A 70,722-nucleotide genomic window follows, 5' to 3' on the forward strand; every position below is an offset into this window, starting at 1 on the left:
CTTAGGAGTACAAAGACAGAGACCCAAACTGAAGACCAAGAATGAATACCACTGCCTGCAGACCCTGCATCTGACATGCTCTCCCTGTTATTGAAAGCCTTGACATGCCACGTGGGACCCCGTTCTGGGCTGAAGGTGGAAGCGATGGCAAGGCCACTGACTAGGGAAGGGTGAGGAGCAGGAGGGGAAGGGGGAAGAGCCGCTATCTCCTGCCCGCTGCCCGCAAACCTAAATTCCAGGACATGTGAAGAAACCCAATGCTAAGAAAGTTAACAAATCAACAGTCAAAACATTTTCTTCTCCTTAGATAATTGAAAGTAAGAAACAAAAGACAGAAATGAAATAAGAATAGATGCATAGGGAAAAGGACCAATTAAAATCTTCAAAGTAAAAAATAAAAGTCATTGAAATAAATACCTCAAACTATCACAAACAAAACGACCTCAAGACAAAATTAATAAAGGCTGTTTACCCATCAACTTGCAGCAAGGGAGCCCTTCTGATGTTACTTTCAAGGGTTTTAGAAAGGAAATTAAGTTTTATCACGTAGAAGGGGAAAAGTCTTGGACTGGGAAGCATCCTATTAAGGTGGGATTTTGGAGTAGAAGAGACTTCAGTTTGTCTGCAGGTACTTCTGACCGTCCTTGGTTGTCTGAAGGGGGCCAGGAAGCAGTTTGGGCAACTTCCAAGAAGACGGACTGTGGGATGCTAGGAGAGACAGGTGTTCTGCAGGGGGCTGCACCTTGGAACAAGTGGGGCCGCTGGGACTCTTTAGAGTGAGTATCCTCTTGAGAAGTGACCCCATGATAAAGGTGCCTCCAAACCGACTCTCAAGGAGCATTAAGGAAATGACCACCTACTGGGGTGGATTAGAAGGAGGTCTCCAAGAACACCACTACTCCGTTAGCATTTCCATCTTGGAACAGAAAATCTATTTGCCAAGACACATGACCCTTGAATAACTTTTTTTTTTTTTGAGAGAGGGAGAGAGAGAATGAGAGAGAGCATGAGAGGGGGGAGGGTCAAAGAGAGAGGTCGACCCCCTGCTGAGCAGGGAGCCTGATGCAGGGCTCGATGCGGGGCTCGATGCGGGGCTCGATGCGGGGCTCGATGCGGGGCTCGATCCCGGGGCTCGATCCCGGGGCTCGATCCCGGGGCTCGATCCCGGGGCTCGATCCCGGGGCTCGATCCCGGGACTCCGGGATCATGACCTGAGCCTAAGGCAGTGGCTTAACCAACTGAGCCACCCAGGCGCCCCTGAATAATATGGGTTTCTACGGGGGTTTTTCCCAATAAATATAGATAACAGTGCTGTAAATGCATTTTCTCTAACTCATGAGCTCCTCTATAACATTTTCTTTTCTTTAGCTTTTTATCGTAAGAACACAGTATGTTATACATACAACATACAAAACGCGTTCATCACCGTTTACTTTACCGGTAAGGCTTCCGGCCAACAGCAGGCATTGGAAGTCAAGTTTTTTCGGTCAAAAATTACGACTGAGGGGAGCAGGCACAGCTAACTCTGTGGGTCCTGGGTCAATTACATCGCGGACAGCTGGCTTTATTTTTGATCAGAAGAAAACCTCAATGTTAAAGCATGGAAAGAGTTCAGACCACACTTCCAAGCTATGAATCAGTAACAAACTTTAACAACACGAGCGCGAAGTTGAGCACTCTCTTGGCTCGACTGTTGGCCCACTCTTTGGAGGCCACTTACGGGAATTGTATTCCGTAGGTGCGGGACAACGCCGCACACACCTGCGCGCAGGGGAAGCCCGACAAGGCGGCGAGTTAAGGGACCGGGAAGTCCCCGGCGACCGGGAAAGGCAGGACTCCGGGGGCCGCGGCCGCCGCCGTCCCCGGACACGCGCACCTGGGGCACAGCCCCGGGCCGGCCTCCGGCGCGCGCCCTCGCGCACGCGCACGCGCCCAGCCCCCAGCGCCCAGAGCCCGGGGCGGGGCCGCCGGGACACACCCCCTCTGCGCGCCGCGGTGACGCCATCCGGCCCCGGCGCGCGGGAGGCGGAGCCTCAGCGCGTCACCGCCTCCGCTTGCGCCCGCGCCGCGGCGTTGACGTCATCGGGCCCGGACGCGGGACGGAGCCTCTTAACGCCGCCGCCTTTTGTGCCCTCCCTTCGCCGCAAGCTGTCGTCATCAGGCTCCGACGCTCTGTGAAGCTCTCGGGCTCCGGCGCTCGCGGGGCGGGCACGGACGCGCGGGCGGCGCCTCAGCCGGGTTGGAGCTGAGCGGAGAGGGCGGGGAAAGGCAGCAAATCGAGAAGGGGCGGGAAGGTGGCGGCCGGAACATGGCGGAGCGGATCCCTCTGTACCCGGTGCGCAGCGCGGCCGCCGTGGCCAACCGCAAACGCGCGACCTACTACAGCGCGGCCGGGCCTGGGCCGGGGGCCGAACGGCCCAGCAGGTAACGACGGCGCCGACCTCCCTCCCCCCCGCGGCGGCCCTCCCCCCGCGCCCCGTCCGGGCCCCCCGCCCCCCGGCCCCCGGCGGCGGGTCTGTCCCAGCTCGCAGGCCGCGCACAGTGCTCCGACTCCCGCGCGCCTGCACACTGAGGGGGCGTCCACCCTTGGGAGAGGCCCCGGGACCCAGCGTCGGGGCCGGGCGGGGTCACCCCCAGCTCCGCCCCAGTCCTGGGCTGCCTTGGCCATCGACGCCCTCGGAGGTGGGGGCCGGCGTGCGGCTGCGGCGCTCTCACGGGAGCCGGGCGGGCGGGGCCCTCATCCCGCAGACACTGCTGCTGTCCGAGCCTCGGCGTGGTTCCCGTAGGGACCGTGAACGTGCAGACACGAAGCCCAAACCTGAGTGGAGAAGCACGACCTGTCACAAACGCAAAGGGCTCAGGTTCTGTGCCAAACCCAGGTGCACTTAATCATGTTCGTTGGCCAGAAGTTTTGCTTTTAGCAATGAGAAACGGAACTTCACAAGGTTAGATTGTTTAATGGGACCCCACTTCAGTCGTCCATTTAAAACATAGAGACCTTTCGTTGAAAATGGAAGCCTCCTCCCCTAGTTGGTTTCAGCTCGCACTTAACTTGTTTCTCGCCCGAAGAGAGGAATACTATATTTTATAAAAAAGGAACTTATAAAAAGAGGAAGTACTGTCTTCTGCAGTTAATCGAAATTTTATTCCTAAGGAACTGTAGAAGCAATTAACTTTTTAAAAAATTTATTTGAGAGAGTGCCCGTGCGTGGGGGGGGAGGGTCAGAGAGAGAGAGAGAACCTCAAGCGGACTCCCCCTGAGCGTGGAGCCCTAGGCGGGCCTTGATCCCAGCACCTGAGATCAGGACCTGAGCTGAAGTCGAGAGTTGGACAGGTGCCGCAGAAGCTGCTAACTTTTAGTACAGAAGAGGAAAAAAAAATTTCAATATCCAGTTGCTTCAGGATTCGAGTTTTAGAGTAACTTTGGTTCTGGGCTCTTTGAGAAACTGTAACATAGAGTCAGAAAGTATGTGTTGTAATGTTGTAGAGCTGAATTGAATCGCGGCTCATTTACTGACTAGCTGTTTGATCTCATTAACCTGAACGCCCATTTCCTGGGACGTAAAATGGGGGGGAATACTGTTGTTTTCCTACAGGATGGTGAAGGGTTACAGGAGAACCTACTGAGGTGCCTGTGTTTAGCGTTTGGCCAGAAGTACCATTTCTCTTTTCCTCCTTGACAGTACCTGTAACAGTGATTGTGTCAGAAATTCTCTGAGTGCTTGATTTGGGGAGATCATTATTTGGAAATATGCTATTTATTTCACAATAGGTTTCCGTCGCGGCTTGCATCTCAGTTTTTGCTGCAGGTATTTTGAGGCTCTGTCATTTGGTGTGTACATATTTAGGATTCTTACGTCTTCTGGTAGAGTGTTTCTTTTTTTGCGTAATGTTCTTCTTTGTCTCTGGCAATTTTCTTTGCTCTGAAATCTCCTCCTGCTTTATTGTGGATTAATGTTTGCATGGTGTTTGCTTTCAGCCTAAGTTGAATTTGGAGTCTCTTTGTTGGATCCTTGTTTTCCGTTATGCACTCTGTCATTCTCTGGATGGGTGTATTTAGACCCTTTACATTTAAGTTAATTATTGCTACATTAGAGTGTAGGTGCTATTTTCTTATTTGTTTATTTTGTTCTGATTCTCATTCCTCTTCTGTTTCTCTTTTTGACTTCCTTTAGGTCATTTGAACTTTTTTTGGAGATCTCTGCGGGGTTTTTGAGTGTAGGTCTTCTTGTAGTTTTTGTAGTGTGTGCTCTGTTGGGTATTGCAGTATACGTATGTGACTTATCACCATGGGGCGTTGGGATTCGTATTTTAGTCTGTGGAGTAGAGTGTGTAAACCTTACTTGCATTTTGGTCCCTTTACCCATCTTCTCCCCCTACACTTCAAATATCCTATCTTGAGTATCAGATGGTGTTACACTTTTTGTTTAAATCATCAAATATTTATAAAACTCATGATTATAAGGATAGTCTAATGTACGTACCCATGTTTCTACTCTTTCTGTTACTCCTTCCTTGTATTCCAGGATTCTTTTTTCCCCATTCCCTTCTATTTGAAGTGCTTCCTATAGCCAATTTTTGAAATTTCTTCCACCTTAGAATGTTCTTATTTCCCCTTCATTCCGGAAGGATGGATGTATTGGGTATAGAATTCCTGGTTGAGAGTTCTTTCGTTAGCCTTGAAAACTGGCTACTGCCCACCTTGCCTTCATGATTCCTGATGAGAAGTTCACTGCTGCGCGAGTTGGCGTTTCCCTGCGGGTAACGTGTCATTTCTCTCTGACTGCTTTCAAGGTCTTATTTGTTTTTCATTTTTACAAGTTTAACTGTGATGTATCTTGGTGTGGATTTCTTTTGGTTTATCTTGGTTGGTATTTAGTAAGAGATTTTAATCTGTTGGGTTTTGTTTCACCAAAGTTGGGGAGTTTCTTCAAGGACTCTGGTTTCCACTGTCTTCTCTCTCCTGCTGGTACTGGGGTGATACAAATGTTGGATCTTTTGTTAGTGTTACATAATTCCCTTAGGTTCCCCGCCCCCCCCAGTTTCTTTTTTCTGTGTTAAGATTGTGTGCATTGTATTGATTTTTGTTCCCAAATTCCCTAATTCTGTCCTTTGTCATCTTCACTCTTCTGTTGATTCCATGCAGCAGTGTTTCATTTGAACTAGTGTGTTTGTCAGTTTTATAATTTCTGTTTGTTTCAAGAGAATTGTTATTGCTTGTTGAAGCATGTTTATGTTTGCTGCTTAAAATGATTGTCACATAATTCCAGTATCTGAGTTAATTTGAGTTTTGGTGTCTGTTGATTATCCTTTCTAACTCACACTGTGAATCTTCTGGTTCTTGATGTGATGGATGATTTTTTATTTTATCCTGGACATTCTGTTTCTTACGTCTGGAGAATGTGGGTTCTGTTTATATCTTTTACTTTAGCAGGTGATCGCCCTGTTTAGGTTTACCTTGTAGGTCCTGGCTTACATTTGTGGGTTGTGATCCCAGTGACAGTTTAATTTTGTGTTACAGTTTTTGGTGTGCTTGGTTTATGTGGTGTACTGGGACTCCTTCTTGTCCCTGCTTATCGTGCTGAAAGGAAGAGGCGATCTCCCCAGGCCCAGTGTCTCTTGGTAAGAGAAGGAATGGTCAGTCCATGTGATGAAAAGGCCTTGTTGGATGGGCAGTGGTTGTGATTGTACCCGCTCTGCACGAGCCTGCTGGCTGTTCTGGTGTGTCTGGTTAGGGGAGGAGCCTCAGCACCGCTGTGGCCCTTGGAATCCCTCTTGCTGGTGCTTCCTGCTGCTCTGGTCTCTGGTGGCAGAGGAGGGGAGTTCAGGCCCTGAATAGAAGCGGTTTCCTGGACTGGCTGCTTCTGAAGTGGGGCTGTGCTTGGTGATGCTGCCTGGTTTCCCTCCTGGTTAGAAGAGAGGGGCGTCTCGGCCCACGGGGACACAGGGGCTTTCTGAGGCTTCTAACCTGTTTTTGTGGCAGGGTTCCTCTAACTGCTGCCGCCCAGATGCACCCCTGTCCCTCGATGGGACAGGGGAGTCTTAGTTCCATGGGGAAGGATGCCGTTTCCCACGGCACTTTTTGATCTCTCTTGCTGGTGGTGGTGTACTCTTGCTCCCTCCAGGGGAGGAATGATCTTTCTGGGCTGCCTTTCCTTGCTGGGTTGGGAGTTAGGGAATGCCAGGCCTGTCTCCTTCCTGCTGTTGGGTGAGGGCCTGTAGGACGTCCTGCCGCTGTGTCGTTTCTCAGTCCTTGGTCCCAAGCCCCCCTAACCCTCTTCCTCTTCACTGCTGCCTTTTCGCCCCCTTCCAGAGCTCTCCTTTGTTTGGCTCTTGCTTTATTTCCAAGCTTATAGTTGGGCTTAGGGAAGAGGAGCAGGGAGAGATGGATCTTAAACTGGAAGTTGTGCTTTTACGTTATTTTGTGAAGGTTGGTTGTATTTTATCATAATAACATATGGTAAAAGGCTAATGAGAATATACTGTGGCTCTGTACTCCGCTTATTGCTTCCTCCTTACCCCAGCCTCTCACCCCCAAGGCACTTATTTTGGATTCTTCTAGCTGTTTCTTCTGGCATTTAAAATCTCCATATTTCAGTGGCTATATTTCTGACTCTGTCAGCATCGAAAATTACTTTTCTTTTGAAGCCTTCCATTATCTCAACCCCAGCCAGGATAGAGTTAGATGCCCCTGCTGGCTCCTACAGGCCCCTGTTCCCCCTCAGAGCACAGATTGCACTTGACGGTAGATGTCTCTTTTCCATGAATGGAACGGCAGTGACTGTCAGATTTTAGCCCTGATGCCTGGCCTCATGAGATGACTTGGAAAGTGTTCCCTTCTCTCCTGCTTTCTGGAAGACTTCGAATAGAGTTGCTCTCTTCTTTAAATGTTTGGTAGAATTCCCAGTGAAACCGTCTGGACCTAAGAGATTTCTTTTTTGGGTGTTTCACTTTACAAACTCAGTTTCTTTAATAGTTAACTAGGCTATTCAAATGAGCTATTTTGTTTGGGGTGAGTTGTGATTGTGCCCTTTGAGGAATCGGTCCTTTTCAGGAAAGTTGCCATATTTATGTGTGTAGTGTTGTTCATCATCTATTCTCTTACTATCTTTTTGATGTTGTTTCATTCAGATATTGGTGGTTTGTGCCTTCACTCCTTTGTTGGTTAGTCTTACTAGAGGTTTGAGTTTTTTCAAAGAGCTATCCTTTATTTTTCTTATTTTTTTTGTAGTTGTCTGTTTTCACTTTTATTAATTTCTGTGCTTTACTTTTCCTTCTTTTTGATTGCTTCTTTAGGTTTTATTTTTTATCTTCTCATTCTTGTTTCTTATGGTGGGAGTTTAGATTATTGATTGGAGACTTTTCCTCTTTTTTTAACATAAGGATTTTGTGCTGTCAATTTCCCTCTCAGCACTGATTTATCGGTGTCCCACAAATTTTGGCATTTTGTTTTACTTTGAGACTTCCCCTCTGTCTCATGGATTACTTAGGAATGTGTATGGAAAATTTGCTGTTATTTTTCTGTTACTAATTTCTAGCATGATTTCTTTGTGGTTAAAGAACATGCTTCGTGTTACTTCATTTAATTTTGGTGGTTTGTCTTGTGACCAAGAATATGGTCTGTATTGGCAAGAATTTCAGGGCCCAAAAGAAGGTGTATTGTGCTGTCGTTGGGTGAAATGTTCTGAAATGTTGATAAGATCCTGTTATCTTTGCTAGTTTATGTTCTAGTTGTTTTCTTGGTTGAGAGTGGGTCGTTGAAGTCTCTAACTGTAATTGTGCATTTGTCTATTTTTCCTTTTGGTTTTATCAATTTTTACTTTACTGTTTTGCCAGTCTGTCATTTGGTGCAGACATGTTTGGGATTGCTCTGTTTTGATGGACTGATGCTTTTATTATTTTATAATTTCCATCTGTCTCTAGTAATATTTTTGCTCTGGGCTTTCCTTTTTCTGACATTTATATAGCCACTCATGCTTTATTTTGACTAATGTTTACCTGGCATATAATTTTCCATCCTTTTACTTTCCACCTGCTTATATTTAAGGTAAGTTTGTTGTAGTCAGCATATGGTTGGCTTATGTTTTGTTTTTGTTTTTTTTTAAAGAATTATTTATTTGAGAGAGAGAATGAGATAGAGAGACAGCATGAGAGGGGAGAGGGTCAGAGGGAGAAGCAGACTCCCCGCCAAACAGGGAGCCCGATGCGGGACCCGATCCCGGGACTCCAGGATCAAGACCTGAGCCTGTGCCAATCTCTGTCTTATGATTGATATATTTAGAACATTTATGTTCAGTGTAATGATTGACAAGTTAGGGCTTATATCTGCCATTTTCCTTTTTGATTGCTGCGTTGTTTCTTTGTTTTCTTTTTCCTGTTTTTCTGTGCGTTACTTGAACAATTTTTGGAATTCCATTTTGATTTACCTATGGTGTTTCTCCACTGTATGTCTTTGTATAGATGTTATTTAGTGGTAGTTCTAGATATGACATTATACATATGTGATTCATCACAGTATTCTGGTGTTGATATTTTATCAGTGTTAGTAAAGTGAAGAATCAGTACCTCTTTACATCCCTTTACTCATCCTTACTGGTAAAGTAATTATCTTGTACAATTACATAAATACTTTAATTTTGCAAAAGTACATAAATATTTCCCTTACATATGACTAGAGTTACACATCAGTGTTAATTTTTCTCTCTCTCAAACATAATCTAGAAAACTCAAAAGGAGAAGAAATGCCTATTCTATTCACCCATGTTTTCACTATTTCTGTTGTTCTCTTATTTCTTGAAGGTCCTGAATTCCTTATTATTTCTGTTCTAAGAATTCCTTGCTATTCTTTTAGTGTAGGTCTGCTGAAAACAAATTCTCTTAGTTTTCTTTCGTCTTAGAAGGTCTTATTTCTGCTTCATTCCTGAAGGGTAATTTCACCAGATACACAATTTGGGGTTGACAGTCCTTTTTCTATTTTAAGCCCTTGGAAAATGTTATGCTACTTCTTTCTGGCCTCCATGATTTCTGATGAGAAATCTGATGTCATTGGAATGTTTTCTTTTCCTGTAGGTAAGATGTCATTTCTCACTACTTACAAGCTTTTTTTCTTGTCTTTAGTTCAGTAGTTTGATTATTATGGGTCTTGACATAGATTTCTTTGGGTTTATACTGTTTGGGGTTCACGTAGCATATTGAATCTGCAAGTTTTATCTTTTGTCAGGTTAGGAGTTTTCAGCCATTATTTGTCTAGAACTTTTTGAGCCCCACCCTCTTTCATCTCTTCTAACACTCTCTCTGGAGACACCTTGTGAGATCTTTCTTGTGTCTCAAACGTCCTGAGTTTCTCCTCATTTGTTTTAAGTCCATTTTCTGTCCAGATTGGTTTCTGTTGTTCACTCTTCAAGTTCATTGACTTTTCCTTTGTCTCTTCTTTTCTGCCCCGAACCCTATGCATTGTTTTCAAATCTCCATTATTGTATTTTTTAGTTTTAGAATTTCCATTTGGTTCTTCTTCATATTAGCTTTCTTTGCTGAAATAGCTGTTTGTTTGTTTTCATTTGCTTCAAGTATGTTTGTAATTGCCCATAGACACATTTTTATGATGGATATGAGAATCCTTGTCAGATAATTTCACCATATGCATCCCTTTGGTGTTGGCATTTGTTGGTTATTTTTCCTTCAGGATTAGAGATTTTCCTGGCTTTTGGTATAATGAGTCCTTTTTTTTTTTTTAAATTGTATCCTGGACATTTTGGGTATTATGCTGGGAGGTTCTGGACTTTATTCAAATAATCTTCTGTTTTATCAGGCCTCCTCTGACACCCCATGGGACTGGGGTTAGGGAGGTGGGATGAGGTGGTGCTGCCTTGTTGCTGGCAGATGGGGTGAAAGCTGGGTTCCCTTTGACACCTGGGAGAAGAGGGTGCCCCCTTCACCGCTGGGCAGACATGGGGTCTGCGGTGCCGCGTGGGGCTCTGCTGATGTCCCCTTGTCTGGGGAGGGGAGGAATGCCTGTTTATTGCAGCCTCTGGCCTCCTGCAGTATGGCCTGGGGGGCCTTTACGTCTGGGTTCCTGTGAACCCAGTGGTAGGGATGGGCAGGAGGGCCTGGGCTGTTCTTGGGGCTCTCTTTGGTTTATGTCCATGGTTTTTCTGGCTGCTGACTCTCTGGTACACAATTTGGGATAAATGAGGCTGAAGGAGCGCATTGGGAACTCCCTGTTGTGTGACCTCTGGGGTCTGGGTCCCTCCTGGTCTGCCTCCTTCTCTTCACCTTTCCCTCTGTCGTCTCCAGGGTTATACTTATGGGGGAGAGGGGGAGGGCGCCCTGTCTGCTCAAGTCTTGTTCTGGAACTGGCAGGAAGGAGTCATTTACCTTTGTTCTGTTTTTGTCTTTACTCTTTGTATTTGAAAGTCAGTCTTATTATTTATTTTTCCATTCACTAACAAGTTTTGGCTACAGGCCTCCCGTTTGGAGTGTAAAATTCAGTGTATTCAAAAAATACACTATTTATGTATTCACAAGGTAAATGCAGCCATCACCACGGGCAGGGTTGGAAGATTTTCTTCACCTCTGAGAGAGACCTAGCGCCCCGCCTCTCAGCACCTCCCGCACCTCATCTCTGGAGGTTTTCTTACTGCAGTGAGATATACTTAACAAAGCTAACTGTGTTTAGGGTACTTTTGACTTAGTATATAACAAATCTCTAATTTCATATTTCAGAACTGTAAAGTGAGTAAAGTTTCATATCCAAATTATGGCTTTTCTAGTATTTCTGTTTTGGGAAATGTGTGCTGTAAATTAGAAGACAGCTAAAAAAATAGATAAAAAAATAAAAAGTGCAAATTCAGTCTTCTATTTCCAATAACAAAAGTTTATATTATGGGGTCTTTTTCTTCCACATTGGCAATTGAAAGCTAATTAGTTGTTAGAAAAACAGCTTTGACACGGGCTTTTCTTGCTTTGTGAGCTTTAAAAGGCTTTTTTTTGACCATATAAAAATGTCATTTTGTGTTCATAAGGTATAAGGAACTGTAGTAATGTATTTTAAAGGTTTTCAGGTTTTCCTTGGAGTGAAACTACTTTTATTTCATTATAATCATGCTAGTTTAGGACACAATATATTTAACATGTAGTGATCATAAATTATTACAACTGGTATAAAATTTTTCATCATTGGGTTTGTACTTTATGAAAATTTCAAGGGGACAAATTAGATATGATTTGAGTATGGTTAATACAGGAGGATGTTCTTGGTTTTTTTTGGGGGGGTGGGTTTTTTTTTTTTTTTTGGAAGTTACTAGGTGAATGAAATGCTGTGTCCCACGCATAGTATTTAATAGTTCAGTAAGAGTGCAATTACTTGTTAAGATCATTTTCTGTGAACTAATGTGAGGCATTGATTTTCTTCTTGTAGTATGTATAGGTGGGTAAAAGTAAGGTATTTGTTAATTTGATATTTTTCATTTCTGTCTTTTAAATGGTACCCGTGTCATTCAAATTATCTTCACATTTGAAAAGAGAATGACTGACACTGGACATCATTGTGTTTATCCATGTCTATTAGTACCTATTCTTTGCTTCATGTTGCAGTGTGGCTTTTGGCCCTGCCTAGAGTCATTTGCAATATTATAATGGTTAAACTTTAGTGTTTGAGAAGAGAGTCATGCTGAGAACAGATGGCTCTTGTCTGATTATCTCTAAAATATTCGTGTGTTTCTTAATAGAGGCAACACAGTTTTTTTTATAGACACTCAGAATGAGTGTCTATACACGATTTCCTCTGAATCTTTAAAAATTTTACAGTTATGATCTAAAAAAATGCCTTTACTCTAGTTATAAAGATGAAACTTCTTTTTTGTGTTTTCACAGCTGAAAAGGTTTTTTCAAGTACCAAATGATTCTTCCTTTGTTTTTTTTTTTAAGATTTATTTATTTATTTGACAGAGAGTGAGAGAAAGAGAGAGCACAAGCAGGGGGAGGGGCAGAGGGAGAAGCGGACCCCCTGGGAATCCAGTGTGGGACTCGATCCCAGGACCCTGGGATCACGACCTGAGCCGAAGGCAGACGCTAGTGACTGAGCCGCCCAGGTGCCGCTACCAAATGATTCTTAAGATAGTGTTTATCAAAGTGCTCAGGCCCAGGACTCCTTGGAATCAGAGACATATTTTTAAGGATCTGTAGTTCACTCGAGTTCATGAAATTCTTTAAACCTGCCAGAACAGGTCTGTTTCACTGTAGTTTCTACAGCTGACAGTATTAGCATGAAGATAGATTTGGTGATTGTGAACATGACAGTTTTGGGTATAACTGGGTCATGTGTCCTGAGCTAATCGGCCCACGTATGTTTTTAATTTCTGGATTGGCGTTTACATAATATTAGATATTGTCCCATTACTCTAATTTAGAGGCTTGTTTCGATTCATGTATAGCATTGGTGTAATTTCTTATGTTAAGAAATTGGTATTGAGGTTTTTTTACAGAACGCCGTGGAAGAGGAGTCGGTGGCTCCGAGGTTACTGTGTCCATAGTCCACATGGGGGGCATCTCCGGGCGTGGGCACTGACTGGCCCTTGCGCGTCTTGCTTCTTTTTATTGCTGAGGTCAAGGCGTGCCTTTCAGGCAATGTTCCTTTCCTTTTTTTTTTTTTTTTTCTACACAACTATTCTGCTGTTTAACTCCTCTGCTACTGTAGGAAGGGAAGAGTCCCAGTTTCCCAGTATACAGTTTTGCTGCTTATTAGTGACTCATCAGTGACACGCTTGAACTTGGAAGCTGTGTTTGATGAAGGAAACATACCCATTTCTTTATAGTACTTTGTTGCTTTGTTTTTCTACTCTATTAACATGTAGGCAAAGAGGGCAGTGTTTATTTTTCTTAAAGAAGGTTTAAGCATTAGGCATATTTTAAATGGTTTCTCCCTTTACTATCAGTTGGCTTCTCAGCAATGCTTCTCCTCAAAATGGAAACAATAAGGCTATTACATACTTAATGTGAGTTTAAGCTAGTTACTGTATTGACCTACTTTTACTTAGATACATGTAAATTACGCACCTTCTAGTACTTGAGTGTTTTTTGTTGAAGGTCCCCAATTTTTCTAAACCTTTGGCAGCAGCTAAGAGAGTTGTCTCCGTTTCTTAGTGTGGCAGTACTCTTGGGTTTGGTATCATCTGTTCTGTCGTCTTTGTTCACATTGTTTTTACTCTTTTTAAAAATATGTTTCCAGAATTATACTTAATTGCTGGAAACGTTGATTTTTCTTGAGTGACAAACCAATTAAGTGTGTATGACACTAGGCAACACAGACACTTAGGATTTTCTGCTTATCCTGTCTCTGAAAAAATCCATTATTCATCATCTTATTGTTTTTAAATACTGAGGTAAAATTTTCAATACGATAGGAAAATTGCTTTGGAAATGGAATAAATTGCTTGCCAGTTCAAAGGCTCCATCTCTGAAGTGGAGGTTACTAAACGTGATGTTGCTTATGTTCATTATCTTTCAGACTCTTTGTACTACTTTTCTAGCATGAAACTTGATAAGATTGTGACTTTTGCTAAAATGCAGCACAATCGCTGAAAGAACTTAATGAAAAAGACTAAAAATCTCATTTTGTATACTATATTATAATATATTTAAGTGGCATTTTGAATTTTAATTGCATTTTGTATAAATATTCATTTTCTAGTTGACTGTTTTAAAAGAAGTGATCTTATGCAGAGAATGAGAAAAAAGGAATTTTTCTGAGGAAACCTATTGACTCTGTTTTAGGCCCGCTCCCTCACAGCTGAGAGGAGCTTTTGTGTGAGCCCCTCAAATGACGAGTCTCCTGTTGTGGGGATGTTGTGTGGTGTGTGGATGGTGACTGGAGCGAGGGGACCCTGGGTGCTGGTCGGGGCGGGGACAGGTGCTGCCGCTCCTCCCTGTGACTCTCGGAAGGCCCTCCCTCCGCCTTACTACTGTCAGCGACAGTGTGTGGGTGTCCGACACCCGGGACCGGGTCTCATCACTGGAACTAAAGTCTTCCGTGCTTTTTGGGTAGACTTTTAAGCAGCACAGCACAGTCATGGTCATCTTGGTAGATCAATCTTTTGTACATTTTTCATGTTTTCAAATATTTGCTTTCATGGATCATTAGAAGCTATGGTTAAAGTTACTCCCATTACAAAAAAGGGCTGTCAGGGCATTTTCACAAACTGTCCTCCATAAAAGTTGTTCACACTCTTGCTAGCCATTAAGAGTGCTTCATTAACCAAGACTGTTAAGAATGCTAAGGGTGAAGAATTTTTTTCAGTTGTTTTAATTTGCGTGTTTTAGAAGTTCTCTTGGAAACAAAAATGACTCCTAGTCTTAAAACCTTCCACTGACTTCCCTTCCCCTGAGAGTTAAAGTGAGACTCCTTATCCTGGCAGGCCGTGCCCACGGGACTCAGCCCTGCCCACCCCTTCAGCCGCATCCGGTGTCCCTCCCGTGCCTTGCCCACTCCAGCTGCCCCGGCTTTCTCTCCAGTCCTGAGCCCTCAAGGCTCTGCAGCCCCTTCCAGGTCTCCCAAGACCTTCTGTGGTTGGTTCCTTTCATGCAGGTGTCTCCTCTTGAGACTCGGCTTCCTTCTGGCCCTCGCGCCTTCTGTATTAGAGTCTTCCCAGCACGTCTCCCTTTGCAAGTAGGCAGCCCGCTTCTTGTGCTTGTCCTCGTTGGGACAGCGCTCGCCCAGGGCGGTCCCTCAGGTGTGTGTGGGAAGGGTTAGAGTTCCTAATGTGGCTGCACATAGTTCTCTAAGTACAGCTGTATTTCTTTTTTTATGAATTGTCTTTGCTCATCTGTCATTCAAAGTGTTTGCTTTTTTTTTTAAAGATTTTATTTATTTATTTGACGGAGATAGAGAGAGAGCACAAGTAGGCAGAGAGGCAGGCAGAGGGAGAGGGAGAAGCAGGCTCTCCACCGAGCAGGGAGCCCGATGCGGGACTCAATCCTGGGACTCCAGGATCGTGACCTGAGCTGAAGGCAGTCGCTTAACCAACTGAGCCACCCAGGCACCCAAGGGTTTGCTTTTTTTAAATTTTATTTGTGAGAACTGTTTCTGAGGAATGGTTTTACTGTCATGTGCTGTAAAAGTTTCTCATTTGCGCTAAACTTTTCTTCTTGGACCATGCAGAATACAGGTACCCTGGGTGCCCGGTTGTGGGAAGGGCTCCGTAGACCCCAGCCCCCTTCTCCAGGGCCTCACAGTCCAGGAGGCCTTCAGGAGTGTTCTCTCTCCTTCTGGTGTTTGGTCTCATTGACAGGCCAGCTCCCCAAGTGATCAAACTCTTGCCTGAATGTGCCTGGTGTGTGAGGATTTGGCTTTTCCAGGATAGCCATACCGATTCTAGTTCCTTAACTGCGGCAGCCGGCAGGAGGGTGAGGGGAAGGGGCCTGGTGGTGCGTTCAGGCCGACCCCAGGGTAGAAACCAGCTTCGTATGTTGGAGATGTGGGTAGTGATGAGGAAATACCCATCTTCCGGGGGTTACGCGGCTGCTAGGAAGCTGGATTTCAGCGATATTTATAGAATGTGTTCCTTTTTAAAAAATTTATCAGACCTAACATAAAACTTACCATCTTAAGCACGTCTACCCAAGCGTGCAGTGCAGTGGCCGTGAGCACATTCACGCTGTTGTACCACTGTCCTCACCTCCCGCCCCCAGGCCTCCTTCCTCCTCCCAAACCCAAGCTCTGCACCCGGGAGACGCCTCGCTGTCCCCCCTCCCCGGCCCCCGTAGCCTTTCTGTACCTCCGTGTCTGTGGAGTTGACTGCTGTCACCTCGTGGAGGTGGAGCCCTTCGGGGTCTGTCGTATTGCGTCTAGCTTATTGCACTGAGCGAAATGTTTTCAAGCTTCGTGCCATAGCACACGTCACATTGCCTACTTCTTTTAAACCGGGTGATGTCACGTGGTATGGATAGACCACCTTTGGTCTTGGACATTTCAGTTATTTTTCTTTTTTATAGTAAGAATTTCCTATGTTAATTGTCTAAAACTAGGAATTAAATGAACGTAGGCGAGGTGCTTAAATTCATGCCTGACAGTTTCAGCAAACACTGGCCGCCGGCTTCTCCTGTCCCTCCTCCTCCTCTCAACGCTGAATTTCTACCTGGGCAGCAGGGAAGGGAGGCCACGCTGGCTTGCACCCACGTTCACTGTCCTTCCTTCAGCCTCGCCCTCTGCTTTCCCTCCCCCAGGGGGTAGCTGTCCCTTGCTCTGTAGCTGGGAGGGGTCACCTGAGGATCCAGATGGTCTTCAGTAGCTTTCAGTCAGTTCCTACTCTTTCCTCCCTCCCCGCCCGCTTCAGAGGTCCCCCTGACGCCAGGCCCGCCCCTCCGGGGTCCCAGGGTTCTCCTGCCTCCTCGCGGCTGTGCTGAGACCCCTGTTTTTCTTGGATCTGCTTATTTACCATCCATCTATCTGCTCTCTAGCTTTCTGCATTTTGTTATCATCTCTTGTTTTCTGTTCTGTAGGTTTCAGCTTTAAGAAAAAGCAGTGTTTTTGGTATTGAAGGCAGTCGTGTATTTAATCTTCCATTTTTATGGGAAACACTTTCTAATCCTTTCTACCTGTGTGTCTGTCTGTCTGTGTTTTCTCTTTCAGAAGACAGCTGTTCTGGGCGTCCTAATCTGCAGAGCGGTGTAGACCTCTCGTCGCTCTCCTTACAGGAGTTGACAGTTGTAGTTATCTCGAAGCAGGCTGCCTTCTGTGTCCCAGCTCCAGTTCCAGAATTCTCACGGATAGCTGTGGCTGAGCTTGGGGGACTGGCAGTCCTTCCTGAGCTGTGCGCTGCCCCACCTACCTTCCCTACCTTCCCGTCCGCAGTGGTCATTCCACACGCACCCTGCCCCTCTACCTGGATGCAGCCCCTGCAGCCTGAGCTCAGTCGGCACCTTCCAAGGGCTAGGGGACTGTCTCGCCAGTAGCCACTGCTATCATTTAAGATTTCCTGGTGAGTGAGTCTGAGCTTGTGAGTTACAAGCTGTGTCCGTTACTGACTGCCGTGTCTTCAGTGTGGGCACGCATGTAGTGGTGCTCAGCAGGTGACTGAGGGTATGTACCCAGCACAGCCAAACGGCTTGCAGAGCGTTTTCTCACCTTCCTGTAAGGATTTTGAGAGGTGATTTTTCTTGGGGTCCTCAGCCTAACGTACTCTTTGTACTCCAGTATTTTCAGAGGTCTCGTGGTTTTTATTTTTTATATGACATTATATTGGGAGGAGGAGAAGTGTTTGCGTGGTTAGTGTTTGCTAAAGATCTGCCCACCGTCTCCTCAGGCTTATTCTCTGCTTTACGGTCTCAGGGCAGGTGGTGCCTGTGTTTGTCGTGTGCTGTGTGTCGGGTCCCCTCGATGCCTAATCGGCACTGCACTGAAGCACCAGAGTGCCCGGGGGAGCCTCAGCACAGGCCGTCGGCACACTTACATCCTCCACGAGGAGAGCACCTCTGTCTTCACCTCACCACCCTCTCTTATCCGAGGGCCGTTTCACATGAGGGAGGAAAGATGAGAGCGAGGTCGCGGGAAGCAGGATTGTCAAATTGACTCAGAATACAAAGAAAAAAATCGTCATTAATTGCTATGCAGTTGTATCAGTGTCCTATTGCTGTTCTAAAATTATCCTAAATGTAGTGGCTTAAAACAAATGTATTATTTTCCAGTTCTGAAGGTCAGAACCGTATGGACTCACAGGGCTACAGTCAGGGTGTCAATATGCAGCATCTCCTCCTGTAGGTCCTTGCAGAGAGTCCAGTTCCATGTGGTTGTAGGTTAAAGTCCTGTTTTCTTGCGCCCAAATTACTCTAATACGATACATTTAAGAGATACTACCAATCAGTGTGGAAGAGATGGACTCTTGCATAAATAACATCGCCATTTCTGTTGTTGTATAGTATATATATCCCTGCAAAACTTCGTATTTCGTAGAAATGCTCGCTGGAAGTAACAGGGTTTATGGGCAAAGGTAAGTTAGGGCAGACCACTGGGGACCACATCACTAACAAAAACCGTCATAGTTCTGGTGACATTTGCTGAAGGGGCACATTGAGTTCCTGGCCAGTGAAGATTTACCTGTGAGGAGGCTGGTGCCACGGGAGAGGGTCCTAGTTCCGGGGGTGCCCCCAGTGCACACGCCCCAAATACGCCCAGCTCCACTGAACAGCATGGGGAGCAGCCTTAGCCACAGTTTGTAAGTAGTAGTGCAGGACCCCGTGTGCTAGCAAACGTGAATCAGTGCCGGTGATGACAAGATGCCATTTTCCTCCCTTTATTTAAGCGAAGGGTACATGTATTTAGCTCTCATCTGATGAGGGTGAGGTAAAATTGCTTTTGGCATTATTCATAGCACTCAGTGGTGGGAGTTTAAATTTGCAGTTGGCAATAATATTTCAAGTGTTTTAGAGCTTATGACTTTGTACAAACTATTGCAGTTCTGGGATTCTTTGAAAGAATTCATGTAAAAATATGGAGAAAGTTCTGTGTACAGATATTTGCACGGAAACGTTATTTAGTGGGAATTTATAAATGTTTTCTCTGTCCAACAGTGGGGGATACCTCAGTAACCTTTAACTCAGTAATCCACTTGCTGGCTTATTTTTTTAGTTACCACATGTTAAAAAGATGGTAAAAGGAGCTTAGGTAGCAGGTCAGCATTGGCCTTATTGTCCAAGGACATCTTTATAGTCATTGAATTCCACTTGTGTTTGGATTCTTTTTTTTCTTTTTTAAAGATTGTATTTATTTACTTGAGAGAGAATGAGAGATGGAGAGGACGAGACGGAAGCGGGTCAGAGGGAGAAGCAGACTCCCTGCTGAGCAGGGAGCCCGATGCGGGACTCGATCCCGGGACTCCAGGACCATGACCCGAGCCGAAGGCAGTCGCTTAACCAACTGAGCCACCCAGGCGCCCCACTTGTGTTTGGATTCTTGACAGCTAGGCACCTGTTTCAAAAAAATAAAGTTTCAAGAAGGTGGAGTCTTCTGGAATCTTGCCTTCTGACCTTTTCACAGAATCCTAGTAAGCAAAGGACTGCCTGGCACCGTCACTGCATATACCCGCACATGCACACGCCCCCACACACATGCAGGTGTGTGAACACCCACATCCACAGATTCCCTGAGGGACTGCTAAGTTGGCACATATAAAGCTCGTTTATGTACTCTGCACTGTGTGTATACTTCATATACATTTAAAGCTTGTTATGTACTGTAGAAGATGTATTTCAATAACGTCTTAGAGCAGAATGGAAATAATTCTGTTCTTGGATATTCCTGACCATCTGGAGTAGCACTCACCATTTTCATTCTTTTTTTAAAGATTTTATTTATTTGATAGGGAGAGACACCGTGAGAGAGGGAACACAAACAGGGGGAGTGGGTGAGGGAGAAGCAGGCTTCCCACAGAGCAGGGAGTCCCCCGATCCCAGAATCCCGGGGTCATGACCTGAGCCCAAGGCAGACGCTTAACAACTGAGCCACCCAGGCGCCCCTCATTTGGTTATATCTTTTTAATTTCTTTTAATTTGGAGAAATCTTTGTGGTGGTTTTCTTTCTTCTCATGTGGCATTTTTGAAGAGTCCAGGCTGGTGGTTGGTAGTGTCTGGATTAGTACCTCCTGGAGTTGGGTGTAGTGCTCTTATTTTGTGCACTCCCCGTCACGTGAAAATTAGCCCCAGAGCAGTGCTTCTCAAGCAGCAGAGTGCGAGGGCTCTTGATACCAACTGTAGGCTACTTCCAGAAGTTTCTTGTTTCTGGGGGTGGCTCCAAGAATTTCTGGGGACTGCACTTTGAGAACCACTGCTCTGGGATTGAGTAAATACGGTAAATGTGTACATGTGTTGGCAGGAATGCTGGATCTGCTGCTTCTTGTATCACACCAGCAGGCAGACATCAGGTTGTCCTGTGGTGACTCGTTCTGAGTGTGAGTTCTAGCTTAAGGTGCTGATCTCTGTAGAATTTCTGCTGTTCGTAAGTTTCCATTTGCAGTTGTGAAGAATTGGATGATTCTCCAGCATCGTGACAGTTTTGTTCCCAAATGCTGCTTCCCAAATTTGTTCCCAAATCCCCCCCCCCGCCAGTTATTAGTGGATTTTCCAAATATCTTTCTGTTACTGATTTATTTCTAAAGTTATTTTTAAAGATTTTATTTGAGAGAGAGTGAGAGAAAGAGAGCATGAGCAGGGAGAGAGTGGCAGAGGGAGAAGCAGACTCCCCGCTGAGCAGAGAGCTTGATCCCAGGACCCTGGGATCACGACCTGAGCTGTAGGCAGACGCTTAACTGGCTGAGTCACCTAGGTGCCCCTGATTTTTTTTTTTAAGATTTATTTATTTGTTTCAGAGAGAGAGAGAGTGCAAGCATGAGTGGGGGGAAGGGAAGAGGGAGAAGCAGACTCCCCACTGAGCATGGAGCCAGAAGCAGGACTCGATCCCAGGACCCTAAGATCATGACCTGAGCTGAGGCAGACCCTTAAGCACCTGAGCCATCCAGGCGTCCCTTTCTGTTACTGATTTTTAAAAGAAATTCCTTTATGGGGCGCCTGGGTGGCTCAGTCGTTAAGCATCTGCCTTCAGCTCAGGTCATGATCTCAGGGTCCTGGCATCGAGCCCCACATCCGGCTCCCTGCTCAGCGGGGAGTCTGCTCCTCCCTCTCCCACTTCCCCTGCTTGTGTTCCCTCTCTCGCTGTGTCTCTCTCTGTGAAATAAATAAATAAAATCTTTATAAAAAAAGAAATTCCTTTATGGTAAGAGAACATACTTTGTCTAATTTCAGTTCTTTTGAATTTGTTAGTTTGTGTTATGGCCCAGGTTGTGGTCCGTGGGGATGAGTGTTCATGGTGCACTTGATGAGAACATTCTGCCGGACAGGGTGGAGTGCCAGGGTAGGTTGGCTGACAGTGCTGACCATGTCTTTCTGTCCTTTCTGATACTGTTTCTTCCATTAATTACTGAGAGAGGAGTTACGAAGTCTTCCGGCAGTATTATGGATTTGTTTCTTTCTCCTTTTACTTACATATTTCATACTTTGTGTACTTTGAAACTGGTGGTAGGTGCATGCACATTTATGATTGTTAGAGCTTATGGGTGATTTGATCTTTTATCATTATGTAATGTTCTTCTTTATCCTGGGCGGTTCTTTCATTTTATTTTTTTGATGTCTTCTTTGTCTTATAGTAGCTACTTTTTTTCCTTTGAACGAGTGTTTGTATCATATCTTTTTCCATCTTTTTACTTTTAATCTTTTAACATTATATGCCATTATATTTCAAGTATTTTTATTTTTTTGTAGGTAGTGATTTTTGTCCTCCAGGTGACATTTGGTGACATCTGGACACATTTTTATTGTCACGACTGGGGGAATACTGCTACTGGCATCAAATGTGTAGTGGCCTGGTTTGCTGTTGAACGCTCCACAATGCACAGGACAGCTCCGTCAACAGAATTCTGAGACCCAAAATGTTAATGGTACCGCTGTTGAGAAGCTCCACGCTAAGGATTGCAATATACATAGCTAACTTTTCACTGTTCATATTTTACACTTAATGTAAGCTATGGAATTGCCTGCTTCTTACAGGATAGCCGCCATATCAATTCACATCTTTCTACACTGAAAACTTCACCAGATGATGTGACAGCTTTTGCTTTCAATAGTCATACACGTTTTAAAGAATTTTGTGTTCTTTATTTCCAAAAATCCAAGTTTCTTGATGGTATCATTTTTCTTCGTCTTGAAACTTTCTTTAGCTTTCTTTTGTATGAGGTCAGATGGTAACATACCCTCCAAGTTTTATCTTTCATCTGAGAATGTTTTTGTTCTGCCTTCATTCCTGGAGGATCTTTTTGCTGGATATAGAATTCTGGGTTGAGCCTTTTTCCCTTTCAGCACTTAGACATGGAGTTCCTGTCCTCTGGCCTCATCTCTCTCCATGAGAAGTCCATGGGCATTTGAATTGATGGGCTTCTCCATGTAATGAGTTGTTTTCTTCTGGCTCCTTCCAAGAATTTTTCCTTCATCTTTGCTTCGAGTAGTTTGATGAGTGTGCTTTTTGTGATTTCCTTTGACTTTATCCTGTTTCAGCTTGCTGTTGTCTTTAAGTAGATTGTAGTATTGTCTGGCACTCATTTATGCTGTAGTTGTGGGCTTGGTTGGTTTTATTTGTCTTGTATAAAGTCTGTGGACTTCAGAGGGTGCGATGGGAAATTTCAGTTTCAGTGACTACCATCATGTCCCGGGGACACACAGGTCTGTGCTCTGATTTTTACAATTGAGGTGAATACCTACCACAGGTTTGATGTAAAATCAAATAAGATAGCATTCGTGGGCTCTGCAATCTACTTTCTGATGAATTTTTGGTTCTCAAAGTAAGCTTTTAGTTTTAAAATGTACATATGTCTGTGATTGAGGAGAGATAAAATGGGAACTTGATACAGTAGGCTGCCTGTTTTTGGAATCAGAAGAGGATTATTGAACTCTGAAAGGGATGCTGGTTGTGGAGGAAATTATTTCCTTGAATAGAAAATTCAGAAAAGGGAATAACAGAGACAGAGAGTAAGTGTAAGTGGGACATAGCATCCTTGCTGCGTATATCAAATCTGACAACAAACCAAGGGACCGTGTTCCCACCTTTCAAAAGAAGATACTTCCATAGTTCAAAAGTCACTTCCACGACTTTGATGAATGTAAAGTTGGGCACATTTTACATCCAATCGATCTGTAGCAGAGTATTTAGATATGACCTGGAAGTATACATTTTTTGCTAATATTTTGGGTGATTGTTTTTATATTCCTGAATTGAACACCATGAGTGGGTGGTACTGTTGAGCTGACTGTTCACACCAGTGGCTTTGTGGAGGGCTCCCCTTCTAGCGTGGTCATGTTCGCTTCCTTGGGCAGCCTGTTCCTTTCCTTCTGACCCTGGCTAAATACATTTTTTGTAAAGGAAAGTAGCATCCCTTATTTATAATGGTTTGCCTCTGCTGTAGACAGCTTAGTTTGAAGAAAAAAGAAAAATGTGGTTAGTAGAATGGGACCAGCTCTTGTCTTAAATAATACCCTTACTGGTGACAGAAGGCTGCTTGGCCTGCCTCAGCATTCTCTCCTTACCTCTGACCAGGTACCAGCTGGAAGATGAGTCTGCCCATTTGGATGAAATGCCATTAATGATGTCTGAAGAAGGCTTCGAGAATGATGAAAGTGATTACCACACGTTACCACGAGCTAGGATCAGACAGAGAAGAAGAGGACTAGAGTGGTTTGTCTGTGGAGGATGGAAGTTCCTCTGCACCAGGTTTGTGATCTCTTGCTGCCTAATTTCCTATGCCCTCAGGTATACAGTTAAGGTATTTAGAAGCTCGGCTTCTAACATACTTATTTTTATATCAAATAAAGAAGACACTCTCAATGAAATGACATAACGGAAAGTGTTAAACATTAGTCAAAACCAAACATTGCTAATCAGAAAAGGACAGAATGCCAAGGTCACTTTCTTTTTTTAAAGATTGTATTTATTTATTGGTCAGAGGGAAACAGAGAGCACAAGCAGGGGGAGCGGCAGAGGGACAAGCAGACTCCCCGCTGAGCAAGGAGCCTGATGTGGGGCTCGATCCCAGGACCCTGGGATCATGACCTTGAGCTGAAGGCAGACGCTTAATCGACGGAACCACCCAGGCGTCCTCAAGTTCACTTTTTTCATGCGACGTTTAAATGTTTAGAAAGTGGAGAAAGATTAGTGGTTTTGTATTGATTGCATGGTAGAGTCAATTCTGGTCACTGTGTCAGCATTTGTAAACCGTGCTCTCTTCCATCTTCGGTCCTGCTCTCATCCAGAAAGGCAGGTAGGGGCCTGTAAAATGCAGTTTAATAATACTGTAACTCTGTGTATTATGGGCCTGTAAAATGCAGTTTAATAATACTGGAACTCTGTGTATTATTTGACTCAAATGCTTTGACTTGGAAGAAGATTCTTCAGTAAATTTAACCAGAAAGAAACAAAGGTAAGACCTGCTCATATTTAAACAAGTTCACTGGTGGTTGAGATAAACTTCATCAGCTGTGCTCACCCTTGACTTTAGAGGCTGGTCTGTGAAACCACACTCTGTGTCTAGGACACTTGGCCATTGACTGTCCTCCAGCCCTAGGGACGGGTAGAGCAAGATTTCAGCTGACTGATGCCAACATAACTTGAGTGGGGTATGTCGAATAAATTACTGCTTTGATAGTCTTTCTGCTCTTTAAAGTTTGTGGTCAGTGCCTTTCTTAACCATCATGAACTTAGATCCCTTTGACCATAAAAGAGATACAAGTCATTGTAGAAAGATACCTTATATATCATCCTCATTATCTCTTTAGAAGTTTGTAAAAAGATGTTTTTACAACCAATTTGATTTTGGGGTCGGCTCACATAGTGGTATTCAAACAGTGGTGTGTGGACTCCCAGGGACTCTGAGGAATCCCTCAAAGAGATCGACCACGCAGAATCGGGAAGTGAGCCTGAGCAGGATTTAGGCTTATCACCCCCTCTCAGCTTCCAATTAGTGTCTGTCTTTATCTTTCCTGTATATTGTAAGCTGTTCATATGAAGAAGCAATTTCATGGCTAAACAAGGCTTTAGAAATCACTGACTTGTGTTACTAATTTTTAATGAGTGAGACAGTTTTTTCACAAAACATTTTCTAGGTTAAATAGCCAATATTCCTGGAGTATTCTTTGGGGGTACTTAACCTTGTCTAGACTTAATTCCTTTTAACAGTTGCAGGGCTATGCAGAATTGTTTTTTCTTGTGTCCCTTGTGATGCTTTGTGCTTTTCAAGGGGTTTATCTACTTTCAAATATATAAATTCCTGTAATAGAAAATGTATGAGGTTCTGGAGGGATGTCACATTTTATTATTCCTGATATTGTTAATTTATCTCTCCCTTTTCCCTGTTAATCTTGATAGGAGGTTATCAGTTCTTTTCAAAGAGCCAAACTTCTGGTGTTGTCTTTGCTTTTGAAATTTTAAGCTTTTATCATGAAATAAATCCAGACTTGAAATAAATTCACTTTTATCTTGAAATAAATCCAAACTTATAGAAAAGTTGCAAGAATTCCTCTTATGCCCTTTGCCTAAGATCACTAATGTTTAATCTTTTGCCACATTTATTGACCATTCTCTTTATATCTCACTGTTATTTTCAGAGTGATTTCAGACGAGGTTGCTTGTTACTTCACTCCTCTTTGATCTTAGTGTTCCGTGCATGTTTCTTAGGAAGAGGCTATTTTCGTACATGGCCACCAGGCAGTTGCCACGTTCAGGAGATTTTGCTCTGACACAGCTCTGTCTCCTGCCCACAGAGCACCCTTCCTCTCTAGGCTGGCCTGGCATTTAGGTGGCCATCTCCATGAGCCATCTCCATGAATCTGGAGCCACTCTTGCCCTAACTTTGTCTTGCATTCCATTGATGTTTATGGGAACTACACAACAGGTATTTTATAGAACATTTCAGGTTTTGGTCTGTCTGAGGTCTCCTCGCCATTAGATTCAGGTTAAACATTCTCTGGGACACTGTATGAGTGACACTGTGTCCCTCTTAGGATGTCTGCTTCCTGTGTCATTGAAGTCTGGTCTGCCCTTAATTTTTTTCATACTGAGTTTAACTTGCCTTTCTTTTTCTGGCTTCGTTAGATGGATTCTCAGGTCACCAGCATTGTACTTTTTTCTTTTTTAAAAATAGATGCATTTCAGTTTTGACACATGGTATTATTATTACTATTTAGTTCAAAATATTTTGATTTACATTGCCATTTCTGCTTTAGTTGATGTTCAGTTTAGAACCATGCTGATTAATTTCCAGTCAGGAATTTTCCTGATTATCTTTTTGTAATTGACTGTTATCTTTTTTTTTTTAAAGATTTTATTTTTTATTTGAGGGAGAGAAAGTGAGAGCAAGAGAGAGAGAGCATAAGCGGTGGGAGAGGGGCAGATGGAGAGGGAGAAGCAGACTCCCTGCTGAGCTGGGAGACTGGAGACACTGGGGCTGGATCCCAGGGTCCTGAGATCATGATCTGAGTTGAAGTCAGACGCTTCATGGACTGAGCCACCCCGGTGCCATGTGATCGACTTTATCTTAATTCCACTGTGGCCCGAGAACATACTTGGGATTTTTTTCTTTCAGTCTCTGTAATGTGTTGAGACTTACTTTATGATTCATCGTATATGGGCAGTGTTAGTCAATTTTCTGTGTGTATTTGAAAAGAATTTGTCCTTTTTTGTTGACTGTGTTGCTCTGTGTTGCTTTTTTTTTAAAAAGATTTTATCCACTTATTTGATTAATTTGTTAATAGTCTTGTTTGAATCTTCTGTATTCATATTCGAAGTTTACTTATCAGTTACTGAGAAGCTTGTGTGAGTCTCAACATCTTTGAGGATGTGTCTACTGCTTTAAATTATGTCATTTTGCTTTATATATTTTAGAGTATGTTATTAGATGATGCGAGTGTAGGGTTACTAACTCACTGTTGGATTGATCTTTATCTGATAATATTTCTTCTATGTGGGCTCATAATGTCTATCTTCAATGAAATGATACCAGCTTTCTTTATTTTTATTTCTTTATTTTAATTCCAGTTAGTTGACATGCGGCGTTATATCAGCTTCAGGTTTCCATACGTCACCCTGTGCTTAACACAAGTGCCCTCCTTCATCCCCTTCACCTGTGTCCCTCCCCCACCCACCTCCCTCTGGTGAGCGACAGTCTGTCCTCTGTTATTAAGACTTGTTTCTTGGTTTGTCTCTCTCTTTTGCTCTCTCTCTCTCCCAGCTTTCTTTGATTAGTATTTGCATGGTATATGATTTTCATCCTTTTACTTTGTTTTATTTAAAAAAAAAAACTTTTCTGGCGGCGCCTGGGTGGCTCAGTTCGTTAAGCATCTGCTTTCAGCTCATGTCATGATCCCAGGGTTCTGGGATCCAGTCCCACATCAGGAGCCTGCTTCTCCCTCTACCCGTGCCCCTCTCTCCTGCTCATGCTCTCTCACTCCCCCCCTCTCTCAATAAATAAAATCTTAAAAAACAAAACCTTTTCTTTTGAAATAATTACAGCTTTACAGGAAATTGCAAACTTAGTATAGAGGGGTCCTGCTTATCCTTCACCCAGTTTCCCCCAGTGGTTGCATCTTTCTTTTTTTTTTTTTTTAAAGATTTTATCCATTTGTTTGAGAGCGAAAGAGTGAGCCTGAGGTGGGGAGGGGCCGAGGGAGAGGGAGAAGCAGGCTCCCTGCTGAGCAGGGAGCCCCAGGTGCAACTGGATCACTGGACCCTGAGCCAAAGGCAGCCGCTTAACTGACTGAGCCACCCAGGCGCCCCCCAGTGGTTGCATCGAACCAGAAAGTTGATGCTGGTGTAAACTGTGTATAGTTCACTACGTTTTACTACATGTGCAGGTCTGTGTAACCACCACTGCAGTAAAGATACAGAACTGTCCCATTACCGCAGGTGTCTCCTGTCTGCTGCCTTCTATAGTCATGTTCTCTCTCCTACCCCAGGCCCTAGCCTCTGGCAACCACTAATCCGTCTCTATTTCTATAATTTTAATTTTGAGAATGTCAAATAAGTGAAACCATTCAACTTGTGATTTTTGGAGATTGGCCTACTCCAGTCAACACAGGGCCCTTGATAACCACTCACGTAGTTGTATCGATAGTTTTTCCTTTTAACTGCTGACTGGCATTCCAGGGGATGGATGAATGTTTGTTTAAGCATTCACCTACTATAGGACACTTAGATTGTTTCAAGTTTTTGGATGTTCCAAATAAAGCTGCTATGAATCATCATGTACAGGTTTTTTTTTTTTTTGTATGGACATAAGTTTTCCTCTCTCTGGGCTAAATGCTCAGGAGTGCGGTTGCTGGGTTGCATAATAAGCATATGTTTAGTTTTTTATGAAAGTGCTGAACTGTTTCCCGGAGTGGTTGTACCATTTCACATTCCCACCAGCAGTGAAGGAGAGATTCAGTATCTCCTTGTCAACCTTGTTGTCGCTGTTTTTTATTTTAGCTGTTAGAATATGTGTGTACTGACAGCTCTTTGTGGCCTCAGGTTGTTTGCATTTTCTAAAGGCCTAGTGAGGTTCACTGTCTTATTTGCCATAGGCATGTCCTCTTCAGTAAATGTGTCTGTAGGTCCATTGTATTTTCTTCTTGGTTTGGTTTTTTTTCTGGTGAAGTTTTAAGAGTTCTTTATATATTTCACTTGTGAGTCTTCTGTTAGGTGGGTAGTTTGCAAATATTTTCTTCCATTCTGTAGCTTGTCTTTTCATCCTCTAAGAGTTTTTCCACAGATCCAAAGTCTTTCATTTTGATGAAGTCCAACTGTTTGTTTTTTTTCTTTTGAGCACTGCACTTTGATTGTCACGTCTAAGAACTTTTCACCCAGCCCTGTGTCTCAAAGATTTTCTTCTGTAAGTTTTATAGTTTAACATTATTTAGATCCTTTTTGAGTTACTTTTGTACAAGGTGGGAAGTTTTGGTTTAGATTTATTTTTTGCCTATGTATATCCAAATGCTCCAGCACCATTGTTGAACTGCTTTTATGCCTGTGTCTCTGGTCATTTGGCTGCACACGAGTGGGGCTTGCCTGTATTGTCCCTTCGTCTGCCCTGCTAGTGCTACCCAGTCTGGAGAACTGTCTCTTTATCTAAGTCTTCAAATGGGGTAGGTTGATTCCTTGTATTTTATTCTTTTTCAAGATTTTCTTAGCCATCTAGCTATTAGGCCTTTCCATAGACATTTTAAAATAATCTAGCCCAGTCTGTAAAATCTTTTCAGGGATTTTGATAGGAATTATGTTTTACCTGTATATTAACTTGGGGGAAATGACATTTTATTGTGTTGAATCGTCTAGATCACGGTTTACCTCTCTCCATTTATTGAGAACTTTGACCTTTTTATCAGCATTTTGTAGTTTTCAGTACACAGGTCTTATACATGTTCGATTTATTCCTAAGTATTTCTTCTTCTTTTTTTTTTTTTTTCTTTTTCCTTCTTCATGTTTGTAACTGGTATTTTAAATTTTGGTTTCCACATGTTCATTGCTGGTGTATAGAACTAGAGTTGGATTTTGTGTTTGTCTTGTATCCTATAGCCTTGCTAAACTTACTGTTAGTGCCAAGAGTGTTTGTGTAGATTCCGTGTAATTTTCTACTTGGACAATCCTGTCATCTGCAAACAGTTTTATGTCTTTGTTTTATAGCCTGTATGCCTTTTCTTTTCTTTTTTTGCCTTATGGGTCTGTCTGGAACATACACTATTATATGGAATAGCAGTGGTGAGTGTACCTTCTTGCTCCTTGTTCATAGTCCTAGAAAGCTTTCAGTATTTCACCATTAAGTATGATGTGAGCGATGGATTTTGTTTTTGTTTTTTTTTCCTAGATTGCTCATCTAAAACTATTGACAGTTTTCTTAATTAAAATCTATCTTGTATTGGGTTAGTGTCCATACAGACAATCCTGTCAGATTCAGAAGCAGGATCTGGAGATGGAGGTTTCAGTGTCCTGTCATCATTGGGATTAAGGGAAGCCACACAGAAGGATGACGTTTCTGAAAACGTCAAGGGACATGTGGTGTAGGTCTTTGAAAAATAAAGGAAAGGGACACCTTGGGGGAGAAAGACAGTTTTGGGAAAGCAGACTACTGTCCATCCTTTTAGGCAGGGGGAAGGGTAGGAGTGGAAGAGTGAAGTGGTGGTGGAGAGGATGACTTTTACCCTTAGTTGGGAACGTGGGGTCATTTGAGTGGGGAGGCGACGGGGATTCAGATGAGGACTGAGAACGTGGGAGAATCGGTCGTGCTTTGGTGGAGAGATCAGTCACCGACGACGGAAGGTCAGTAGTCGTGCATTTGTTTGGAATCCAGTGTCATGTTAGGACTGTCTGTCCGTGAGAGAGCCTGACCTGTCGCAGACTTGGCAGTGGAAGTGTGGCTGTGGGAGCTGGGGGTGGGGGGTGCCCAGGGCTGTGAACCGAGGAAAGAGCTTGCAGCAGAGGAATCTGGGTGGAGCCGCCATTAGAAGTCATCTTTTCATGGCTGTGGTGTGCAGCTCACAGCTGTGTGTCCTCCACGCGCGCAGGGCGAAGGCATGAGTGGGAGCCGTCCTGCCGGTGCTCTTCTCCGTGGTACGCACCTTCTTCGGGAGCTGGGCGTCCATGCTCAGCACTGTCTACAGCCAAGAACTGGAAAAGTCCCTCTTGTGATGGTCTGGGGCCAAGCCAGAAACTGAACCAAGGTCTCCTTTGACAAACCAAAGCCCTTGCTCTTTGCTCTGTGGTCTGGGAAAAGTGCTAGGGTGAGGAGTTGTGCTCCCAAGAAGACTAATCCTGACTGGTGTCTGTAAGTGGATAAAGGCCGGTCTCGCCATCCTAAGGGGAACCCGGCATGAGGATCGCTGGAGTCGAGGAGGCTGAGAAGCTGTATCTGTGTGCATGGAGAATCACTGAATGAATGCTACAGGAGCCGTCAGAGATGGCTGAAAACACAGAGGAGGTGGGCGTGGGTACTTACAGGCACAAACTCTGAGGACACGGACCGTTTAATGTTAATGGTGTGGACTCTAAAATTAGGGGGCTTGTGTGCTATGGAAGTGGTACTTAATCCGTGCTCCCAAAGAGTTGCCAACAGTTACGGACTTTTAATGTTAGGAGTCTTTTCATAGTGTTGAAAACATTGTTGAATTTATTTTTTGAAGGTTTTATTGATTTAAGTAATCCCTACACTCAACATGGATCTTGAACTCACGATCCCGAGATCAAGAATCACACGCTTTTCTGACTGAGCCAGCCAGATGCCCCCATTGTGGAATTAATTATGTTTGGTCTTTTATAGCACTTTGTTTTTACCAAATGGAACATAGACAAATTTTGGATTTTATTTGTAATATATTACTTTTTTTTAAAGGAAAATGTTAATATTCCAGATGTAGATGTTAGCAAAACACCCATGTTTGGGGGACATTAAAACAATAACACATAATAGATGTGTATATAAACTCTTTATCTCTGTAAGTGGTGATCGTGTAGATAAAACTAACTGAACCGTGTTGGTGGGTTCTAATCAGTCTGTATGGCACTGACGTGTGTCTTTTTTGCTGTACGGAATAAGCAGTGATCCGGGATATTGTCGGCGCGCTTCTTGTTCAGTGCTATCTGCCATACTGAGAAATTACTGTTTAAATTAAAAACTGCACCTTGGGTGCCTGGGTGGCTCAGTCGGTTAAGCGTCTGCCTTCGGCTCAGGTCATGCTCCCAGGGTCCTGGGATCGAGTCCTGCATCGGGCTCCCTGCTCGGCGGGGAGTCTGCTTCTCCCTCTGACCCTCCCCCCCTCATGCTCTCTCTCATTCTTTCTCTCTCAAATAAATAAATAAAATCTTTAAAAATAAATAAAAACTGCACCTTACACAACAAAATTGTACATCTAACAACTTAGATTAGCTTTATTTTCTTAATTTCTTACAGATTTTTATTTTTGAGTATTTGTTACTTTTTTCCCCCTAAATGTTAGGCATTATAAAATACAATGTTTATTAACATTATTAGGTGTTGGATCAATGAGTAGGAGATACATAAAATTACTTAGTTTAATTGCAGGAGGAAATGTTGGTGAATATTGCAATAAAGGTAGGTAGCAAATAACAATAATGAGTTGTAAGTATTTCAGTGTATTTCTGTTTGTAGACTCCGACTAGTGAGGCTTATTTTAAAATTATTCTTCCGAGTTTTAGCAACTGAGTGGGCTTTAATTTCTTCATGGCTTAAAAACTGCTTTCTCATTTTTATTATTTGGTAAAAATTGCAGCTCTGACACATTGAAATTTTACTGTAATCTGCCCTCTAAAACTTGGACTGTCCTTCCTGTGAGTTCCTGTGATGCACGTCGATACGCTAGTTCTCTGGGGCTGGTGGTGGTGTCTCTCAGGAGACTTAGATTTCACTTCTTACCAAAAGTCACTCTGTCCCTTAGGAAAGTGGAGCCACTGAGTGCATTTTCATAGGAACAGTGGGGTGGATAGGTGGGTCGGGGGCGGGGGCGGGATGTCAGATACCGGAACTGTTCCTGTTCTTAGTGGGTCTCTACACTTTCAGGGAACCTGCAGCACATGTGCAGTGCAGAAGCATGGGGAGATGCTAATCTTTGAAGAAGATAGTAGGCTGTGCCGCTCTTGGTAACCATGGGTACCTGTTGGATAGCATAAGTGTCTAAATTTGGTTGTGTTGGGAAGAAGGCTCTCTAAAGTTTGGGAGTTATATAACTATGGCTAGTTAAAGCTTTAGGAGACAGGATCTTGGTATATTAAAGGTACTTTATTTAATATGAGAGTATTACTTTGATTATAGAGGCCTTTGTGAAAAGCTGCTACTCCTACAATGTTGTAAGGAAGAGTACACTTTGTGCAATATTGGATTTAGTGTCACTTTGCCTTGATGATGGCAGGTGACTTATATATAAATGGGGAGTGTCCCCTGAGTGATCACACATTTAGAAAATGCTCCGTCTGCATGGAAGTATTATCAGCTGCGGCTCCTGGTTATTTTCTCCCACCGTCTCTGAGGTTCTCCCTTTCCGTATCAGTATTTACCAGTATATTTTACTAAAAAATTGTCCATAATTTTATTTTCCTGCTTAGCTCTACAACTTAGTAAGGCTTACATTTACTTTTTGGGTTACAGATTTTGTTTCGTTTTGTTTTAAATGTTTGGTGTTTATGCCCTTTACTCTTTGCATTCAAGTCACCTGTCTTCCTTTCTGGTCCTGTTTTCTGTCTGCATCATCCAGTGGCAATTCTGGTGGTGCTCCAGGCTTGTAAAACCTCAAGCGTTGTATTCATTTAATTTTGTGAAATAGCGTGTGATTTGATTATGGCTAACGACAACTTGCTTCTGTGCTTGCATAAGCAAATAATTAGTAATAACACTTTTGTTTCTTGATAGTTCTTAGTAGCAAAGTGTTACAAATAGTTGAGTTACATCTCGGAAGTCTGGGGATCTTGGGTTTTTTTTTTCCCTCTACCAGGTTGTAGAGAAAAAAATTAGTAAACTGTTGAGTTATATGTGTTTTTAGCCCCTGGTATTTAATTTAGAGTTTATAGCGTGGAAGCCTTTGGAACTTCGTGGGTCCTCGGTTGCAGGTACAGCACACAGTGTGTTGTGTTGAGGTTTTTCTTCTGGCTGTGGTCTGCAGCGTTCATGTGACACACACAGTGGTTTTGCATTTCTAGAGCCTTTTGCCGTAAACTCGGTAAAATCCACGTTTCCTAAATTTTGTATTTATTTTTCACACACTTAATTTTGCCTGTCTTCTATTTCATCTTAGATTTGTCTGACTTGTGTACGTTAAACTGTCATATTAGGCAGTTAGGTGTTTCAGAACAAGAATTCGTATTTGAATACCTCGCTGGACGATTTTCGCCGTCATCGCAGTGCTGCAGGCTTGTGTCTCATCTGCTGGACCTGCTGCGCTGTGCTTCCCACGGGCAGCCCTGCCCCTGACACTCCCGTGACGTGGGAATGGTCTAGGTCTGTGGTGTCCACTGTGGGAGCCAGTGGCCAGGACGGCTCTCGAGCCCTTGAAATGTGGCTAATGTGACCGAGGAACTGGGCTTTTTATTGCACTTCATGTGAATTCGTATGAAAATAGTCACGTGCGGCCGGTGGACGCTTCGCTGGGCAGCGCAGGCACGGACCCTTGTTGTGCCAGAAGGAGCGTTGGAGCCCTCCGAGTGTGACTCAGGGCGGCTGCGCGGTGCCGGCCGCCCCCCGCGGTGCGCCCCGCCCCCCAGCGCGCTCTGTCCCGTCACCCGCGCTCTCGCGCACGCGCACGCAGCCCCTCGAGCTGCTGGGCGCTCCTGTGGCGTCTGTTCCGGGCGTTTGCCGCGTTCTGACGGGCCCGGCCTGCCGTGGGGCGGCGTGAGCACTGCGCTGACGGGCTGCGCACAGTCGGGCTCTGCTCTCCGCTCTGCCCCCGCCTGGTTGTCTCGTCTCAGAGAAATCATGTACCTTTCCGGCCTCCCGTTCCCGCCTGTGTAAAATGTGTGAGTCTCCCGTCGCTGTGGTGCCGCCGCAGGTGTCGGACTGATTACATCCCGAGGAGGGCAGAGCCCCTCCGAGCTCGCACGGCGCGTCTGTCTGGTGCAGCGGGACCGGAGGTGTTCGCGCCTCAGGAGAACGTGTTGTGTGCAACTAGTAAGAGGTTGGCGATTCAGAGCTGCCGCCGGGAAGGACTGGGGAAGGCGCCCCTGGAGCGCTGGGCTGTGCGGGCTGGTGCTGCGGGGAGGGGTGCGTGTGGGGCCGCGAGGTCTGCCGGTGGCCAGGGGAGTCGTGCTGGAGGGAAGAAGCCTCGTGAGAAGCCTGACCTTGGTGCAGGCCGCGTGGTAGAAGCAACAGGAGGTGAGAAAGAGTGATTTGAAGCAGATTATATTGAATTTGAAGCCTTACTTAGGTTTTTGTTTCATTCAAGCATGAGCAAGATCACATATCCCTGATATTTTACTGAAATCTACTTAACCCCCCCCCCCCCCGCCGCCAACAAAAGGCAGTAAAGGCGGGAATACGTACTGTGGCAATCTTATTCGCTTTAACAATATCCTGGTTTGTAACTGCTGGGATTTAAAAGTATCCTTTATGTGTGGAGGATGCTATCTGTTCTTAAAAGTTGAAGTGGGATGGGTCCTAGGGGGTGGTTTAGAACCGACCTGCTTGGCTGTGCCCCTGGCACTCAGGGTTGCCATCCCAAGGGAGCTCCTCAAGGTAGCAGTGCTCCCCGTCCTGCAGGCGGGCGAGAGGTGGATGCCCACACCTGGAGGGCAGACTCCTGTCCTTCCGGACTGAAGATTTTCTGTGCACAGCTACGAAATAGGCAGAGATTCAGTAGAGATACACCGATTTCAGTTTATAGGATGCCACCGTGGGTGCTATCCAAAGTAAGGCGACTTCTGAAGATTGTGTCAGTGTGATTGGAGTAAAGGGCTAGTGCGCCCTCCCCACCTGCCGTGGAAGACATGCAGTGATTTCAAGATGGAAGTCCTGATATGCCAACTTCATTTTATAATCACACCTCCTGAGACTGACATTGTCACACAAAATTTCATGTTAATTTTTCAGCTGAGTCTCTCACAGAGTGAAGTTCAGAGCTTCTGCCTTTTGCTGCTGGCTTGCTGGTGTAGCCCAGACTACACCTAGAAGATACAGTTCAACAACCTGCCTTCATAAGCCATTCTAGGTCTCCTTCTGCAGTTTGGAGATTTGAGCAAAGCCAAACTGTTAATGCTGAAGTTTAAATTCACGATTATTATTTTATGCTTAGTTTAGGCGATTTTGATACCTTTTCACCATTTTCTTAAGTATTTTGGGAAAAGTTTATTCTCTCTATCCAAACATAATGGTTTGGATGTCCAGGAAGTGGAAGTGTTTGTGCTGCTGGAGTCCTGACACTATGGCACATGGACGGACTGGAAGATAGCTTTAGCCCTATCCCCTTAAACATCAGTGTTCTTTCCCAATATTGAATGGAGCCGTAAGTCTTCATTTTATATGAATGCTACTAAAATAGTCCTCTTTAAGAGAGGAAAAGAGTGATTACCTGAGAGAGTAGATGTCCGAGGACCTTTGTCATCGGATCACTGAGCGGTGTATTGAGAATTGCAAACGACACGGCTCTCCTTTTCTCCTCATAGAAGAGCATTGATTGCTTCAGAAACTTAATGGTTTTGTCAGTGAGAGGGTCTAAACAGGGAAGATCATTTGAGGTTCTAGAAGTCATTATGCACTCATACAAGTCTCTTTCAGTGTTTTATGTCAAAGTTATTTCAGTATAACCTATTTGAAGATAACCTTTACAGATTAACATTAGATATGCTTTCGGTGTCTGGTAAATACAGAAACAATCAGTATTGGCTCTAAATATGTAGCATTAATTTAAACATTTTTTAAAAAGCATATATAACGAGTGTCTTTTGTTTCATGCACTTGCTGTGATTGGCTGATAAATATTTGTCAAAGAAAGAGAGAACTGAAAGCTCGCACGGTGTGGCTTGGATATCCTGAAAAGTGTGAAGAAAAGCATCCCAGAAATTCTATAAAAAATCAAAAATACAATGTATTTACCTTTATACCTGGGGTAAGACTATTACATTCTTAAGAATGGGTTTCATATCAGAGATTGCTGGCTCCTTTTGTTTTCACTGTTTTTTTTTTTTATTTTTGAATTTTTTTTCCCGTTAATTGTGTCCTGTCCAAATCAGTGACCTTTTGCTTTTGAACCATTCATGCTTCAAGTAGTTGTTAAATAATTCATGCGCACTTTTAATGGGTACATCATGAAGTTCAATGTGAGAAAATTTATAGTTTGACTTCAGTCCTAGATAAACATATTTATATTATTGTAGAAATAATCAAGCCTAAATTAAATTAACAGAAAATAAGTCATAAGTTTTGTTTGCGGGTGAAGTGGAATGTTAAGTTTAAAGCCTGCCAAGGAACTTCATGATGAAAGTAAAATAATTTTTTATACAAACGTGACTCAGTAACAAAATATCTATAAGCATTGATAGATAATAGTTTCTACTTCACATTATAAATTTCAAGCCATGTTATGTTGTTATATCATTAGTTATCTTTAATTAGGTATTATGCTAGGTGTAAATAATGAAGTTTAAATATTTCATTACTTTTTTTGTTGCTAGTGGTATTTTTGGCTTAAGTTACAAAACTGAGTATGTATTTAGGGTGATTGACTAATTTTTGGTTTTTGTACATTTCCTATTTTTATAGACCAATTTATTCGTCTTTCTAAAGGCAAAAGGAAGCTGGTACTGGTTATATTTCTATATCAAAGTTTCTGACACATTCTAGTTATTTGCTCTTATGCTCTTTACAAGAAAATGTCTTGGTAAAGTGAAATAAGGGCTGTTTTATTTTTCATGTTTTAATTTAAATAATCATGCTGATTTTATACTGGGCATTGATTGCCCCTCAGCACCCTCCCCCATCCATGTAATAGTTGGTGAGTGCTTCATATCTAATTAACTCTTTAGTAAAACACACAAAACTACTGTCTCCGTCATTAAAAGACAGCTCTTTTGTCAGGACAATAAAATGTAAGCTGTCTTTCAGGCAGATAAATATTCTCATCTTTCTTGAATGAAGTTACTGTTTTCTTTAAATTTTAAATACTCGCAGATTGGCGAAGCATTGTACATTTTCCTAAAGGTCACAAAGTTCATTCGGTAGACAACAGAGTATTGATTACAGTGGCTTAAAGCCCACAGTGCAGCCTCACTGTGACCAGAGCAAATCCCTGCAGCCCACCAGGATGGGCTGTGTCCTGAGAGCACCTGTTGGTGTGGCTGCACCACTGTTACCGTGTGAATTCTCGTTCTTAGATTGTCTCTTAAATTAGGCTTTTCATCTAAAACGTAGTATTTTAGAAACATTTGGTAATTGCACAGTAGGAATTCTATGCCATTTTTAGCACAAATGGCAATTTTTGAATTGCTAATAGATATAATTTATGCTACCTGAGATTTTAAAGAAATCACTGAGGAGAAAGAGCTTTCTCTCCTGCTGAGGTTAATTTATGAAATGACTCAAAACATCTTTAGACAGCAATTGAATATGATTATGAATATAAACGTGTTATCATTGTAGCTGATTTTTGAGTTGCACAAACAGCTGTATGGTAACGTAGAAAACGTCATTATATAAAAACTGTGGTTCCAGACTCTTTAAGTCAACAATAAGTACTTAACCCATTGCTCTGCTCTTGTTAAAATTTCCATACCCTCCAAGTTGCATATAAAATGGCATCCAAAGAGATTTTGATCTGGAAGTTGCAAGGTTGTAAGTTTAATTGCAATGATAGTGTGCCGTTTGAATTATTCTCATCTATAAACATGAAATTTGTTCCATTTTGATTTTCAATTTAAATTTAATAATTTGAGAATTTGTAAATAGAAGTCTTTTAATATACTGGCTCTTGGGTTTTCTTCCTTAAAAATAACTCTATTTGAATTAAAAAACAAAAACAAAGTTGCAGGATTTGCATTCCTAAAATTTTGTTGAAGGATACTTCTTTTGTATTTGAAAATATTATTGCAGATCAACTGCCAAGAGATTTTAAAGAATATATAGGTCGCTGTCTTCCTGAATTGGTGTGCAATTCACATACTTTTTTATGTCATGATTTCTTATACTTCGAGAGAAGTAAATAGAGGAGATTAAGACAGTCTTTGTGAAGTCAAATTGTGTATGTTTTGCTTGTTCGCTCAGTTATTTTAAAGCTACCCAGATGTTCATGTTCAGAAACGTGGGTATTATATTTTATTTTTTACCGTTTCATAAATATAAGGTTAATAGAACTTTCCCATTGTAAGAGTTTCTGAGTTATCAAGATACACATTTGTGTGTATATAAATAATATATTTATTGACTTACATTGGGAAGATTTCGCTATCTCATTTGCTTTGATATACATACAGAGATTTACAGAGGAGTGTGCAAAACTGGAAATTGTATACAAGAAACTAAAAACTTTTAGAGGATGCTTTTAACATAATTGGAAGTTCTAATTGTTTTTTCAGTTTATTTTAAATATAATTTTAAATAAATATAGATGTAATTTAGTTATTGGAAAGCCAGTGTCAGAATTACTTAATTTACTGTAACTGAGGGCATATTGTCACTGTTTGATGGAAATATAGTTAGCTATTGTGCTGATTTAATTATTTAGTTGAACTTTTAAAGGTTGTCCTTGGAGAGATTGTGTTAATTTTTTCTTTTCCTTTTTAGGTTTTATATGAACAATTCAAGTTTTTCTTGAATCTCTATCCTGCTCACAGTTTGTGCCAGCATTGAAAATAGGCTATCTCTACACCTACTGGGCTCCTCTGGTAAAAGAAAAGATTTTTGAAATTAAGTTAAATTATTAATATTTAGTATTTAGTTTTCAGAGTGGAGATGGTTGAGAGATAAATCGATCAGGTTTTCAGAAGCATGATACTGCTGCTGTGTACCATTGGACTTCGCTTACAGGGTTTTCCAGAGCTCTGCCACTGACCGACTTCGCAGCCTCGCCGGGGGTGTCGGGCCCTTGCGCTGCCTGTGCGTCTTGGCTCAGAGGCCACTGGGAGCCTTTGCTGGCGGGCATGGGGGGTGGTCTCCTTGGGGCATCCTGTACGTGCCCTGTGATACCAGGTCTGTCTCTCCAGCCCGGCTCCCCCATGCCTGTTGGCTTTGTTCCTCGCACCTTTCTTCCCCCGAAGGCAACTTCTGTTCTGCGTCTGAAATTCAGTTGTTACATCTCCTAATAATTTCACTACTTATGTTTGTGTCACTAAAATAATAGTATTGTTTGCATGCTTTAAAAAATCTATATAAAGATTATCTTACTGTCCGTTTCCTGTTGTATCACGCTTTTTTGGCTTAACGTTGATTTCTAAAATGGATCCATGGTGACACATTCACTTTTCACTTCTCTGAAGTACTCCATTGAATGAACATGTCCATCTTTCCAGAAAAAGAGACTTTGAGGTTTCTTCTCATTTTTCACAGTTACAGACTTTGCTATAATGGTCACTGTGATTGTATGTTGTTCCCTGTGCACGTGAGCCGGAGACCCCTTAGGCTGTGTGCATCCTGGAAGTCTGAGTGACAGACTGCTCCTTACTTTTCCCAGTTTCCAATAAAAGCAGTAGAGCATGACAGAAATTTTAGAGCATAGAGAAAATACTGGCTCATCCTAAAAACACAACTATAGTTACGATTTCAGTGTGTTTATTTCTGGCCACTTTGTCTACCCCCGGCTTCACGAGGTTGCCCTGAACCTCTTCAGTTTCACTCCCATCTTGGGTTAAGATTCACTTGAGCAGTGATAGTCTCAGAATTTAAGATCTTCTTAAAAATCTAAAGTAAAATGTGTTCATTTCTGTTTTGCTTTTGCATCTTTCCTATTAACTGTGATTTAAGTAGCTTTTAACCAAAGAAAATGTTAGTTTTAGATGGATTCCTGATGAGGAATTCATGCACAGAATTGACTGTGTCGGCCAGAGCTGGAGTGAGAGCGTGCGTGTGAGCGTCGGTGCCTGTCCTTCCTGTGCTTCCGTGTGATGTTTACGTCCTCTGACTCGATTGTCAGCTAGAGGCGTTGGAAGTACTTAGTCCTTCTCTTGTTGGCGTGTGAGAATTAACGACTGCATTTACAGAAGTGCCTAGGTCAGCCCCTGCTGCGGTGTTCAGGGAAGGGACATTGTTACTCTGCTGCACTTGTGTGTCAGGGGCCCCAAAGAAAGGAGAAAAGCCCATTTTTCCCATTTGAGTAACGCTTAATGTTGCCTGGTGACATGCCTGGCCAGGTTCTCATGTCCCTGCTCTCATACCGCACCATTAGACCTCAGAAGTGGTCTGCTTTACGAAACCATGTCCTGTTGTTCTTTGGTTGGGTAGCAGCCACGATCGATGCCTTTCATCAGATAATCGATACTGAAGATTTGTTAGTATCTATGCTTGCACTGCTATATACATCTTAACCTCTGATTTAGCAAAACTCTTAAAAGGGTGATGTGTCCATTAGATTCACCTTTGAATCCAAGAGGCAGGCTGAGGTATATTGGTTCGTTGATCCAAAGTCACCTCAGAAAAAAATTTTTTTAAACTGAAAATTCAGATATTATATACAGAAGATCTTTTTTATTAATCTAGGCAAACTTAAAGAACCTTTAAACTAAATCTACATCTAAACTGTGTAAATGTATACACACACACACACATATAATATATATATTTTTTATTTTTTTTTAAATTTTTTTAAAGATTTTATTTATTTGAGAGAGAGAATGAGAGAGAGAGAGAGAGCACATGAGAGGAGGGAGGGTCAGAGGGAGAAGCAGACTCCCTGCTGAGCAGGGAGCCTGATGCGGGACTTGATCCCGGGACTCCCAAATCATGACCTGAGCGGAAGGCAGTCGCTTAACCAACTGAGCCACCCAGGCGCCCTATATATATATTTTTTTAAATAAAGGAGGTGTGCTTCAGCGGGATTCCTTCCTAGCTCCCGATTCCTTGCTCTTTCTTGACCACTATGTTTGGCCCTGTCCTGTGTCGAGGGCCTGCACTAGCATGTGGTCCTTACACTCAGTGTTTGACGTCTTTTCTCTGCCTGGTTTCTCAGGTTCTGTAAGTACCTGTAAGGTTGCCCAGAGAAAGGAATTAGTTAGCATTTCCAGATTCCTCCTTGCCAGAAGCCTGCCAGGGAAGCATAAAATCATCATACAGCCGGCAGTTATAAAATCTTACGTCTGACGTCCACTAATTTTAAACAGGGCACTTCACATTTGTTCTGCTCTCCACCTCAAGGGTATTTCTGAAGACAGTGATGGTTTAATAATCTTTCTATATCAAGCACTCTGGGCAATGTTATTTACTAGCTTCAGCTCTGATCTAATTTCTGTTACATTTGCCATAGAACAGGAGAGCAAACTGAAAATAAGTGATTTTACTGCATTCTTGGGTCAGAATGAAGATTACCTTTTGCATCATTCAGTTTCCACAGCAGCTCTTTGAGGTAGAGCTAGTATAATCATAGTAACAAAACGGATTGTAATGCTTCTATCAGAGTGAATCGGGTAGAATAGATCTAGCCATGCAAGCGGTTCTTAGACAAAGGAGGTCTGGATCGTTAACACGGCATCTTCCACATAAGCTGTGTTCGTGGTATTTTGTTAATGGAAAGCCAGATAGACTGCGTAGGTGATCAGTCAGTCTGCGAGGACTCTGATTTTCGGTCCTTCCTTCTGTCCACTCTTTCTTCTGAGTGTCTCTGCATGTTGGAGGTGTGGATGGAGTATGGAAAGGAGAAACCAAATCATACCTGGACTTATACCTCCTGCTGTCCAGAGACAAACATGCTTAACATAAGCTGCACATTTAGTGTGACCTTTGCAAAGGTACGTGTGCTGCTTGTGTCTGAGTTTCCCTGTCTTAAGTAGAGCTAAGCGTTTCTGTGGCATTTAAAGGTAGCTTATTTAAAATACATAGAAAAGTTTCTGGTGTGGTTAAACTGATATTCTATCAATAGAATTATAGAATTATAGAATTTAATATTTAATATATGATATATCAGTAGAATTTTTTCTCTTTTTATAAAAATACCTCTTGTTTTGGCACTTACTCCACATGGCCCCTGGGCCATCCGGAGAAGTAGGAAGAAGGAATTCTACTTTGTGGTACAAGATTTAGTCCCGGCCCATGAACCGGCTGTGTGACACATTCCTGTCAGGCATTGTGACTGACAGACTGATGCCACAAATACTGTGGTTTTGCTGTGGAATACCGTCACCCTCTTGGGTTTGCTTTTGGCTCTTCTAGGTGGCATTACTGTAGCTTCCATCTTTGACCTGCTTGGTGCTGAGGTCACGGGAAGGTCCAGGTACTCCTGTGGGGCCACTTGTCCACATCTTCCATAGGCCACCGGTCTGTTCTAATCCAGTTACGACCCAGTAGATCTAAACCCTAAAGGTGGAGGCCCATGTGTGGTAGACTCCAGTTGTTAAGAAGGAAATGGTGGCATGGCATCGGCTGTGCCTTTCTCGTCACCTGCTTTATGTTGCAAGGCTGGCTCTTGGGGCTTTTCTCAGGGTAGATATGCCGGCGACTGCCATGGTAGTATGGGCGTGACACCTCTTGGTTGTTGCTGGTCCTGCACATCTGTCCTGTGTTCAGGTAAACCCTAGATTTGAGGTGTGGCCCAGAGTGGCTTGCAGGTCCTAGCAGTCTTTGCCTGTGCCCAGGGCTCTGTCTCCTTGAAGAGTGCTTCCCTCCAGTTTCAGAAGTTGGGACCTGCCCCTATTTGGTGATCTTCTCTAATATTACTGCTTTAGAAATGAGAGCTTATTTTCACTTCCTGAGTTCTTGGAAGCACTAGGAACTATTATGTTTTGTGGTTTATAATTACTTGATGAATGGAGAAGTAACTTTTGCTGTCTTTAAGCCATAGGTGTCCAGGGTGGAAGTCAGACTGACCTGGAGAGTCTAGGTGACATATGTATGTGTGGGCCTGTTCTTTGGAGAGGGGAGGTGAAAGTACACGTCCCAGGCAGAGGGCTCGAGCAGATCTATAGTGCAGAAAACCTTCCCGGTGATGGTGCCACGTTTGCCTGATTCAGAGCCACTCCTCTGACAATACTGTCTTCAGTCTCTGAGGAACATAGGCTTGACAGCCATTGTCCCCTCTCTCTCTCAAGGCAAGGGGGTCCCAAGTAGAATTGTAAGAAATTACGTATACTCTGGGAACATGGTCTGCAACAGTAAATATTCTCCTGCATGAGAACAGCTGCATAGAACTGTATTTCCTGCTTCGGTGGATGCGTTATGTTTCATGTTACTAAAACTCAGTTGAGACTTAGAGTTTTTGTTTTTAAAGTGGTATTGTCTTCGCACCTGAGACTAACCGCATCTTTGAATTCAGGAAATACAGTATTTCAACATATGCGTGTACCATGAATTTCCTACTTATAGACATTCAGGTTATTTCCAGTTTTTTATATTGGATGCTGCTGGGATCCTTGTTTTTTTGTTTTGTTTTGTTTTTTAGGATAAATTTCCAGAAGTGAAACTGTTTGGTTAAAGTGTGTGCAAATTTTAAGGCTTTTGATAACACTAAGTTTGTTAAGAGAATATTTTGGTGTCTCCTGCTTTGGATTTTCATAGTTTTTTCTCTGTCTTTACCTGTACTAAAACACATCTAGATAGAAAGGGAAGAAGGAGGCCTGGGCTCTTTTCACAGTGGCGTGATCTTGTACACTGGGAAGTCTGAGGTGTCCACACACAGAGAAATGTTAGAACTAAGAAATGAGGTAGGAAGGTTGTCGGGTACAACATAGATACACAAAACCACTTGTATTTCTGTATACCAGCAGTGATCATCTGAAAATGAAATTACAATAACAGTTCCGTTGTTGTGGCATCAGAAAGAAAAAAATAGGAATAGATTTAGCTAAAATACAGGGTTGCCTGCTGGAAACTAATAAAACATTTTTTTAAAAAAAAATCAAAGATCTAAATAAATAAAAGTCATCCCATGTTCAGGAATTGAAAGACAGTATTGTTACAGTGGCAGCACTCTCCAAATTGATCTGCAGATTCAGCACAATCTGTCAAAAATCCCATTTGGCTTTTTGGCAGAAACTCACGAGCTGACTCTAAAATTCATATGGAAATGCAGGAGACCCAGAGTAGCCAGTGCAACCCAGAAAAGAAGATCAGCATTGGAGGACTCCTGCTTCCCCATTTCAGAGCTCGTTTCAAAGCCACAGTAATCAAGAAGGTGTGGGACTGGCAGAAGGAGAAATGAATAGACCAACGAATACAACGTAGAGTCCAGGAATAAACCTTTACATTCATGACAGATTGGTTTTCGGCAAGGATGCTCACACCGTCCGGTGGATTGTTCAGTGCACTCCACGAATGGTGCTGGGGCACCTGGACAGCTGGATGCGAAAGAAGGAAGTTGGGCCCCTCCCTCAGGTCATACCCAGAAAACCCCTCGTAATGGATCATAGACCTCAGCGGAAGAGCTAAAACTGTAAGACTCCTGGCGGAAAACATAGAGGCCAATTTTTGTGATCTTGGATGGTAAAAGCCCAAGTGACTAAAAAAAACTTAAATTGTATTTATCCAAATTAAAAACTTCTGGACATCAGAGGATACCATCAGGAAAATAAAATGATAACCTAGAGTGGGGGAAAATATTTGTACTCTCACATATGCTAATCCCATGTCTAACGAGGTATTTGTTTCCAGAATAATACAAAGAGCTCTTAGAGCTTCACAGTGAAAAGACAAATGACACCGTTAACAAGTGGCTGTAGGATCTGAACACACATTTATCCCAAGAAGATACGAATGGCCAATAAGCTCCCGTTAAGGGTTATAACCACTTTGGGAGGAAGCTTGGCTGTTCATCAAAATGCTAAACGGGCCACATCACCCAGAAGAGGCGAATTCATAGAGACAGAAAGTTGGACTCGTGGTTGCCAGGGGTTGGGGGCTGGAGGAGATGAGGGTGACCACTGTCCAGTGTGGGATTGCTCTCTCTTTGGGGTGATGAGAATAGTGTACAGTCAGATGGCGGTGATGGTACAACTCTGAGCGTAGCAGGGAGGATCAACTTTGAGTAAACACAAGGGCTCACCTCATGTGGCCTGTTGGTGACACAGACACAGCCCTGGAGTGACAGACTGTTGTCCTTTGAGGGCAGTTGTCCAGCGTTGGGTCATTCACAGAGTAGCCTGGGGAATGCGCGTCCGTGTAACATGCAGCCTTCTGAAGAGTCTGTGGTCGTAGAGAGGTAGACTTGAAGAGTGTTCACACTCGGAAAACACAAGTGTAGCCTCTGAGTTGTCAGCCACATGTCGGGGGCATAACAGATTTCACAAGAGATCACAAGCACATCAGAGTTTATTTCTGTAGCCTCAAGTTGACCTGTTGAGGTTTTGCTTACAAAGCGGACAAGCCTGCACAGGAGGAGGCTGTCGTGTTGGGATTGCGCCGCGTTCCTTCCTGCTTTCTTCCACCAACAGAATTCAAGCGCAGAAAGCATAAGATTTTATGTCAGCCTTTGGTAATTTGATATTTAAAGGCACGAGCGTTCTAAATAGAATTCCTGGGGTTTTTTTTGTTTTTTTGTTTTTTCAGATTGTTGATTTCTTTTTTCTTTGGGTTACTAAGTATTTTCTGATGTTTAGCTTGTACATGTTATGATATGAATTTAAAAAAATTATTTGGGAATAGGGAGAATTGTAAATCTTTTAGTATGTATTATATTCCTCTTGTAGTGTTTCATTATTACTTTTTTGTCTTTTTTCTTTGTTTTCGTTTATGTTTTAGAAGTAACATAAATGGGGGGGAAGTAAAACTGCTTGGTAAAAGAATATTCCCTTAACTTTTTTGTTAAAGCTAGTTTTCTCAAATACCATATTTTATTTTGTTTTATAGGGATTTGTTTTGGCTGTTACTACCATGAGGGAAGCAATTGATGAATTCCGGCGTTTTCAGCGAGACAAGGAAGTGAATTCACAGCTATACAGCAAGCTTACAGTAAGAGGTTAGCAAGACCCTTTTGATCTAGCTTATCATTTGCTAACTGTAATCATCATTTTAGAGTTAACATAAGTGAAAGAAAACGTGTCTTAATTCTGTTAGAAAATAGTATTTTTCGATTACATATGGTATCTAATTAATTTTTTTAGTAATCTCATGACTACAATTTCAAGAGAACACATGTGAAACCCAACTGGTGTATGCACATTTTCTGTGAATATCACCTTACCTAAAATCTCTGTTTGTGTTCTATTTAAACGCAGTCGTAAGGGTCGGACAGACATCTGGTACCATGGCCTTAAGTGAAGGGACTTGGAGCCCTTACCATAAATGTCATGATCCAAAATGATAACTGCTTTATGCCCATTTCTCCTTCACTTCATTCAGGGCTTTAACCCTTCCCTAATTTTATGTTTTTAAGGAGCTTGTTTATTTGGTCTCTCAGTCCCAGTGGAGAAGAAGCGATGTGTAGAGGAGTGTGGGAGAAGCCATTATAGGCAGGCATTATGCCTGTCGGAAAGTGACACCGTGACAGTCATTACCTCAGCGAGGGACAGTGAAGGAGGGCACTGAAGAGCTAGACAAGTATGCATAAGAACTTGGAAGCCTGTTTATAAAATGAGGTTTAAAATGGAGTTTGTATCTTCTGTTTACATGTGGACATTTGTACACTGGATTTATTTATTTGAAATAATTCTCCAAAAAATATTTCTGTAGCTTATTGGGATATATTTCATATAACATAAAGTTTATCCATTTAAATTATACAGTTCAATGGTTTTTGGTATGTTCACAGAGTTATGAAACTATTAACACCATCTAATTTTGGAACCTTTTTTTTTTTTTTTTAAAGATTTTATTTATTCGACAGAGAGCACAAGTAGGCAGAGTGGCAGGCAGAGGGAGAGGGAGAAGCAGGCTGTCTGCTGAGCAGGGAGCTGGACGTGGGGCTTGATCCCAGGACCCCAGGATCATGACCTGAGCTGAAGGCAGCCGCCCAACCAACTGAGCCACCCAGGCACCCCTAATTTTGGAAAATTTTTAACATCCTAGAAAGAAACTGAATATATTAGCCATCATCCCATTCTTGCCCCTTCGGACCCTCTTCCAGGCCCAGGCAGCCCCCAGTCTGCTCTCTGTCTCCGTGGATTTGCCTCTTAGGACAGGTCACAGAAGTGGAATCGTGCAGTATGTGGGCTTTTGTCACAGGCTTCTTTCACTTGGCATTCTGTGTTCAAGGTTCGTCGGTGTTGTGGCACCTGTCAGGCTTTATTTCTGTTTGTTGCCAAATAATATTCCACTCTGGGGTATTCCGCGTTGTGTTCACCGATTCATCTGTAGACGGACGTTTGGTTTGTTTCCACTCTAGGCTGTTGTAAATAGTGCTGCTGCGAATGTCCGTATGTGAGTGTTTTTGTGTGAACATTGTTTTATTTCTTTTGTAAATATACCTAGAAGTGAAATTGCTGGATTATATGGTAACTATGTTTTTGATAAACTGCCAAGCTGTTTTCCTAATTGGCTGCCCCATTTTGCATTCTCACCGGCAGTGTGTGAAGGTTCCAGTTTCTCCACATCCTCACGGGCACTGTTACTGTCTGTCTTCTTTATTGTGGCCGTCCTGTCGGGTGTGAAGTGGTATCTCACTGTGGCTTGATTTGTCTTTCCCCGACGACTAGTGCTATTGAGCATCTTTCCATCTGCTTATCAGGTGATTGTATGTCTTTGGAGAGGTGTTTATTCAGATGTTTTGCTTACTGTTTTTTTTTTTTTCTCATTGTGTGTACCTCTTTTAAGATACCACCTTTTTTTTTTTTTAATTTTATTTTGCTGTGTTATGTTAGTCACCATCCATTACATCATTGGTTTTTGATGTAGGTTCCATGATTCACTGTTTGCGTACAACACCCAGTGCTCCATGCAGAACGTGCCCTCGTTAATACGCATCCCCAGGCTCACCCGTCCCCGGGCTTACTGTTTTAACTGGATTAATTGTTTTTTAATTATTGACTTGTAAGCATTCTTTATACAATCTGGATTTAAGTCCCTTGTCAATATATGGTTTGGAAATATTTTGTCTCGTTCTGTGGCGTGTGTTTTCTTCTTCTCGGTATCCTCTGACGCACAGAGTTTTCATGTTATGATGTCCAACTCATCTGTGTTTTCTTCTGTTGCTTTTGCCTTTGGCATTGGAGCTAAGAAACAGTTTACCAACCCGAGGTCACCAGGATTTACTTCTGTATTTTCTTCCAGGGATTTTATAGTTTTAGCTCTGACATTCAGATGTGTGATCCACTTTCATTTCATATTTTGTGTATGGTGTGTGATATGGGTTCACATTCCTTTGCATGTGAGTATCCAGTTGTCCCAGTACCATTTATTGAAAAGACTATTCTTTTGAGGTTAAGTTGAATGATTAACTATTAAGAAGCTTTGATGCTTAAAGCTGTGGCATGATAGAGGTTAGGTGTGTTGTAGAAAAGAGGTATGCTTCCGTTTTGGAAAAGAGAGTCCCCAGAATGGCCAGGCAAATTCGGTGTAACCTTGGTATGTCTTTTTTAGAATATAATACAGATCCTGGCTTATTTTTTAAATTGTTTTTAACTGTGGTATTTGGACTGTGTAGAGATTTGTTTCTGTGTATTAATTGTATCATTCAGAACTAAATGGTATGGTGGCATCTGAGAAACTGGCAGAGGAGGCAGTCCTGCATGCCCTTCCTTTCTTCCACAGAAGCACGGAAAAGCCAAGCTCCTGCCATGAGGAATGCAGCCCACATTCTTGACTGGGGACTCTGGACCCTGCTCTGAAGGGAGTAGAGCAGAACTTACTTGCAGAGAATTGTGTCTGTCTGTCCAACCTGTGAGGGACACATGAAGGACGGACTCAGGATGTCTTTCTTTCATCTAACATGGATGTCACTCAGGACAGAGGAGCCAAAAGCCGGTGGGCATTTCTCAAGCCCATGTCAGGCTGAGGAGAGGCAGCAGTAGCTTGGGGCCAGCATTGACAGTCGACACACAGAATAGAGGGTCACGTGCCAAGCCGAGGAAGCTGGAGAGGGGACTTCTTTGGAAAATTGGGGCATGTAAAAGTGCCTGTGTTTCCTGGGGAGTTTTGAAAGTCACATCCAAGGCCAGCCCTAGATCACACTCAGAAAAGACCCCGAGAAAGCGTTTTGCCTCTGGCCGGTCTCTAGGCTCAGTGCAAGCAGAGGGGAAAGCTCAGGCTGAGTTCTAGGCAGCCTGGCTCTGTGTTGGAGTCCCCAGCACAGAGGCAGTCTGCGACGATCGGGAGAGGTTGGTCTCCCTTTCTCCCTCCCTTGCTTCGTTCCTCCCCCCTCGCAACGCTTTCCTTCTTCCCTCCCACCATGCTTCCCTTTCTTAGTCTCGCCCCCTCCCCATGCAAGGAAATCCTTTCCAAAACACTGGCTGAAAGACTTCTCTCCATACATGACAAAGAATACACACTTTACAAAATGAGTCTACAAAAGTCACTCTACGTGCATGGCTGAAGCATATACCGAACAACAAAACAAACCCAGAAGAGGGGGAAGTGCCTGATTTCCTGATTTACCAGATTATAATAGTCAAAGTGTACAGGTTTCCACAAAAAAATTACAGAACATGCAGAGAAACCATGTGGCCTAGTCACAGAGGAAATGAACAGAAACCGTCCCTGCAGAAGCCCAGATTCTGGACTTAGGAGACAAAGTCTAGATCAGCTGCCTTAAGTCTGTCCAAGGAGCTAAAGGAAACAACTGAAAAACACTGACAGGATTAGGAAAAATGATGGGTTTTTTTGTTTTGTTTTGTTTTTTTAAGATTATATTTCTTTCTTTGACAGAGAGAGACACAGCGAGAGAAGGAACATAAGCAGAGGGAGGGTCAAAGGGAGAGGGAGCAGCAGGCTTCCCGCTGAGCAGGGAGCCCAAGGTGTGGGGTTCGATCCCAGGACCCCTGGGATCATGACCTGAAACGAAGGCAGACACACTTAACGACTGAGCCACCCAGGCACCCCGAAAAATGATGTATTAACATACAGAATACCAATAAAGGTATATAAATTATAAAAGAAGCAAAAAGCAAAAATTCTGGTGCTGAAAAGTACAATAAATTAAAGGAAAAACTCACTGGAGAGTTTCAGTAGCAGAGTTGAGCTGGCAGAAGAAGGCATCAGTGACCTTGAACCTAGGTAATTTCAATAACTAGATAATTTCAAGTGGAATCACCCATTCTCAGAAGCAGAAGGAAGAGTGAAGGAAAATAAGCAGGTCCTAAGGGACTTGTGGGTGGTGCCAAGCGTACTACATGTGCACACACTGGGCATCTTGGAAGGGAGAAAGGGTGGAGAGAATGTTGTAGGGAGTAGTAGCCATTAACGTCCCAAATTTGATGAAAGACATGACTCTCCATACTCGGGAAAATCAGTGAATCCCTAGAAAGATAAATGCAAGGAAATCCGCACTGAGACACATGACAATCAAACTGTTGAAACCCGAGGACCAAGAGGATATTCTGAAAGCAGCAAGAGAGAAACACACAAGGAAGGGCTCTTGAGTCAGAAACGCTGGAGGTCAGAAGGACGTGGGGTGACATTATTAAGATGGGAAAAGAAAAAAATGATCCACCAAGCATTGGATGTCCGTAAACCTCTCATTCACAAATGAAGGCGGATTGAGACATTTCCAGATGCCTTTAGAATCGAAAACAGGGACTCAGGCAGATAGGCATCCACCCATGTTCATGCAGCACTATTTATAATTGCCCACATGTCCACCGGTGGGTGAATGGACAAATTATGGTGTTTTTTCACATTGGAATATTATCCAACCATAAAAATTAATGAATACTGATAAACCCGGATGCCCCTTGGAAACATTACACTCTGTGAGAGAAATCAGACACAAAGGGTCACGGACTCTATGTCATTTACACGAAGTATCAGAACAGGTAGATGAATGGAGCTAGAAAGCAGGTTGTGGTCGCCACGGCCCTGGGAAGTGGCGGCAGCGGCGGGCGGGGGGCAGCTGCTTAGTGGTCATGACACGTCCTCTGTGGTGAGGAAAATGTTTTTGAGCTTGATAGAGTGGGTTGCACAACATCGTGAATGGACTCAGTGCTGTATTCACTTTAAAATGGCTGATTTTGTTATGTCATTGTCACCTAAAAATAGTAAAAAATGTTGAAGAAGGCATACTAATCATATCTTTTACACTTCTGTGACACTCCAACTCAGAATATTTTAAAAATAATTGTCAGTGGGTTTATTTCAAAGACAAATGCAAATTTAACTTTTTAAACAAGATAGATCATCATTGGTGATCTTTGGAAGGACATTTTTACGTGTAGATGATGATGATACTGCTTTTTTTTTGACTACCTCGTGAGTGTCAGTAACTTGCTCATTTGCATAACTGCCATTCAAGGTAGGTTGGCTTATCTCCATGTTACAGGTGAGGGACCTGAAGCTCAGGCCATGTGATTTGCCCTGAGCCACTGCAGTTTTGGTAGAGTTCATATTTGAACCCAGACCATTCTGATGTCAAACCCAGTGTTCTTTCAACTGTAGTGCTTTGCTCTGTGGCTGGTTATTCTGATGCAAATGACTGATAGGTAAAATCTGGGATGTAAAAAAAAATGCATGTATATGCTCATTGACTTTAGTTTGAAATTTGTTTTCTTGTCAAGAATACGTTCATCTCCTTAATTTCTAGTATTTCGTAGTGATCTGTTCTTTGAATGGCATTGATGGCTACTTCCTTATGTGACTTAACTCTGGTTTGTTATATTTACAGTATTTGATCTTTTTGTACTTGGAGTTCTTAAGCACATTCTTATAGAAATACTCTGGGAAAAGTGTTCTCTGCTATATGTTTTCTGTGGAAAAGGAAAGCCATGTCCACTTTTAAGTATACTTAAACAGATAATCTGAGTAGGCCTGTATCTTTTAAAGAAATTGAATCAGCAATTGACCTTTCAAACAGTCCTAGATGGTTTCCCTGCGTCCTCCTTTTGCCCCTGGCTGCAGGCAGCCCCAGGACTCTAGCTGCAGCTCTGAGATGCTCAGAACAGTGCGTCAGACCGCCCGCCCGCAAGGCTCCGCTCCGCCCCGAGCAAATTTCTCCAGTCACGCTTCCCCAAAAGCAGCCCACCCAGCAGAGGCTGGGAATGAGATCGTTAGTTAGGGGAGAGCAGGATGTGTCCCCGTGACACGGACAACGCTCGAAACACTCACACCAGCGGCCGGGGCTCTGCGGGTGGCGGCATGGTTCATTGTCTGGGCTGTGGACATATTTTCACATGTGTGTCAGAACTCAACAAGCCGTGTCCTGGAAGACATGCGGTGTATTATATGACAACAATGCCTTGGTCGAGCCAAAGGGGGACAGACAGCAAACACGTTGATGTAAAGATCCTCTATAAAATGCGCTTAGAAGAAAGTGACCGTCTTCGGCTAGCTCGACTTGGGACTCGGGTGTCGTTCCCAGGGCTGGGGTGGCGGGCGTCCCACAGCGGCCTGCAGGCGTCCCTGGGACTGTCACTCACCGGCCGCTGCTGCCGAAGCCTTGACCCTGCCACGTCTCTCACGCCCCACGGATTCACGACCAATGTCAGGTTGTATTTTGAAAGGTTCTTGGTTTGTTTGGTTTTTTGATTAATTTTTTAAAATTAATTTACACAGAGTAAGATGCACAAATCTTAGCAGAATCAGTTTTATGCCTGTACACGCTCATGTGACCACCCCCGGGGCAGGACTCGGGGGCCCTTCCCTGCCTCCTCCCAGGCGGCAGCCCCGCCTCCACCCTGCATGCGTAGTCTGTCTGGTTGCGAGCGCCGCACGTTCGCTTGGCCTTTCCAGAACTTCCAGCTGAACGGAGTCCTACCGTTGCCCCATTGCTCTGATTTCTCCATCAACATGATCTCTGAGAACCATGCGTGGGGTAACGCACAGCACGGTCCTGCTAATCTCCACGGCGGGCTGCTCCCCCCCCACGGGGGCCGCGAGGTGTGTCCATCCTCCACGTGCTGACTGTTTCCAGGTCAGGGGTGTCATGAACGAGGTTGCTGTGCCCATCCCTGTCCCGGTCTTTTGTGGACAGAGGCACCCGTCCCTTCTGGGCACACGCTCGGAAGGAGAGTCGCTGGGCCCTGGGGTGGACGCGTGCTCAGCCTTACTAGAAACCATCAGAAGGCTTTCCAGAGTGGTTGTGCTGCTGACACTCCCACGGGCCGTGGATGAGCGTCCCTGCGGCCCTGCACCCTTGCCGACACCTGGTGCTGTTGTGCTTTTCATCACAGACATCCTGGGGGTTGTGCGGCGGCATCTCATCTCTACCCAGCAACAATGCTGTGTGCAGTTTCACGTGCTTACTGGCCACGCAGACGCCCTCTTCTGTGCAGCGTCAGCTCACATCTTTGCCAAGTCTTGGCTGGGGTGTTTGTCCTTTTTATTGCTTCTTGTTCTCTATGTGTTCTGGGGAGAAGTCCCTTGTCCCACGGATCACAGATATTTTCACTGGACTTCAGTTTGCTTTTTCATTTTCTGAATGGTGTCTTTTGATGAGCAGAAGTATTCAATTTCAATGAAGTCTAAGTTATCGATATTTTTATTTTACAGTTTGTACTTTATCATTCTGCCCAAGAAGTCCTCACCAAAGCCAAGGTCAGAAGACATCCTTCTGTGACTTCCTCCAGAATCTCAATTGCATGTGTGTCCCTCCCCCCATCTCGGTCTGTGACCCACTTTAAGTCGGTCTGTGTGTGCCGTAACACAAAGACCACAGTTCCTTATGTCCACACAGACACTGGGTGCCACAGCGCCACGGACTGAAAGTGTTTCTGTCTCCCCATTCCAGTGCCCGTGTGATGCTTAATGGTCCTCCATCAGGCATGACCTCACCTGCAAGGTTTCTGCAAACGGCTTTATCAGATTGGGACCTTCCACTTCCAGTTTGCAAGTAGTTCTTTAAAAAAATCACAAACAGGCTCGACTTTATCATTTTTTTTTTCTGCACCTATTGGGTTGATCCTACGGTTTTTCTCCTCTGTTCTGTCAATCAGTTGATTGACTTTTTTTTTTAAGATTTTATTTATTTATTTGACACAGAGAGCGAGAGCGAGAGCAGGAACACAAGCAGGGGGAGTGGGAGAGAGAGAGAAGCAGGCTTCCCGCTGAGCAGGGAGCCCGATGTGGGGCTCGATCCCAGGACCCTGGGACCACGACCTGAGCCGAAGGCAGACGCTCAATGACTGAGCCACCCAGGCACCACGTTGATTGATTTTGAGTGTTCAAACAATAAGCATTCCTGGCATAGCTCCTCTCAGTCACTGAATTCAACTTGCTAGAACTGTGTTTAAGGTTTTGTGTGATGTTCACGGGGAGCACGGGCCCATGGGTTTCGCTAAGTGAGTTGGGTGTGTCTCCTAGTTTTTCAGAAGCAAGAGCAAGAGTATATTCATTTTTCCTTAAAGGAAAGCTCACCGGGGACCCCTCAGGGCCTGCACTTTTCTTTGGGAAGGTGTCTGATTACAGGCTCAATTTCTGTAAGACATAGGACATTTCAGAGTTTTATATCTGCTTGTGTCAATTTTGGGAGGTCCTGTTTTTCAAGGACCTCGTCCATTTTGCGCGGCCTGACTTTGCTAACGGTTAGGTCTAACGTGTGGGGTCTGCAGGGGCCCATGCTTCCGCTCCTGAGAGCAGTCATTGATTTGTGATAGTATCAATTTTATTGATCACTTACCAGAACCAAGTGTCAGCTTGTTGATGTTTTCTTTGTTACACGTCTGTTCTCACATGATTTCTGCTCTGTCACCTCCTTCCTTCTTTCTCCTTCCGTGTAATCTGCTCTCTTTCTTAGCCCCTGGGGGCCGTCGCCCTGCTTTTCCCCAACCCTGTCTGTCCCCTGGCCTTGCTGCCTCTTCCCTCTGCAGTGGCTTGAGGTTGTGACTGTGTTGGGGACGGAGGGTGTGCAGGCTCTTGATTGGACCCCGGGGAGGAGAAGACCGGGAGCTGAGAGCAGCCTGAAGCTGGAATGACCGTGCGTGAGGGAGAGGCCATGCCCCAGAGGTGTTTGTGTCAGGAGCAGCCTAGAGATGGTGCCTGTGTGCGAAGGTGAGGTGGCCACAGGCCGCTCCTCCAGGCGGCTGGGGGCAAGTCCAAAGCTGACTCAGATGAGGGAGATGCTTCAGCTCTTCCCAGAACAGACAGCGATTAGCTGAGAACATTGTACCAAGAACATCAAATTTTAAATAAGCCCAGAAGTGACTCAAATTCAGTCTGACAGAGGCTGTCTCTGAAAACATCCTAGGGCAAAAATAAGATGTAGGCCAGACGTCTTCAAAACAGCATGAAAGCCTGGGGTTTGGGTGCACAGTGTGGTTTCCACGGAGTGGAGTCATGGCTCTGCTCACGCTCCCCAGAGCTATTGTCAGAGCTGCAGAGTGAAGGCGCTTTGTTCCTCTGGGCGCCTCTTGGGATCAGGCTGAGACCGTCTTCCACTGGACGTGGGGGGAAGGGGGGAAGACCCCTTCTCGACGATGTGAGCATGCTGGTTAGGAAGCTGCGGTGCGTGAAAATAACGGAGTTTTTTTTCCCTGTATTTGCTCTTCAACCATGAGAAAGAAACTGAGCTTTGCTAACACTCACTATGCAGACTGGCGGCTCAGTGTGTCGGGGGACCCCATCCCATGAAGTCCTCACACCCACTGAGGTGAGCAGAGGGCGATGGGCACCCCGGCTGGGTCCTCTCCTTCGGTGTGGGGCAATGCACGCATCTCACCTGGGGTCTGGTCGGCGGCCTTGTGGGTCGTATGGTATAGCTCTTCCTAGATTTAATTCCTGTAGTGGACGACTGCTTGGAGGATAGCAGAGGGAAGCATGGACAGACAGACGCTGGCAACTACAGAAGAAGGGGGACAAGGCACCAGTGACACAACGGGAGGGGTCCTGCACACCCCAGAGACAGGGAGGAGGAAAGGGGGAAAGAGCCAAAGAAGTGTTTAAAGACATAATGGCTGATGATTTCAATAGAGATTGAAGGCGGTGCCATGCAGACCTTCAGCCAGGTGAAAGATACTGAACAAGCACCAAAACACCAAGCAGGAATATTAAAAGAAAATGTCACCTAAGAAAATAAAAACGAAGATGTGAACAGCAAGGACAAAGAGAAAAAAAGGAAAGTAAAAGAAGACGTTTCCACAGCCCCACAAATAAACAGCCGACAGAGTTCCTGTTGGGCAGCTTGGCGTCACTCACACGGAAGGGCCGCCATCGAAGACGGACGGGCACTGCGCCGTCCGCGAAGGGTGATGACAATGAGGAGAGACCTGTGGGCGACGCTGGAGAACTATCGATGGCATGAAGCAACACTCGTAACTTTGTGCGGGGCTGAGAACGTATCAGCATTAAACGCACAACAGCAGGTGCAGGAGCAGACGGGGTGGGGGGCACAGCCCCCGGGGCGGGAGCTCAGAGAGCGCTTGGTGACTTCAGCTTCCACCTTCTGAGGTGGTGTGTGGTCCTGCAAGCCTGACCAATACAGGAATTGCCTCCTAGACGTGGGGATGCTGCTGTCACAAAGACCCCAGTCCTTTGGCTGGCAGAGGCTGGGAAAACGAGGAGGCATTTATCACGGACGCTGAGTGCGGACAGCCTATATTATGTGCGTGCCAAACAACGGGCAGAACTGTCGCCTGGGATGGCTCGAAGTTGGAAAATGCAGCTAATGAACTTTAGTCAAACCGAGGGGTACGACCCCTTTGAAAGACTGAAGGCGATGCCATGCAGACCTTCAGCCAGGTGAAAGGACTCGGGGCATCTGAAGGTCCCACAGAAATCGGACCCTCTAAAGCACAGGGAGCCATGGGTGTGGGTTTGGGAGCAGATGCTGTCTCTCTGCTCCTTGGCTCTTTGCATGGAGAGGATCCAGGACGTGGACCTGAGGCTACAGTCAAATGAGACCTGGGTCCTGGGGAGGTCGAGTGTGTTTTACATGTGGGGGAACAAGGACAATGTGGGGCCAGCAGATGGACTGTGTTGGATTGGAAATGTGGCCACAGAGTCCCCCTCCCCATCTCTGTGCCCTGTCACTGTGTTTCTTGGGTGTCCCTTTCAGGCCCTGGCCTTGGCTCGAGATTTACTTTGGCCAATAGGACTGTAGCTGACAGGACATATGTGCAGACCCAAAAGCATTTGCATCCTGGGCTTGCCACGTTGCTCTCCTTGAGAACCCCATCATGGCCCCATGCGGCCCTTGGATGATGAGAGGCATACGGCCCAGGGACCTGTGTCCCCTGCTGGTCAGCCTGCCCGCCCCAGAACACAAGGGAGGCCTCGCAGGTCACCCAAGCAAGTGACCTGCTGCTGGTACAGAGATCGAAAAGCCACAACAGCCCAGAGCAGCCGGGCCAAGCCCACACTCATGAGCCAGATGCACAGCTGGTGTTTTAAACTCCTAGATTTGGGGGGCTTGTTATCCAGCAACAGCTGACTGATAAAACCCTTATTTCACAGCATCCACAGAAACCAGTTCCAGGGAGACCGTGGAGCCAAAAATGAGAGACCAAAAAAGTTTTCTACCAGGTAATACAGGAAACGATATTTAGGATCTCAAGATAGTATGACATTAGGATGTATGTACAGTCTTAGGATGCACAACCGCTAACCTACGGGCAAAGACTGACACGGTGGATTGTCTTAGAATTAAGGCCTTTCGTTATCTATTTTTTTTTAAAGATTTTATTTATTTATTTGACAGAGAGAGACACAGCGAGAGCATGTGCACAAGCAGGGGGAGTGGGAGAGGGAGAAGCAGGCTTCCCGCCGAGCAAGGAGCCGGATGTGGGGCTCGATCCCAGGACCCTGGGATCATGACCTGAGCCGAAGGCAGACGCTTAACGACTGAGCCACCCAGGCGCCCAAGGCCTCTCATTATTTAGAAGACATCATTAAGAAAGAGAAGTTACAGCGTGGAGGGAGTTCTGCAACACCCCCCCACACACCTCCCACACCCCCGGCAAGGGGTAGACAGTCCGCCGTTAGAATGGTGGGAAACCTTCCGGCTAACGGTGAACATGTCCGCCAGCCCCGTGACCTGGCCGTCCCTCAGCCTGTGCCCACGGAGAGGGCCATGTGCAAGCACATTCACAGCAGCTTTATTTGAAATATCCAAGGGTGCCTGGGTGGCTCAGTTGGTTAAGCAACTGCCTTCGGCTCCGGTCATGATCCCGGAGTCCCGGGATCGAGTCCCACATCAGGCTCCCTGCTCAGCGGGGAGTCTGCTTCTCCCTCTGACCCTCTTCCCTCTCATGCTCTCTGTCTCTCATTCTCTCTCTCAAATAAATAAATAAATAAAATCTTGAAATATCCAAAAGCAGGGAACAACCCGACTGTCCACGGAGAGTAAAGTGGATCGTAGAGGTCTGGATTGCACAGGCTGGAACAGTAAATGGTAACAGAGTCACAGCGGCAGCTTCGTGCGGTGCCCAGGACCGTCCCCGGTGTGAGCATACAACGAGCCGTTGGGACGTCCGCGCACGTGGGTGATGAGCTGCCATGTGCAGGGCAGGGGCGTCCCGGGGCTCGGGGCTGGCAGGCGACGGGAGGACGGCTTCTGGATGTTGACCACACTGTTCCTCGCATGGCGTGGGGGCTCCACGGCACGTGGGAACGAGACCCGGAGCGGTGCGTTGGTGCATTGTGCACTTTTCTGCAGGCATGTGACACTGCAGTAAAAGTTAAAAAGTAAAAACGCACAGACAAGGGCAACACCATCGTAAGCCCCCAGTGATGCACACTCTCCGAGAATTTGTCAAGGCGATCAAGCGTCCTAGAACGTAACGGGCCTCTCCTTCCATGACATTGCTCCCGAGAACGTCCCCAAGTGAGGAACCACATGCGTATCCTAAAGTTGCGGGAAGTGTGAATGGGAGAACATACCACAAGGCACATAGCATTTCCTGCAACTGGTCAGAGATCCACCCACAGAGCCTGCACCCCAGCCAGTGACCCTGTGCCCCGGGGCCCCCATCGCTGTGCCTGGTCCTGCCCAGAGAGGCCGGACAAACCCTCCCTGGCGGGCAGGGCTGCCTTCTCCCCACCTTGGCCCCCCGCTGCCCCTGCAGGACGGTAACTGTGCCCACCTGCCCCCCCCACCCCAGGCTGCCAGAGGGGAAAGGAGGTGCTTCTCTGCTGAGATGTGCCAGCTTGTGGCTTTTCCTGCCAGAGAGCCGAGTGCGGACCTCCCACCCCTCCCGGGACCCCTGTGGTGCAGCTTTGTTTGCGTGTCAAATTGTACTTGAGGATGCAGAACATCCTAAAACACATTTCAGAAAAATAAGAAGCTTAAATCATACTTAAATGAACATTTTGAATCAAACAGTCCATTAAAACATTATTAAAGTTTTGGCACTTGGAACGAGCTTCAATTTCTGGACATTAAAGTTCTGTGAATTGCAGAATGCTTCGTGCAGAGGTGAGCGGACCCAGAGTCCCTGCTTTGTTGTCTGGGCTGTGTGGTCCCAGGCAGGTCACCTCCTTCCGGACGCCTACTGACTTCCTGTCTCCCAGTGGGGCCTGACCCCAGGCTGGGCTCCCCAGGGGCCCTCGCACGTTTGTGTGAGGGCTGGTGTTTCCGCGTGAGTGTCCTGGCAGACGTGTGGCTTGGGAGGGAGGCGGTGGTGCAGAAGGACCTTCCAGCAGGCCGGGCTGGGGATGCAGCTTCTCCTCCCAAAGGCCTGGCAAGGGCTCCAGGGTGCAAGGAGGCCTCGGGAAGGGCTGCTCAGAACAAGTCCCAGCTCAAACCTGAGAGCTTCGCGCCCGTATACGCTTCCTGCGGATCTGTGTGCGGATCCACGCTCCTTCGGTGCTGAGGACAGTGGGACACAGAGCCCGTCGTCGTCATGCGGGGAGTCAGCAGGGACTGGTGTGAACAGCCGGGGGTCATTTTGCCTTTGTGAAGCAGAACCAGGGACGTAAAAGGAACAGAGCGTCTCAGGATTTCGGGGTGATCCTCACAGGGCAGGTGAGTCTGCATCCACACGGCCCCTCCTACGTCCTCTCCAGGGAGCTGGACGGGGCTGAGGTCTCGCATGCTTGCCGCCGGGTGAGCCACGGAGCCCACCACACACCTTCCTGCCTGGCAAGCTGCAGCCCAGCTCCCGTGCCCGGCCGCCAGCCCCCTGGGGCCACCGTAACAACGTCCCACAGATGTTCGTCTCTCTCCCTCACATCTGGAGGCCAGGAGTCCATTCACGGAGCCAAAGTCAGGATGGTGGCAGGAAGGCGAGCGCCTGGAGGCCCTCCCAGCCTTGGCGCTGCCCGCCTCTGCAGCCTGGGCCAGTCACTCTGGTCTCCACCCCTGTGGTCACGCGGCCCTACCCTGCACCTGTGTCACCTCTCCCCTGGCCTCTCTCGGACCAAGACACGCGGGACTGCACTTACGGCCCATCCTGATAATCCAGGATGGTCTCTCAGAATCTTTAACTTAATCCCAACCACAAAGCCCTTTCTCCAAACACGAGGTCTCACTGATGGTTCCAGGGATTAGGGCATGCCTGGCTTTGGTGGCCAATGTTCAGTGTACAGCAGGCAGCTCTGAGTGGAGCGACGGAGGCACAGTAAGCTTCTCCCTCAATGGGCAGGCAGATGCCGTAATTCTGGAAACTTCCTTGCAACTTCAGGGCTGCCGAGGGGCCTGACTCCAGCCAGGGTGTTTCATTTCCATGGAAACGTCTTTAACCCTGATCAGCTTCTCCCTTTACTTTCATCTCATTCCTTTTAAACATTAGACTCAGAATGTGGGCCCCAGGGGGGTCCCTAAATATCACCTCTTTCATTGCCTTTTTCATAGACGAGGACACCGAGCCCTGGATGGGCTGGTGACCCTGTGCCAGCCTCCTCAGAACAGCCTCCTAACTCACTGAGTCAACAGAAACCGAGCAGGACTCTCGGCTGGGTGTTCTGGCATGTTCCGGGCACATGTTCCAGCATGTTCCGGATGCTGGGCACACAGCTGGGGATGGGTGGAGCACCCCCGTTTCCACTCTGCAAGGAGATGAGAAATCTGCAGATGGCGGCAAGGACAGTGGAGAGGACCCCCACCCCCACAGGCTGTGACCCAGATGGGCCCTCCCCAGGATGCAGTGTCTCTGGCAGGCCTGGTGGGAGAGTTTCTAAGCTGGGTTGGAAGAGGGAGCAGCCCCTCCTGGCCTCTCTCCCTCCCCACCCCCTGCATCGTTATTTGCCTCTGTCCACGGGCATTTCCCAAGGACCTTCTGGGCACCTTTGGGATGGCCGAGGGTGGTCACACGCTCATGGCCCTGGAGACGCACTCACACGCAGGCAGGCCACCTACCCCTCCACCAGCCTGGCTGACCGGCTTGCTTCTGGGGGTGCCCTGCTTCACACGCTCTCCCACATAACCTGTGACGGACACCATGGGTTCCCACGCTGGCCCCGTGGCAGGTCTGGGCATGGACATCCCCTTCCCCGGGGAGAGAGGGAGACTGGGGCTCCCTGCCAGCCCAGGCCCAATGTGGCACAGCCGGAGGTGGCCTGTGGGTCTCTAGCGCCCCCACTGCTGCTGACGCCTGCCCTGGACAGGGACGGGGCGAGGGGTAGGGGGTGCTTCCTGACCCCCGGTCCTGCCCTCGGGACTGACACACACAGACTGACCCTCGCACGGGCGCAAATCCTGCAGTCATGCCTGGAGGCAGGAACCATCCGGTGGGCCTCGCACGTGAGCTTTGTTACTTAACTTCTCCAGAAGCAGGTCACTTGGAGGGGGACAGCTTTTCCACAACTCGGGAAATAAATATCTTTGCTTTGTAAAACCACTCTCGGGGCAAAGTCTGTGCTGGGCAGCTTAAAGAGGAAAAATAAGCTTAAGCCAAATACTTTCGTTTCAAGTGACAGGCAGCAGGAAGCACAATGCGTTATGTTTCCAGGACCGAGAGTTTTAATCCAAAGCCCTCCCCACATGGACATTTAAACTCCCGGAAAGGATCAGTCACTTCATCCCTGTCAAAACCATCAGGAGATTTTTTTTTTCTCCTTGAACATTTTAATGCTGAGTTTTGTCCCAAAGTAAATGTCGTTTGTCATCATGAGTAGCACAATCTGGCAGGACAACGGGGCTGGGGAGGGGGGCAGCCCCCCGTCCTGGGAGCGTGTCACAGAACATCACAGAGCTGCTAATCCCAGGGCTTATGAGGACCCGTCCGTGCTCTGGGCTGATTAGGATTTTGCCTCCCAGGGGCGCAGAGGCGCAGCCACGGTGGGTGGTGTGAGGCCTGGATTGCTGTTCCTCGGGTTCCAAGTCAAATGCAGCAGAGAGCCAGCGACCACGCTGTGGCCGTGCCCTGGGCAAGGTGGACGAAGCTATGAGGAGAGGTCCTCGGCGGCAGGACCGGGGATGGAGCCCCAGGCTGTTCTGGAGACCGTCCCCAATTTCAGACTTGACCCCCTGATACGCCCTCTGCACTTCTGGGGACTGTGAGCCCATCGTGGGTGGCCCTGCATCACCCACACGTGGGATTCTGACACACTCCCCTCTGTGCCTGCTGCAGGGGTGCTGTGGGCTGTTTGCTGGGTGCACTCACACTTGCACGACCTCTCTTAAGGCTCTGGTCCAAGCGGAGTGGACACAGGTCTCCCTCCTTGTGGGCAAGCAGCAGGTTCTGGAAGAACACACAGGCAGGAGGCACTGTGGGGGTTTGGGGAGAACACCATGGGCCACGTTACTACCATGCCCGCTCCTGTCCACAATCAGGCAGTGGTGAGTGCGGGTTTCTAGGTCGGACGCCGTTGAACACTGGCACGTTCCCACGGCTCAGCCTCCACAAGACAGCAGCCTTTACCACGTGTGCCGGGCACTAATGATGGCGCCCAGTGACGCGCCCCACTGGCCCCCGAGAGAGGGGCCATGTCCCTCCGTCTCCCTCCGCTCTGCAGGCAGGGGTCCACTTCCCGAGCTTCAGCAAGAGAACCAACGGACACAGCTGTGAAACTCTTGGCCAATCACACTTGGTTCTCTGCTGTTTCCAATTTTCCTCTCAGTATTTTATGTATGCTTTTAATCCTTTAAAATTAAAAAAAAATTTAATTTGATGAGTGATCTATTAAACATTTTTGATCACCCACACATCAGTAAAAAGCATCTGAGCAAATTCCCCCAAATATATGTAATCTATTTAATTAAAAATACATGATTCACTGCACTAAAATATTAAATATTAAATACACTACAAAATATATGTGAAAATGAAAAATGAGATAAAATGAAATAAACATTTCAAAATGTTCATTTATTCTTAAAAAATATTTTGCCCTCAATGTAGCATTACAAATAATTTAGGATTAATCATTTTAACAGTCTTTAGGGAGGCCGGTGGGAATGAATCCGCTCGGTCGCTTCCAGCCCCTCGGTCTGGCACACTGGAGCCCGGCGACCCAAGGCTCCATCCGCGACGTGGCTCACCCACGATGTGGCTGCCACAGCAGAAGAGACCACCCCAGAAGAATATGTAACTTCCACGCGAGGAGGGCACCCTCTGCTGTGCTCCCCAGTCATGACCTTGTTCGAGTCCACCCCTAGCTGCACACAAGCCGGTGCTGAGACTCCGTCCTCCTGGGAACCGGCAGTGGTCCTGCAAACCAGCTCAAAAGAGTTGCATTTGTGGATCTTTAACGAACGGGTTCAAAACTCACTGGGACTTTTTACCGGGAAGACCTTTTTTTTGACAGATTAGGAAAAAATGGTTTCTACATTTTGGAAACGAGCAGATATGAGAACTGCTCTAGGTGACAAATTGAACAGGCTTTGGCAACAAAGTCACAGGACATTAAATCAAGTATGAGTTTTCAGAGCACATCACAGGCTTTTTTTAAAGGACAGGTGTTTTCTCACCGATTACTAAAAACATCACTTCCACCTGGAAAGAACAGGTTACATAAGTTCTTTTGCTTCTTACTAAAAATACAGGCTAGCCCTCCACCTCCAGGCCTGAGTAGAATGGTGTGATCATTAGCCTACTTGCTCTTCTGCCGCAGCCTGTGAGCAGCTTGTCGGAGCAGGCCAGGCTCAGCAGCAACATCTTCCTGTGGCCCCTTGGGCTCCTGTTACTGATGCTACCTTCTGGTTGTGGGGTTGTGTGTGGGCGTGCATGTGTGTGTGCCTACGTGTGTGTGCATGTGTGCAGGTATGTGCATGTGTGCGTGCGGGTGTGTGCCTGAGTGTGCATGTGTGTGCATCTGTGGTGTGTGTAGTTGTGTGCATGCCTGTGTGTGCGTATAAGTGTGTATGCATGTGTGTGCATGTGTGGGCGTGCATGTGTGTTCCCACACGTGTGTGTGCATGCATCTGTGCACGTGTGTGTGCGTGTGTGCGCATGTGCGTGTATGTATGTGCCTTGCCGGTATGTGTGTGTGTGTGCGTGTAGTTGTGTGCATGCGTGTGTGTCTCTGTGCATGTGTGTGCATATAGGTGTGTGTGCACGAGTGTATGCATTCACCTGTGCAGGTGTGTGTATAGGTGTGTGTGTGCATGTGTGTGCATGCATGTGTGTCTCTGTGCATGTGTGTGTGCATCTATGCAGGTGTGTGCGTTCATGTGTGTGCAGGTGCACATGAAATATGTAGACACGTGGGCACATGTGCCTTTGTGCTGTGTGTGGCTTCATGATGCATGTGTGCACTCAGGTGCACTCGGGTGCACAACTTTTAAAGCACATATCCACTTTGTGAGGGTTGATTTGTTAAAATGAACAATCATCTGTAACCACACTGTGGGGCACAGGTAGCCTGAACTCCAGCTGTCCCAGATTGAAGGGATCCCCTCCAAGCTCTTGAGCCCCACTCTGCCTCTCCCTGTAGAACAAGAAGCCTCATGGCCAAAGCGTTGTTTCCACCCAGATCCCACACGCTGCCCTTGTAGACCACACCCCGGGTCTCTAGGCCCTGGGATTTCCTGCCAGCCTTCCTAGGAGAGCCACCAAGGCCTGGTGGGCCTCCCCAGGGCAGACCCAGTCACCAGCGTGTGTTCCAGGCTTACGGCAGGCAAAGGGGTGGCTCTTTTTCAAAATGTGGTGAACGGGGCTTGGCTGGGAGGTCCGGGTCATCCACCCCAGGGTGGGACAGTGCTGGGGATGGGACAGAAAGGGCGTTGGGAGGCTCGAGGCTGCCATGGGCCTGCCACCACAAATCCCGCTGTGCCCAGAGAGACACAGGGAGCGGGGCTTTTTTATGCAAAATGAAAGAGGCTCCTCTCTGGGCCGAGCCTGCAGGGTGCAGCTCTCTGGGGTCCTTGCCTGGGAGCGGCAGGAACAGCCCACGATGTGCCATGGCCCAGGGCGAGGGCCCTGCTTCCCACCCCCTGCAGCACAGAAATCCTGCGTGTCTCCAGCCCTGGGTGTGTCAGTGGCCTAGTGCCACCCCAAGGCCAGTCACCTGCCCTCTTGGTGTTGGGTCTCCAGGTATCTGTGGAGAGAAGTCCAGAGTTTCTCCCACACCCCAGCGATCATTTTGGGGGCTTCCCCCGGTGCCCACACCTCACATGGAGGCCTGAGCCCCTTCTCTTTTTCCCACCTGCCCTTCGCTGTCCCCAGCGAGCCACTATACTGCTGTTTTACACCCCGTGGTTTCGACTCAGCTCACAGCTGCCTCCTGCATCTCAGTCTCTTTGGTCCTCTTCCCTCCCCCGGGCCTGCAGCGTCCAGAGGGGTCGGGGACGCCCCCCGTCTGTGGGTCTAGGGACACTCGGGCTCCCCACGGAGGATAGCTCCGTGGGCATCGGTTCTCACTCAGCAGCGGGTCTCCTCCTGGACAGTGACGGCGACGTCCTCTGCTCACGGGCGTCGGTGGTCTCTGGTGCTGCCCCGGACACGGGCACGTCCTCTCTCCCGTCTCCTTCGAGGCCCCTCTTCTGTGTGAGGATCCTGTGTTTCGGTTTTGCTCGAGCCTCCGTTTGCAGCTTCCATGCTTTTCATCTTCGGTTGTTTCTGTCATGGGCTGGATCATGTCCCCAAATCCTGATGCTGAAGCTCTGACCCCCAGCACCTCGGGAGGTGGCAGTAATGGGGAGACAGCGTCTTTAATACAGAGGTGATTAAGGTAAAACGAGGCCATGGCGTGGCCTGACCCAGTAGGACGGGTGTCCTCTGAAAGGAGGAGAGAGGACACACACACACGTGAGGGCACAGGGAGAGACAGTGTCCACACGCCCAGGAGAGAGGCCTCGGGAGGAGCCAGCCCTGCTGATTGAGCCCCACAGCCCCTGGCGCTTTGTTCCGGCGGCCCGCGCAAACTCATGTTCTGGAAAGTCCTGGAAAGTTCATCATTGTCTCTGAGCATTGCCTCTTATTCTCCCCTCGGCGCCTACATCGGATCATCTCTTTCTATTTTTCCTGTCTTTTGATGGCCCGTGATTTAAACAATCTCTGACCTTTCTGTGCTGTTTTCTGGGTAACACTCCCGTCTCTGTGTTCTAGCTCACCGATTTGCTTCCACTCTCTCATCTGTTCCTAGCCCTCCCCTCGAGTTTCTAATTTCTGTGATATTTTTCACTTCTCATGTTTCCAAATGACTTCTTTAAAATTTTTGTTTGTTCTTTATTTGTGTTGCCTTTGATCTTATTATCACTGACCTCTAGTTCTTGGGGACACAAGTCCTGTTGTTTCTTACTTGAACGACTCTCACTGTAAGCTCATCTTCTAGTTTGGAGAAATGTCCTTAAAGGAATGCGTACATTTTTTTCCTTCCTAGGCACCAAGGATTCCAATCCCATGACACAACTTTTATTATAATTTCTTAGCCTGAGACCCACGCACCAAGAACGAGTAGACGTTTACACTCCACACGGTCACATGTCGTATGCCCAGAGTTTCTATTTCTTCCGTGAGCCTTTTCATTTTGATCTCCAGGAAGGTGGAAAACTTCCTTGCTCATTTCTGGGAGCAGCGGGTAAAACTTCTCTAGTTCTGGTTCATGGATGAGGTGGCCCTTCGGGCTCCCCCCTGAAATGGGAGGTCATTGCCCTGGCGAATGCAGGCCCATGGCTCCGTCTCTTCTCTGATTACGCATGAACCTGTCACCACGTCTGTCTTCTGTCCCTCGCTCCCTGAGGGCTGACCCAGCATCAGCTGCCGTGACTACTCTGGCTTTGACTTCTCATTTATTTTGGACACTATAAAGTTGTCCGGCCTTTTTCTGAACAAGTCTGCATAGTTAAAATTGTATGATTATTGTTGTCTATTCTTAGCGCAGTTGCCCTAGAAAGTAGAGCCTGAGGCAAAGGCTTCTGTGCTGACATTTTTCCTGGGGATTACAATCTCAGAGAAGAGGGTACACGGGCGGGAAGGCCGGACAACAGATATCAAGGAGGTCACTGCGTCACTGGCCAATTCTCTGTCTTCAGGGAGACGACGTGCAGCTCCCGGAACCCAGTCCCGTCTGGCGGGGAAAGGACGACGACGGGACTGATCTGCCAGGTCCTTTCGCCCACAGGTGCTTCATCTTTCATACTTGCGGGGTGCGTGTGCAAGGGTGATGATGTAGCTGATGCATCTCATCCCTCAGAGGCAATGAGACAGCCCTGGGGAAGCAGGCAAGAGGTCTCCACCGTGACCTCGAGGAAAGGCTCTCTGGGTATTTACGCATGGCACACAGCCCTGGAAACAGCCACCCTGGTGGACTCATAGGGCCCGTGGTGGCTGTAGGATCGGCCAGCATTGGCAGAGCTGCTCCCGCCGGGCGACCTGACGAGATCCACAAGTGAGTCCATCCCAGGGCATGCCATGCACGTTTGGCCCAGGGACAGATGCCCTGACTTACTTCCTGAGAGGGCAGTGCAGCATGATCCTTCATGATGTTATCTAGCTGCCGTCTACTAAAAGGTTAGAACACAGGTTGTCCAGCCAAGCAGTGGTCCCTGCTACCGGCCCCACGGCTGAAATCATACTCCTTCCTCCATCCCCCTTTCGGGCTGGTCTCTCCCAGCTCGAAGCTTGGCTGGTCTGATGTGTTTGTCCCGCGGTTGCCTTGCCTCTGATGGGCCATGGGTGCTGCCATTGTCCACTTAGAGTTTACCACTTGGCATGGACGTGGAAGTGTCCCAGTGAACCTCCAGTTCCAGACATTTCTGTCCCGTCCCTAGTGAGTATGAGCATGCCTCGCCCTTCATGGAGTTGGGGTTGACTACCTAGCAGTACAGTAAGTCGGCTCCCCGAGTGCTCGACCGCAGGCATGGGAAGCCTGACGTAGCCGAATGTAACCGTGGCTTCCAGTGTGGTGGAGACGTAGGCAGAAACGTCCCCCCAAGCAGGGACCGGGATACCCCAGCCCGCAGAGCCGGTATGTGCAGTGAGAGGAAGCACCGATCGTGCTGGGGCTCACGGGAACAGCGGCGACAGGGTGAGCATGCTCTGTTCTGCGGCTCCTGGAGCTTGTATTCAAGGTGCTGGGGACCCAGGGCCACTCACGGACCATCGCTTCAGCACAAACCGTGCGTCCTGGGGGACAGTGACTGAATCCTGCGGGATTCTGGCCCAGCGTGGGCACCTTAGCTCAGCCATTAACACGCCTTCCCACCCTCCTTACTAGGTCGCTGCTTCTGGGTGATGGGGTGAGGGTAACAGCTGTGAAGCCAGGATCATGTGCCGACGTTCATACCTTCTTTACTTTGAAATAGGTCTCTTGGTAGAAAACAATGTTGTGTGGAATCCTGTTTGATGGTCTCATAGAGCACAATACACTGCTTAAAAACGTAGCTGCTTCAAACCATGATTTATAATTTTTTTTCACCCTTTGGGGGGTGGCAGGCCCCGCGTGGCCTTCATGTGGTTGCAGTCATACGGTGGCTAAGGCTGGCACCATCTGAGCCCTCTTCCCTGGGCCGGAAGGCTGTGAGAACTGGGGCTGCAGATGCCTCTTTCTCTGTGTTCGGCCCCGACATGGGGCTAGCTTGCGGTTCCTCACAACACGGCCGTCCGGGATGGTGGGACTTCCTACATGTTGGCTGGCTTCCCGAGAGCAAGTATTCCAAGAGAGAAAAACTGGAAGCCACTTGAGGCCTAGCCCCAGAAACTAGCACAGCATCCCCTCTGTTCTATTCTGTTGGTCAAAGAACCCACCTAGTTTCAAGGAGAAGGAGCATGGATGTCACATTTTCAAAGAATTTGCAGCCATCTTTATCTTCCGCGGACAGTACGTCAATAGATTGGGAACTCCCTAAGCACTGGGGTGCTGGGAGACAAGGCAGGGAAGCCCATGCTGAAGGATCTATCAACTTCTGTAAGGACGAATAACTTTTCTTCGGAGGTGGAAGGGGTTTGAGGTCACTGGTCTGCCCCACCGCTCTTCTCCTGCCAGCCTTCCATCCACGCTCTTTCCCAGGCAGCCAGGAGGGTGCCCAGTGAACCGGAGGGGCGTCCTTTCCTCCAGGCGTGCTGCACCCTGGAAGTGTGGTCCCGCTGGTCAGCATGCTGCCGCTCGCCTCCTGCCTTCAGGGGTCTGGAGCTGAGGAGCCAGCCCTGGTCCGTGTCACGTGGCGGGGATGAGTACCCCACTCTCCTGCGGTCTCTTACCCTGTCCCACGCAGGGGGGACACTGGTGGACACTGGTGGGCACTGGTGGTTTCTGAAGTGTCAGTGTCCCTCTTGTCCACCTGGCCCCGGTGAGTGAGTGTCTTAGAGCGTCTCCTCCATTGGGTGGAGGGGAGAGAGGTGGGGGACCTCTTCTCCCGAACAGTGTCGTCCTGATAAGGCAGAGCCTTCTAGGACTTCTGCCCACCCTGATCCTTTCCCCACATGGACAGGGGTTGGCAGGGACAGGCAGCAGGTTTTAGTTTTGGCCACTGTCTTCAGAACGTGTGTGTGCCTGTGTGGTTGGTTCGTGGGGGGAGCGGTGCATTCTCTCAGCCTGGCGTCTCAGCTGCCATCAGGCCCACAGCCCTGTTCAGCCGTGTGCTACCGTATATAAAGTGCTCTGCAAACACACTTCAAACTTCCCCAGCTTCATCCAGACTGCCACCTCCGTGCCCCTCTGTGGAAACTCGCAGCATGGAGCCGTGGGCCCACTAGCATTAGACACGGTGGCAATTTGCCTAGCTCCTGAGTTTGTCGTATTCTTAGTGCAACCAAGCACCTTTAATTTGCATTTTGGGAGGTTTGACTGCTGTGAGAGTCAGCCTGTCCAGCAGCCCAGGGCAGGCGGCTGTGGGGACGTGCTTCTTCTCCACTGCGGTTTTGTGATTTGGACCATCTGTCTATGAGTGGGTCACCAAGCACGGCGCAGAGGGACTGACCTCAGGCTGGTCTGGATGTTGGGTTGGTTGGGGGGAAGGAAGCTGCGTCTGCAACACACCTACTAGGTGCTACTGCTCTGATTTTGCTCACACTGCCTAGTGTTAGACCCCTGGCTCCCCATCTTGGTGGGGGGCTGGCAGGTGCAGTGCACCCGAGAGCTTTCGATGATTTGCTTTGTTGCCTTGCCTTTGTTCATGGGTCTGCAAGCTCCTCAGCTCCCCACTGGCCTGGGATAGCATGTGTGAAGGACCCGACAGAGGCAGTGGTGAAGGGGGCAATTGGGAGAG

The 70,722-nt window shown here is 46.0% G+C and overlaps 1 protein-coding gene across 17 annotated transcripts; it reads left to right on the forward strand.

Moving 5' to 3' along the window:
* The first annotated feature begins 2,096 nt into the window (after positions 1–2,096).
* LOC148162041 (putative phospholipid-transporting ATPase IIB) lies at positions 2,097–57,983 on the forward strand. Of its 17 annotated transcripts, XR_015767224.1 has the most exons (9): positions 2,097–2,424; positions 16,625–16,973; positions 23,129–23,302; positions 36,046–36,159; positions 38,829–38,929; positions 46,029–46,137; positions 46,555–46,718; positions 48,867–52,750; positions 53,754–53,985. XR_015767224.1 is itself a non-coding variant. In XM_088020372.1 (8 exons), the coding sequence occupies exons 1-4, from the start codon at positions 2,309–2,311 to the stop codon at positions 38,892–38,894; spliced, it is 474 nt and encodes a 157-aa protein (XP_087876498.1). In that variant the 5' UTR covers positions 2,112–2,308; the 3' UTR covers positions 38,895–38,929; positions 46,029–46,137; positions 46,555–46,718; positions 53,754–53,798; positions 53,992–54,126. The 17 variants fall into 17 exon arrangements, 13 of the variants coding, with proteins under 13 accessions (XP_087876498.1, XP_087876503.1, XP_087876502.1 ...); XM_088020372.1 differs by lacking the exons at positions 16,625–16,973; positions 48,867–52,750 and adding an exon at positions 53,992–54,126 and having other exon boundaries at positions 2,112–2,424; positions 36,042–36,159; positions 53,754–53,798; XR_015767225.1 differs by lacking the exons at positions 48,867–52,750; positions 53,754–53,985 and having other exon boundaries at positions 2,110–2,424; positions 16,628–16,973; positions 46,555–48,205.
* Positions 57,984–70,722: the final 12,739 nt, after the last annotated feature.

The sequence above is a fragment of the Eumetopias jubatus genome, unplaced genomic scaffold, assembly GCF_037043125.1.
Source record: "Eumetopias jubatus isolate StellerSeaLion01/CBP00866 unplaced genomic scaffold, mEumJub1_p1.0 scaffold_26, whole genome shotgun sequence".
Taxonomy (NCBI): Eukaryota; Metazoa; Chordata; class Mammalia; order Carnivora; family Otariidae; genus Eumetopias; species Eumetopias jubatus.

What these genes read in the sequence shown, in the direction of transcription:
- LOC148162041 (XM_088020377.1), top strand. Translation starts at nt 2,309, where the DNA reads ATGGCGGAGCGGATCCCTCTGTACCCGGTGCGCAGCGCGGCCGCCGTG. An exon ending in GGGGCCGAACGGCCCAGCAG is followed by an intron (nt 2,425 to 23,128) that starts GTAACGACGGCG and finishes ACCTCTGACCAG; the next exon opens with GTACCAGCTGGAAGATGAGT. An exon ending in TATTTACCTTTATACCTGGG is followed by an intron (nt 36,160 to 38,828) that starts GTAAGACTATTA and finishes TTTCCTTTTTAG; the next exon opens with GTTTTATATGAACAATTCAA.